At 39.4% G+C, this 60,948-nt stretch overlaps 2 protein-coding genes across 6 annotated transcripts in view; one reads left to right on the top strand and one right to left on the bottom strand.

The window, feature by feature from the left end:
- Positions 1–3,108: 3,108 nt before the first annotated feature.
- On the top strand, positions 3,109–25,235 carry DNAJC15 (DnaJ heat shock protein family (Hsp40) member C15). The gene is made up of 6 exons (XM_058825117.1): positions 3,109–3,235; positions 9,538–9,589; positions 11,015–11,088; positions 17,722–17,798; positions 19,662–19,732; positions 22,827–25,235. Exons 1-6 carry the CDS (start codon positions 3,134–3,136, stop codon positions 22,895–22,897), a joined length of 447 nt encoding a protein of 148 aa, XP_058681100.1. The 5' UTR covers positions 3,109–3,133; the 3' UTR covers positions 22,898–25,235.
- Positions 25,236–55,599: 30,364 nt separating this feature from the next.
- Positions 55,600–60,948, bottom strand: part of ENOX1 (ecto-NOX disulfide-thiol exchanger 1) — a 365,352-nt gene continuing 360,003 nt past the window's right edge. For all 5 annotated transcript variants that reach the window (XM_058825014.1, XM_058825015.1, XM_058825019.1 and 2 more), the window contains 2 exons: positions 59,519–59,604; positions 55,600–56,508 (listed from right to left, as the gene is read on the bottom strand). In XM_058825014.1, coding sequence (XP_058680997.1) covers positions 56,377–56,508; positions 59,519–59,604 — 218 coding nt within the window. In that variant the 3' untranslated portion in view covers positions 55,600–56,376. The remainder of the gene's footprint in view (positions 56,509–59,518; positions 59,605–60,948) is intronic.

Here is a 60,948-nt window from a genome sequence, read left to right as displayed (position 1 = left end):
ACCTGTCAAAAAGTATCATCTTCCACCCTCTAAAAGAAAATTGACCCTTGCTTTCTTTACAGTATTACAGCAGGTTCACCTCTCCTTTAGCTAATACTGCTTCAGCAAATGGAAGTGGGCATTGAAAATATAATTAACCTGGGGTCCAGAATTTGCTGTATTGAGGTCTGGTGCCTGAAGATTATTGCTACATTTTAGAAGCAGCTCTTTAGCCTGGAGGATGCTATGCATATCTTTATTGCTATATAAATAACACTTAATAATAAAGCAGGGCTGTTTTAAAGGTCTGATGTTATAAAAGCAATCAGGACTACAAATGAATGATTTATATAATTAAAAATGCCTTCAAAAATCTATTGGAAAAGGCAAAATTAAGTGGTAAACTGTGCAAGTGGTATCAGAAACAAAGATGTCTAAGAGCTATTGCTCCAGCTCTGTGTCCAGAATGAAAGTCCTTGAGAAGCCTGGCAGTATTAAAATAGTATTTGCTGTATTCTTGAATAGATCTTTTTTCTTAACAGCCTTTAAAGCATAGATTTACTTATTCACAAAAGATACATGGGCTTTTTGGCATATATACTATCTTCTACAAGGAATAATTATACTCTTTGAATTCCTAAAGGCCATGATTAGTTCCAGCTCAGGATTTTATATAATATACTACCTTGTGGTACCTAGTCAACCAAAGGTGTCATACAGACAATTATAGTGTCTAGAAAGAACATGACATTCTTTATTGTATTATGTTTCCAAATACATTACCTAAATAAATTAGTAGAAGTCCACAGCTCATGGTTTTTTTTAACTTTTATAGTATATTGTGGTAATTAAATATACAAATGCTTGTAGGAGAATTAACTCTTACAACTTCTAATCCTGGCTGAGAGGATTTATTCTTCATTCATTTGTATGCTCATGACAATTCAGCAAGGCTCAAGTACTGACTTTTCCAGTTTTATATGATATGCCTCATGATTTCCTTGATAACTTTCAATTATACTCTCTTCTCTGCCTGACCTCAGAAACTTTTAATCTTTAGGATGAAACTTTGGTCACAGCCATTCTAATTTCACTGATCGGGTGCTACATTTACAGATTCTTTGGATATTCTCAGTGGTAAAAATCCCAAATACTCGCAGGATCCTTTTTATCAATTTCACAATATTTAACCTGGTTTAACCATTTCTAGATTTTCCTTCATTCCTGACAGAGACTCTTTCCAGCATGGATTCTGACTGCAACATGGAACACTGCCACACAGACTGGTTAGGGAAATAATTTATAGGAAAAGTATGCAGACAATTAACTTCAATGGCATAACAAATCTGGACAACATTGCTACACATTAATAGCGACAATATGCTGGAACACACCAGTGTTTAGGATTGAATTAAATAGTAATGGACAGATTGTCTCCACCAGCACCATCCTGTGCATAAAGTAGCACACAGCTGTGCCACGCTGAGAGGAGCTTCGGGAGAGAACCATAACCACAGACCCAGCTGCTTTCATCCCTCCCCTCCCGGCTTCCAAGGAAAACAAACTACTCTCTTTCACTCCTGGCAGAAGATACATTTTCCTCATGTTGATTATCTGGTTTGCTCCGTGTAATCGATATGCTTCCTGCAGCTCTCTGTCCAGAATCAGCAGCAGTGGTGTGGCTGGTGGTGTGAAAAAGATGTTTTGAGCACTGTTCTCCATCTCAGAGTGTGCCTGGATGCATTTGTATGGACCAAAGACCCAGTGTCTTTAAGAGTCCAATTTTGCTTGGGCCCTTACAATGACATAAAATATTTCCTGTGTTCATAGATTGTAATTTTGTTCCAAAGGTGATCAAGCACCTGACAGGGGCAGATGCTAGTCTGGATTTGATACTTGCAAAGGAGGAAGAATTTGGCTGCTGTGACGAGGAGACAGTAGTATTTGGGCAAAATAGCTTTGGATTAATGAGAACAGAATCTGTCCTGTTAAGGGGTCTCAGAGATCAGCTTGGAAAACTAAGGAAGAGACCCTAATTTAGGTCTCTCTTCCTTAGAGATCCTAAGTCCCAAAACTTTCAATTTATTGGTTTTTTAAGCTGGATTTGCTAACCAAGAAAGTAGTAAGTGACATACTATTCTACATCAGTTCTTTGCAAATGAATAAAAAAAAGATTAGTTGGGGAGATTTCTATTGTTTCTAAGATAAGTTTTAAGTTTCTAAGAAATCCAATTCCACTGAAGGTTTAAAGAATTAATCATACGTGATTATATGTTATATGTCCAATGGAGAAGTAAAAATGAATGCATTTCTTGACGAACGCATCATCGTGCAACTTCCAATGACTTCTGTTCAGCAGAAAGTTAAATTTATACATTTCTCTAAGGTTAATGAAATGCTGTATGTGGTCAGCTCTCCTCTGCGGTACTTTACAAAGATACTTAAGAGATGCTCAGAGGAGCAATCGCCGTTTGAAATAGGAGGTAAGGAGAGCCATTCTTTTTGTCCAGGCACACCGCTTAGCAAGCCGCAGGTGATCCCATTCCATCGCCAGCGCTACCAGGCAGGATGGAAGGAAAAGCAGCACAAGGGAAGAGCGGCTTCACTGCTGTACGGACACAGGGCAGAGCATTTCACTGATTGTGCTGTGGGACAATAGGCAGTGCACAACTTCTGCTCAGGGAGGCATCAGGTGAGGGGCGCTTCCAGAAGGGTGAGCTACGATCCAAAGTGGCAGCTTTTGCAGGGAATCGAAGTATAAAGACAGTGAAACATACACAGACATCAACTGAGGTGCAAGCCAGCATGTAAATTTTAAAACGCATTTTAGCGGGGTTTTTTCCAGATAAATTACGCTTTATTCTTTCCTTTGCATATATACCCCCGGCCCCTCTTTCTAAAATCCTGTATTCTGAAGATGGGCACGAATAATTTCCGTGTGGCCTGAATTTTTTTCCCGCTCGTGATCCCATTTGTTGATGCGCTGATTATCCCTGATGCCCGCATTGATTATCCCATATCGCTCCGGTTCCCGCTTCTCCCGGGCTGCGACGAGCCGGCCTTGGCAGCGCCGGAGGAGGCGTTTCGCGCTCCGTCCTGCCGCGCTGTTTGTCCCTCCGGCCCACCCGTAGCGTTCGCTCCTCCTCGCGCCATCATGGAGGGCGCCGCGGCCTCTGCCGAGGGCCTGCGCTACGCCGAGTACGCCCGGGCCCCTACGGGCGCCGGCAAGGGCCAAGCCGAGCTGGACCGGGGGCTGGTGAGCGCAGGGCGGGACCCCCACCCCCGGGGTCGTGAGGCGGCTGCTGCCTCGTTCGCAGCCCCGGCCTTCACACGTGTGAAGGGTGACGGGTGTGAGCGGGGCGGGGGCCGGGGCCGGGGCTGCGGGCCAGGCGTGCTGCGCTCCCCTCGGGCCGGGCAGGTGGCCGGGGGCCGGGGCAGAGGGGCCTGGGCCGGTGCCGCGGGTGCCGCTGCAGCGTGGGCAGCGGGCATGGCCTCCCAGCCCTGAGGGGAGGGAACACCCGGGGTTCCGGAGTGCTCGTGGTCCCGGGGAACGACGGAAGGCAGAGGGTCCTCAATCGGAAAGTTTATTAGAGTGTTACACGGTCGGTGTGGAAGGTGTGGAAATGTTGGCTCTGGCCTACTGTGTAAGCACACGGATGCGGGTTTTGGATACGGGGGGGGGGGGGGGCGGTGAAAGGGGAGAGAGAAAAGAAGATGTGAATTAAAGAAGACTAGAAAGAGGAAAAGAAAGAGAAGGAAAGTGAGAGAGTAAAGGAGATCACCAGTCCTGGTTCCAGTCTCAGTCCAACTGATGAAATGTTCTAGGGGTGCCTGGGGACACTTTTCTATGGATAGGTTTTCCCTGCCAAGAAGACAGGTTTCTCTCTGTTCTGAAAACCGGCTGGAGGGCTTGGGGGGTCCTTGGTGATCTTGATCCCCTCTCTATAGTTTGTGCCCAGTGAACAAGCCACATCTTGTTCTTTCCCACGGCCAACAGTCCTTGGTTATTCCCAGCAGTTCTTGTCTGTCACCACCGAGAGTCCTTGGTTGTCTCCACAGCCAGTGTGTGTTTGGAACATGCACATTAGTCTCTTATCTGCTGGGATTCCACAGCAGGGTACGTGGGCCTCAGCCCCAGCACTCACAAACAAGGCCAAAAATTCCATTCCCTGGCGTGAAAAGGTGATACCTGACGTGTTTTCACCCACTGTGCAAATGTTATTACCGCAGGCAGGTTTGAGTGTTAAAGGTTTTGTAGAGCTCTGTTTCAGAAAAGTAATTCTCATCTGGTACTTTATGCTGTGGGAAAGGCTGGGTGGAAGCAGTGTCTTCAAAGTTTCCTGTGCTCTATCGTGCTCTAGAGGAAAGGATACTGGGATTTTATCCCACTTCTTCATTCCTGTCACTTCAACTAGTTCAAGGAACAGTGAGTTCCCACTGGAAAAGAGAATTGGGAAAAGCACACGGCTTAAAGCCCCAGATGGTGAAGTTTTCACATTTTTTAAATGGCTTAAAAGTCTTACTTGCCTAGCCTAATTGTGTGTGTGAAGTTGTCTCTACAATATTTCTACTTCTTTAAAACACAGTTTTAAAAATCACAGTTCTCTAAGTTATTTATTCATTGTTACTACAGTCTAGGACTTTTTTTTTTCCCAACAGAAGAGTCTTCCTGTGTATTTAACAGCAAGTGTGTAATCTTAAGAAGCTGGCTCTGAAACTCATTATTGTCATGGCCATTCTCCCTGTGGAATGCTGGCAGGGAATTTCTAGAATTTTGTTGAGTCTTTGGGCCTTGTTCCCCATCAGAGATAAAAGTTGCATTTGGAGTTAGCATGGCTTGCTTTGTTGTTGTGTGTATTGTCATGTTCTTACTGAGAGGTCTGGAGACTGAAGTGGGTCTTTAGAGGACTGAAATCTGGATGTCTACAGTTTTCTGTTGGAATTTATTCCTTCATCCAGGGTATTAGCTGAAAGTCACTTGATCACAACTACATTTGTTATTGTAGTTGTTTTTCAAAAGCGTTTGGAGCAATGGAAGAGCAGCAGTGGAAGCATGAGGGGTCTCTGCTGAAAGATCACCCACAGGAGCCTTTGTTAATTAGTGCATACTCAAGAAGATTGTTTTGAATACCTTATGGTAATTGTTCTATTAGTGAATCTTGCTTTCGTTCCATTTCCTATGAAAAACCATCCAGAACTGTAGTTGTAGCTTTATATACAAACCAAAAAGGTTGCTGGAAATTAAAGGACGCAAAATGACATGAGAATTGTGTCAGTATGGAGAACACCATCTAGCTGAAATTACTTTCAATTCACTGTTGGAAAACAAATTTCATAGGAGGGTTAAGACTAGAGGGAGAATACTAGATTATGAAATAAAATTGGGTGCATAGGGTTTATGATATAATCCCACTTCAAAATGGTTCTGCCTCCATATAGTGTTAGAAAGGTGGTTTGCTCTAGACCAGTATTCTGATAAACTGTAGCTACTCTTCTGAGGGATAGAAGCCTTATTCTGTCTTCCATACCAAACAATCATTTATATTTCCAGTCAAAATCTTTATTTAAGGGAATGTCTGTTTTCAGAAATATTTTTGTACACTTAGTTAATATACTTTTGTATCCTACTTCTTAGCAGTGTATAGAACTAAAAAAACCCCACAACAAACAAACCAAACCTTGAAAATGTTTAGTTAAGCAATTTATACTTGTCTGTATTTAGTTGAATGTGGGTACCTACTTCCGTATTTTGCTGGTCCACAATTAAGCATGGATTAATTGCAAAATGCCATTCAACCCATGGAAACAAATTATTATTTTCTCTGTGCTTTTTATTCTGTTCTTCTCACTGTAGGTTTCTGAGGCAAAAGACTGTAGGACTCCTGCTCTGTGTGTGGAACTTAGTAGTGAGGAGAGCAAAATATTTTTCATTTGACTGAGAAGGGTGTTCCACTAGTTGTAGTAAAGAACCAGTATAAAATCCAAATCGTATGCAGGCAGATAGGTTTTAATATTTGGGAAGCATTTACATTTGCAGCCTATTGTCAGATGTAAGAGTGTTGTGCTGAAGTTTTAAAATGATGCATTTGAAATTCTCCTTTTGTTTATAAATTTAACTTTTTTCTACTTCATAGAAGAAGAAGAAGCTCTAATGCTAAGAACTCCATATGTAATTATATTTTTTGAGTATATTTAAGTTAGAAGGGCACCATGGATTGGAGATTTGCAAAAATAATATCTCATCCTTCCCTTCTTCTGCTAAAAAATTAAGGCTACTGGAGAATTAAATATTAAAGGAATAGGCAGAAATTCCCTGTTTTCTAACATACCGTGTGTTAATTAATATGCTTGATGGTCTTTTGTTTGCCAAATACTTAGGTGAATCAGGTCTTGGCAGTTGCCTTTCTAATGGTTGCGTTTTCTTATAGTGACTTCTGAAAAGGATTAAGAAAATTCAAGTTTTACAGATTTAGCATAACTTTTTCATTAGTTTCCTTTAGCAGGGTTTCTTACTGAAGACTGAATTACATTGTAAAATTAAAATACTGAGATCAGCAGAATAGCATGGGGTTGATGACTAACCTTTGGGAGCTGATTCATTGAATAAAGAAAGGGACAGATGTTAGTTTTTAATATTTTATTTCTTGATTTTTCCCTCTTGGATTGTAACATAATGATTTCATTTAAAATCCACATCTTGGAAGTTTCTTAACAGCATTTTTGGAGGGGGGAGAAGGTCAATTCTGTCATAATTGAAAGTCAGTGTATATGTATTTATTTCTTTATCCCTTATGAAATGCAATTTCAAACAATAGGAGACAAAAATGGTCATGGTAGTAGTTGGATTAGCATGCTGTAAATGAACTGCTGCCTTCCACAGAGAGAGCGAGTTGCTTTCATTTAATATTGACGTGAAAGGAGTGCATTTAATTAAAGCTTTGGACTTTACATTTCAAAGCACCAGGCTGACCTTGACTGATTCTTTTAAATATTCAACTGAGTTAAGAGAGCACGGAAAAGGAAACTGAGTCAAGTTGGACTTGAAGAATTTACTGGTTAGTACTTGAAGTTGCCACTGCTTTTATGATAGTCTGTGTCAAGAAAAAGGCCAAACTTGCAATCTCACACTGATCCAAATTCCGTCTTTATCACATGTGTATAGTTAGGATACATTCACACCATAACATTCACCATGCTTTGGTGCCTCAAGTTATCACTTCTTTGCTAATATGTGGCAAGTGACTCTTCTCTAACGTGCTCATAATGCAAATAAGATGAGTTACCATAAACCAGTATTTCTCAGATTTTCTGGTGCCTGTACCTTACTTAGATGTGTGGAGAGTCTTTTTTTCCTCTCTGGCTTGAGCTTTGTACCGGTTTTACCAAGTGCTCTGTCTTGTCTTTATTTCCCCTTGATCCTGCATCCTGCTCCTATTCCAGGGCTGCTGCCATGGTTTGTTTTTACCTGCTGTTCTCCAGGCAGCAGTAGCTTTCCACTGGCTGCTGGTGCTTTCCACTGGGGTTGGACAATGCATTCCAGCGGACATGGCGACTCTGTCAAAGGCCCTCAGGGGTCTCTGCATTGTTCTCCCAGATTACTGTGCAAAATCACTTCAGCTGCTTCTGCACTGAACTGACAGAATCCTGGTGTTAATAGTCTGGTCTCTGTGCTTGGTCTTGCCTGTGATGAGGTGTCTGCTGCTAATGCCTTGTTGCAACCTGCATGTCTTGTAAACTGCTGACTTGAACCACCTTTTTGGTGGCAAAGCAAGTATAACTTAATTTGGACAATCAAAGGCTAATAATTTTTTTTTTGCCAGCGTGATCTATTTCACACATTGTTGAGCTCTTAATTGACTGTAACCACTTAGTAAAAGATTCTTGCTGTCAGTCTGAGTAAGTCAAGGAAACTTTTGAATATTAATCCATGGTCACAAACCACAAGACAGAATAATATAGAATTCCTATAGGGTTAGGATATTTCCATAAAGGTGGCTGTTTGTGGTTTGTGTATAAGTGGAGGAATTTTTTTTTGGATGTTTGAGTATTGAGAGCCTGGGAAAACTGATTTATGAGAAGAAGTGAAGAGAGTTTTAGTTTAGTGAGAAGATGAACTGTATGCTTCACAATTTTACATCATCTGCCATTTAAGATAACATCCTTAAACATTTTCATGGGGAGAAGACGAGAGGAAATTTTGTGGAACTGAAAGGAACAACAGACATAAAGCTACTATGTTATTTTTGCTTTAGAAATGAATGCTACTATTGAGACTGAAAACCACACTGAAATGGAAGAATTAAATTACAAAAATGTAATATACAGACAAATATCTAAGGCAAAAATTCCCCCTCAGGTAGGTGGGAGGTAGGTGTTTAGTTAAAATCTGCAGCATCCAAATGCTAGATCCAGAGGAGTACAGCTGCTTCTACTGGTGACCTCAGAGGAGGCTGGGACTTTTGTCCTGAGCTCAGTGCTACAGGCAGCAGTCACAGCCACTCGCCTTCAGAGCCAAAGCCGTAGGAGTCACTGGGCGTGAGGGCAGCTCCTGCATCTTGTACAGCTGCCTCTTTCTGGGCAAGTTGCCAACCCATGATCTAAGTCCTACTATGCCAGCTCTAGGAAGGCTTTGAAAACAGTATTTCTGAACTCTTCCCTTGCTCCCACAGTCTAGAAATGAGGTTGGGTACAATTGAAAAGGAAGTATTTTAGCCCCAGAAATCTTAGTGGTAAAGGCACCTGGGTTCCAGATCCAGTTACTAGGGCGTTCACATTGAAGGTATAAAAGTATAAACCAGTTATGGGATAATTGTGGAAGTAAGTCATATATAGAAGAGACAGTCTGGTGATAAAAGCATTTTCACTGTCATTATGTTTTGAATTCAAGATAAACCTAATCTGATTTCTCAGGTTTCCTAGGGGGAAATTCAAGGCATTATTGAACCGTTGTATGATAAGGCAGGTAATACCACAGATGATTATTTCCTTTGTTTCAAAGATTGCACGGAGGCTTTTCAGAATGGGAGAGCTTGTTACCCTTCCTGAATTCTGCAAACATGTGAGAAGGCAGTCCTTTCTTCAAGGTTTACTTCATATCTTTCTTCAGCTTCTTGATCACCACAGTAATATTTCTTACCCTTCTTGAAGTGCCTGACTTTTTCAATCACTGTGTAGGAAAATACATACATCTGATATGGGAGTTAGTTTTTCATGTTTTTGTAGTAAACTGATACTTTGTTGTGTAGAACTAGACTGCCCAGGTAATTTCAAATAATGCTGTATGGTTTTATGCCTTGCATTTTTATCAGTGCATACTATGAGCTGACTTCAGTGTGTGTTCACTGATTTGCTAGTGGGTAGTTCAGGTTAAACCTGATACAATGGTGGAACTATAAAATCCAACAGCCTGTGGAATACAGAACTTACTTTTGTCGCTTTCATAGCTTGTAAATTAAATGTCCACATCAGACATCAGAACTGCTCCTCGTTAAAGTAAAAGTTGTGTATATATCAAATTAGAATTCACATGTTATTCTGATTCCTGTTTTTCTGCTTTAGGCCAGGACTATGATAGCACTCGGACTTGGTGTTGCAACTGTTGCGTTTGCAGGTAAGATAAATTACGCACAGAACTCTCACTTTGTGAGCTGTGGTTTCCAAAATGGTTAATGAAGTTTTTATAAATATAAATAGTGGAAAGTGGAAAGGTTGCTCGAGAGTACTATGGAAAATTGTATCCACCTATAGAAGTCATAAGAATTGTGTCCATCTTCAGAGTAATAAATTCCAAAATTGTTTTTGAAAAAGGTGGAGAAAGCTGGATAATGTAATTTCGTGGACAGCAGCTAAAATGCTCCATCTGCTTTTTGTCTGCAAAATGAAGGGTGAAAAGTTTATTGAATTAATAACATATTGCAGTGTAGAGGCCCTTTAGTACAGAAGAGTGCAACAAGATGCTGTGATGATAAGGTGATGCTCAACAAATTGAAATAGAGGAAAATAAAAGGTTTTAGTGACTAGTGATTTATCATACTAACTGTTTCCATACTACATTTTTTATTGCATGAACTCTTTGCATGTGGACTGTTTGTTATTCTGAAAAATATGTTCTAGTATGAAGACAGGGTATGAGTTTAACATTAAATAATGGTTAGCAGAAAGCATTAAGAAGACAGTGAGGTAATGGTACATCGCAACATTTCAACAGAGATAGTCTAATGTGGTTTTGACTTCTGTGTTACCATAGGCACAGGCTTAGATCGCTAAAACTTACAGATATGATATGTGTTGTAAGAATGAATGCAAGATGCTATTTGAATGAAGCAGAGCCACATTTTATAAATAGTTTTTCCATTGTGTGTAATATTAAGTTACATTGCTAAACAATAGTTAAAACAGTAATTGAGGAGAGAGGATTTACATGGAAAACCCTCCAGTAACATGGCATAAATCTTGATTCTGGTGTTGATAGAGCTGCTTTGTTCTTCTGGGAGCGCAGCCTTACAGGAATCCCTCTAGTCTTTCCTGGCTATAGACACTCAGTGCTAGTGGGGAGTTGAATGGCTCTGAATCCCAGAAGATCGTCTTTTTCTAACAAAATTAAAAATTCAGTATTTACAAGGTGTGTAATTAAGCATACAGCATCACAGCAAGAAACGTGTAGTACATGGATTTCTTGTATTGAAGACATAACCTTTGAAGAGTATTTAATAAATAATGTATGCCCAAAGCTAATGTTTCAAACTGCCCTTTTTCTTAAAGTTCACAAGGCAGGTATCTTAATTTATCATATTGAAGTGTATTTAAATCTGTTTATTTAGTGAGTTAAATAGTGAGTAAACACAATGGGTCTTTGCAGTCCATGACTAGGTTTTTAGATGCAGTGTACTAAAAATCTTCTCCCTCTCCCAATAGTTTGGGGTTTTTTAAAAACAAAATTCTTTCTGCTGTAAACTGATGAACATAAGTTGGAGCTTGTTTGTGGGGTGTTTTTGCATTTTAGTGAATATTTCATTTAACCTCCATCTTTTTTTAGGTCGTTATGCTTTCCGTGTTTGGAAACCATTGGAGCAGGCAGTTACAGAAGCAGCAAAGAGGATTTCAACTTCTGTAAGTTTGGATACTACTTTATGCTAAATTTATGATTTTGTATTTCAGGTATTCAGAAAGGAGATATTTTATGTTAAATACAGTAAAGTGCCAGGTAGATATTTTTTCCCAGGGTAGGGCTGCTCCCTGCTGTGTAAGTTCTGGCATGTTGTCTTCTGTATTTTAAATCCCTATGGATGAAGCTGTATGAAAAGATGTTTATGAGTTTGATAAACAGTTGCAGTTTTTTCTACTGATGTTCCTTGTTTTGGAACCCTTTACTAGTAAGTGTAAAGATAAATTGTTCAAGTGCATGGTGAGAAAGTCACTAATTCCTAAATATTGCAAAGTGATGACACGCAGTTTCATTTCCAGCAGCTAAAAGTGAAAGAATTTAGTCTTTTAGATACAGTGTTAAAAATCAAGAAGACAAATTGATGAACTTCTAGGATGGGTTGCCATGGAGATGGGAGAGCTTGTGTGCTGGTTTACATAGGAGTTGTCTTTTTCCTCTTCCCCAGCTAATTTGAACTTTTAACCAGGTTTTTGTTCTTTGGTTTTTTCCTGCTGGTTAAAAAATATAATAATGAGGTAAAAAATCAAGAAGTAGAGTGCTGTGTGGGATGCATATGCAGGGAATATTTGAGAGCATTTACTTACTGCTTCAGTGGCTATGTTTTCCTCTGGTAAATAAATACATGTGTTCCATTCCTGTTTGATTGAAGTAATTCTCAGTGAGCTAGATATCTGCTTGTAGCAGAATGTTCCTTCAGAGTTCAGAGTCTGTGTACACTTACCCACAGCAAAAGAATGCTATTCCCTTCATGATGCTGATGGGTGAGCATGTTCAGGGAGTAGTTGTTGCAGGTTATTGTTTCCTGAAAAATATACCAAAGGTAGGTTTGGTATATTTTTTAGGAAATAATTAGGATATTAGGATATTATTTCAGGATATTAGCATTGTGTCCGCTAATGTTAGGCCAGTTGCAGCACAGAGCCTGTCTAGACAGACATTGAGGTCCAAATTCATTTGCCATCTGTACTTGGTGTTCCTGTGCTGAAGGTGCAAGCTTGGTCAAGGCAGGCTTCCTGGGGAGGAGATTCAACTGTCCTCTTGGGGCTGTGTGTTTGCTTGCCATGTGTTTCAGCCACACACAGTGCTCCTAGAAAACTTTTTTACTCTCTGTCGCTCTTATTGCATTGCTGTTGTGAGACCACTGTCAATTTTTTTTTCCTATTTAAAAAAAAAATTTTGAGATATTCCCATATTGCCTGCCAAAACAACAGAGGGGACTTTAGGTACTGTGAATTAAATTGCGTTCACATGATACAGATACAGGCTGACTTGCAGACTTGCTAGATGTAGCTGGCAGTACATGTGGCTTCAGAGTATGGAGTGCTTCAGTCTTCACCCTCCCTCCCTCCCTAGCTGTTTTACTCCAGCATTCTTTTTCTATCCATTTGTAGATACAGGCTAGAGAATCTAAATTCAGATACATTCACATAAGAAAGCATGCAGTGACTCTTTTTAACACATTGAAATGTGACATGCTACTGCATGGAGAGGTGTCTGTTCCTAGGAAACTGCACCCCTCAATACTGACTGAGCCAAGCTCATTACAGACCTATCTCATTTTTACCTCAGTGACTTTGAGTCCTGCAGAATTCATGAACAGCCATAAAGAGCAAACCAGGAGCTTCTGCATTCTAAGTGTTCTTAGTCCCTGGAGCAGTATCCTCTGTCTGCTTTCACATCCTGCCTTTCTGCCCAGAATTGTGTGTTGATTTCCAGTAGGGTATCTCTTCTGCTGTTCTATTTCTGTACTTGAAAGTGCAAGTTTTCAGTGTAAGATGAGATCTACTGGAGACAGTAAAAACTCTCTTCCTCTTTGCCATTTACTGTGTGTATTTTCTGGCTTTATATTTGTGAGAGGATAGTGATAATATTTTTCTTCTACAACCATGGTCCAAATTGAAGATCCTTGTATAATTCTTGGCCAAGATTATTTGATTTTTACTACTCTACAGCTACTACTTTCGCAGTTTATATTTTAATTTTTTTTCTTCTCCCCTTAACAACGGATTATTTTCTTTAAAACAGTAGAAAAAATATTAAATGCAAAAATCCTATATAAGTGCTTATTCTCCAAAGTGCTTATTATAGTAGTTTCACATGACTTTGTGGAATATGAAGCTGCTGCATTTAATTTGTGAATTAGCACTTTCATCACGTTTCTTGACAGCATATTGCCCTTTACACTGTACTGACAAGGGTTACCAAGAAGTTGGTACTTCTACCAGTGCTTCCTGAAAAAAAAATCTCGTGACCTTCAGTGTCTGGGCTCAGCGTTATTTTGCTGGGTTTCTATGGTGAAGGCACCTAACTTGGTCCCTATAATTTTCATTGCTTATTCTAGCTTTCTAGAATGAAACCTTGTCCCTCATGGCCTTCTTTTCCTTGAGAGTCTGTGAACACCTGACTGTTGAAAAGCTAGCTGCCTCCCTCTGTAAACCCCCACTCTTCCTCCTCCATTTATGATGTGTCCCCTGCTCTGTTTGCACTAGAAATCACAGTTGATGTTGATCCCTCCCAATCACACAAGGTAATACAGATGCAGTTTATTCTTTCTGTCTCCTCACTAATAAATGATTTAGGAAAGGTCAAGCTGAGCAATTTTGAAGTGATAATTTAAAATGCTGCTTGCTGTATCTTGATGATTTTACACTTCCTATTTCCTTATGTAAATAAGTAACATGTACAGTCAACAACTGTACTCATCTTTCAGTCAGAAACAGTAAGCAGAGGCAAGTAAAAGCTTTATTTTCAATTTTTACATCTCATATAAGACAGTCACTTTATATTTAAGAATATGTATTTGTAAATGCTTCTGTAATTTAGTCTTGAAGTTTTCTACCATCTTTCTTTCAGTGGAGAAAGACACTAGAGGAAACATTGTATTTCCACTCTATGGCAAGTCATCATGCTTGCTCCCACAGAAATGTTTTTTTTGTTTGTCTGTAGTTTTGTCAGTGGTCTCAGTGACACGGTTTTGTTTCTGTGTGTAGTTGCATAGCTCTAAGTAGTCAATTGGCTTTTCTTCCCCACAATTAGTGCCATTAGTTGTACTATTAATATTTCCTTAAAGTGTGAAATAAAGAAGCAAGTATTTCAGTAGCATTCATTACCTTTCTTTGTGGAATCAATGATATTGAGGATTGAATGATAGATAGAAGATATTGAAGACAGACACAGAAATTCTAGGCCAAATAAACTATCAAAATACTCAAATCCCACAATAATGAAAGTGTGTGCTCCATAAGAAAACTATGTCTTCTGTAGCACATCACTAGGTTTTCTCACTGTATTTCCTTTATTGGATCTGATTCTGCTCAGGCTCATGGAGATCTGAATTGAGAGGTGAGGGTAGCAACTGTCTCTCTTGTCCTTAATTGAAAAGAAATCTTCTAAGGAAGAATGCAGTCCATTTTATAAGATTTCTTTCCTAACTGAAGTTAAGGAAGTTAAAGTTGACATTAGCAAAATTGTATGTTATATCACAGCTTTTAATAGTTTGTGGCTGTAGTTTGTTTTTTGTGTTTGGTTTTTTTCTCTGGTGTTTGTTCCCTTTCTGGTGGAGGACTGTGGTGTTTTCAGAAGCAGTTTTCAGAAAAATTCACTACTCCATGTAATGTAATGTATGGTCTCAGTTTTGGTGTTTTCACTCTCTTAACTGGCATAGAAACGGTGATTATGCTTGTGATTATGTCCTATGAAAATAAAAAGTATCTTGAAGATGTCATGGTCCCTGTGCATTGGATTTTCTTATCTGGTTGCTTTTGTGAAGATTTGCAAGACTGAATAGATGTTTGCAAAGCAAGTGCAGCCATTTTCTGTCCCTCCCTATGCCCCAAACCTATTAATAGCATTTGTTCAGAAAGGAGGACTTATATAAATTGTTAAACAGTAATAATGTGCAAGGAAATTAAGTAAATTAAATTATACCTCCTCCCCTTCCCCCAAATAGTACAAAGGAATGAAGAGCTCATTTCAATGATTTTTCCAGTACAAAATTTTGTTTGCAATTGCTGGAGCTAATAAATAATCAGTGTCTAGAGCTGCCTGCTCATCAAGAAGTTCTCATAACAGAAAAATATCTTTCCAGCCATTACTTAGAATTTACAACTAGGAAAAAAATGTTTTAGTTTGAGTAGCATGCAAAAATTCTTTCATTAAGGAACTAGAAATTTGCCTACGTGTTGCCTAAAATGAAGTCTCAGTGTTTTTTCCTCTTTTTTCTAACCAATGGGAAAAATGCTTTTATGTGTAATTTCCTTTTGCTTTAAATTCTGCTTAGGATGGAGATTTTAATTTAAGAATTGATTATTGTTTCTACATCCTTCACTTACGAGAAGAAAATACTTTTTCGTGGAGACCAATTCAGCAAACTTGTTTGTGTGTGAAAAGTCAGAGGGTACAGAATTTATTTTTTCATTCCTTTTGGAGGTGAACCGAGGCTTCCTAAGGTTAGTAGAGTGTCAAGGAAGTAGGCTTTAAAAACATGAAAAAATATTTCTGAATGTAAGCTTGAAGCCATCCCTCCCTAGTCTCTCATTTTAAATAGTGTTTTAGATGAAATCTACCAAGAACAGAGACAAGCTGTGTTAAATTCAAATGCTGCTCTTTTCTACATTAATAGCAAGCTAGTGTTCTCCTGCGTTAGAGTTCTATGTCAGAGTTGAAAGGCAGAGAAGAATTCAGGAGACCACCTGCACCTAGACTGCTTTGGGAGCAAATGTTTCTGGAAAAACTTTCAGAGAGCATTAAAGTACGCTTTTCTCTTTTGCTTGTAGTAATTGTTGGCATTGTTGCAAATTTCTGTGCAGTTCTCTCTTCAAGGGTGTTCATTCAGTTATGGTCATCGTTTCCCTTTGGAGAACCAGAGGAATGCTGTGTGTTCCCTTAGTGTTGCGCCCTCTAACCTGTCAGGTCCATGTGCACTTTTCCAGACCTGGTTGGTGTTACCCTGTAGTTACAGAAGTGGCTCCTCCACAGATTCTCATTGTTGGCATGGCATGACCACAGTTCCTTCAGCTTTGATACCGGTAGTGTTACAGTAGTGGTTACTTTGTTCATGGTTTGGGAGAAGGAAAATAAAATTCCTTTTGGGCGATAACAACACACTAAAAAAATCTCTTCTGTGGTTGCATGTGACATTGTGGTAGCAATAGGTGAAGTATTTCTGAACCATGCTTTTTGGTGAATATCTCTCCTAAGCTTAAAGGCTTTTCTTAGATATCATAGACAGAGCCCTTTAAATGCTATATAATGGTTTTGAAATTATATAAGAGAGCTTGTGTAGACATAAGGCAAAATTCTCACTGAATATGAATGGCTTTATTTAGTGAGAAGAGAGTTTTTTCAAGGGCCAGGCACATTTTACTTGGGGGTAATGGGAATACTTAAAAATAGTCTGAGCTCTCAGGCCAGACTTCCCTTTGATAGCAACAAAAGAAGCTTATTTTCCCTCAGTTGATAGGTTTTGCACTGAGGAAAAGACTTCAGTCTTGTTGAGTGATTTCTGTGTGCCAGTTCGCCAAGGCTTGGAGCTACATCTGCTACCTCTGGGACTTACAGCAACATTCACATTGTGATCACTGCTAACCATCAATGATGGTTCCACAGGTTTTTTTTTCATAATTTAAATAGATTTATGGTAGACAAATATACTTTCAACCCATTCTCTATGACAGTAGCTGTAATGATTTGCTCTCATCTCCATCTCCTTTTTAATGTTCTTCTCCCACTGTTTTTTCTTCCTTCTTAAAACAGTGGATAAAGTTTCATAGGACAATGAGTTTAAAAAATTAACCCCAGGTGCTGTTTCTTATAGTTGTCAGTCATTGGTTTTGAAGGAAGGATGTAAAGACTTAGGGTTTCCCTATATATTTCACTATTTTCCAATGTTCCCCAGCTCACTGGTTTCCTAAAGCAGGTTGTGGCTTTATGCTAAGCCTTCGTTTTTTTCCCTTGTTTCTTTCTGTTTATTTTTCTTGTTTCTTATTTTTCTTTTTTTTTTTTCTTGTTTCTTTCTCAGGATTCCTTCAAAGAACTCATTATACACTTTTTTGAAGTAACATTCCTTCACATCAAATCTGTTCTTACATCTATTGGGATTTTTTACCAACTTGCTTTGTAGAAATATCTGTAGTGATTGTCCCTAACATCCATGTATGCCAAAATGTTGCCACTTTTGGCATTTGTCATTGTGAGGATACCAGTGCTGTTCTCAACAATTATCCTACTTTCCCTCCCATGCCCTCCCCAACACATGTACTGTACCATCCTATGCTGGTATGTACTTTGATTCTGGACTTCTCTCCTGGAGGCAGGATTTCAGTGGTTGTAGCTATTAATATCTCTTATTAACAGTAGAAGATTGTGAAAACATAGGTAGGTTTTTTTAAGTTGTTTTTTTGTATATGTTATCACTCAGGAGAAGTCCTTTCATATTATCTGGTTTCCAGTCATTCCATGCCTTTGAAATAAATTATAGATGGATGTAATGCTCTGAATGAGGTCACATAACTACAGTTTAGTTCCTGGCACTTTGTGCATGAACTAATTATTGCTTTTTTTCCCTTTCTTCTTTGTAGACTCTTTCATCGTACTATAAGGGAGGATTTGAACAGAAAATGAGTAGGCGAGAAGCAAGTCTTATTTTAGGTGTAAGGTAGGTGTGTTGCATCAATATGTTTTTACTTCAGCAAGTATTGAATGAAACAGATGCATGTTGCAAGAATGTGGAATACTCTTTCTAAAATCATAACTTTTTTTGTAACAGACTTCTAATGGCTTATAAATTATTCTAGTACTCTGCTTAAACTAAAAAGCAAACAATAACATGCTCAGAAAAAAAGTGACTTTTGTTTGGATTGAAGGCATGGTAACATACTGCAGGGGAGAATTGTTCTTGTTGTGCCCTGGATCCCTTTCAGCAGAGCCACTCCCCACCCAGGCATTTCCCAGCCTCTAGCATTTCAAGGGAGATTTCATTCCCAGTACCAGACTCTGCACCCATCCTTGTGGAATTTTGTGAAGGGTTCCTGTCAGCCCATTCCTACAGCCCCTGGAGGTGCCTCTGAATTTTAGCCCTGCCCTCCAGCATATCAGTTGTTCCCACCACAGTGACAGACTTCTTGGCCAGTGAGTGATGTTAGAAGGCAGCATGATGTTGATGTGAGTCATATTGCGAGTCAAGGAAAATGTGATTTTAACATTATCTATTTTTCTCCTAGTGATAAAGAATCTTTAGAGCCCACTGTGGGATAAACAATATCTTATAAACTAAGGAAATTTGAAGTAAACCCCTTTTTTCACAGTTGCTTCTTTGAGCAGACCTGCATGATCTTCTGTAATATTCAATTGCCACTTTTCCCCAGTTATGGTTTAGAACCATCTGAGCTTCTAAATGTGGTATAACAGCTTTCCTTTTTAGTATTAAAAACAGCTGTACAAATCAAAATGTAGATGATTGTTATTTATGGTTGTGTGATAAATCATTTTGGTTTTGTATCTATGTAATCCAAGACCCTTCCCCCTCTGTTTGTTTCTTACTTTCTACATCACTTTCTGTTCAATTGAAGCATTCTTTTTTACGCAGTTCTGTGAACTATTTTTGCAACATACCCTAATTTCACTGTGACAGAATAATAATTAGAGAGGTTGTTTACCTCGGGAATTTAGTTGGGCTGATACCTTGCATTCAAGCTGTATCTACAGAAAGATTAATTAATTGAATCATCACTGATTAAGAAGTCACCTGAAGTGGAAAACACTGATTCATTTCTGCATACTAAGAAATTATAAAAAACTGAACCATTCAAACTGTCCTTTTGCATACAAGAGTTTTACTGTGTTGCCATACTGCATCCATAAGTGGTTATTTGTCTGGTAAGGTACATATTTTGTATTTAATTTAGGCCAAATACATATTTTATGTATGTCATTGAAGTAAACAATATTATGTAGGTAGCACCTGTAAATCAATGTGTCCCTGAATGTAACACATTGAACAGCTTTGCAAAAAATAATACATACAGGCATTATTTTCAGGCCCCAGTAGAAAGAAAAAATATTTATAGCTGCTGTAAAAATATTTACAGTAGAACAAAATGTGATAATATTAAATATTTGTTGTTTTGTCACTGGTCATAAAGATATTTATTTTCTTGGAGGAAAAATTGTGTTTTCTGCATTTAATGCTAGAATAACCAACCAGATGTACCCTAGAACTGCTGGGGCTATCTTGTTTTTCCCCCCTCAAATTTTTTATTTTAAATGAGTGGATGTATTACATTCTGCAAAAACCTGAAAGATACTTGTATGTGTCACATACACAGGCTTTTGAAAAATGTCACTCTCTTTGCCTTATGAGCCTTTGTTGTTGTTGCTTCCTCAGAGATGCAGTTTTATGTTTTGTCCACAAGATGGTGAAAATCTCAAGTTTCAATTATTTTTGAAGCCAGTATAAGCTGTTAATTTTTAGCCTGAGTGCTCTGGCATTTCTTGTAAGCACTTCAATTTGTTTTTGCAGTCCATCTGCTGGCAAGGACAAAATCAGAGCAGCGCATAGGAAAATCATGATTTTGAATCATCCTGATAAAGGTAAATAATTATTACTTTTCTTAACTTGGGCTGGAAAGGAAGAGGCTTAAATGAGATCCTTTAAATTTTTTGACTGTGTAAATAACCACATCAACTGCAAATGTTTGTTGTTTATTGACTTGAGCTTCTGTGTGTCATCTCAGATAAACTGAGCTTTATGAACCAGTTGTACTCATTTTTATTTAAAGTTGTTTTCTGTACTTGTGCTGCTTCAGTTAAAGACTATGAGCTCGGGGACCAGTTTTCCACACTTGGCAGAAACTTCTTGAAAAATAAGCTGTAAAAATTTTACATTAAAATAAAATTCCTGTTTTGAACAATGGTGGACCAGTTGCATGCATGAAAGTAATTTTCTGTGGGGAAATGTTTTGCAGTTACTAAGTACATCATTGATGAATTTCAGACTTTATGGAATTCACTAGGAAAGAATGTAAAGCTGGGCATTCTTGCTTTACTGGCCAGGTTTTTAATGTAAATTTATCTTAGAGAAAGGCTATTATTATAACTTTAACTACACTACAGCTGGTTGAGAAAGAAAGCCCATATGTTCATTGCTGTCTCTGCTTTAAAATAACAGATGGTGAAGAGTTGCACTGTATTTCAGAAGTCAAAAGGGGAAATCAGAGGGTTTTTATTTCTTTTTGACAGAATTATAGGCTCCCTACCAGCACCCCATTTTAAGAAAATGAAAAGTGTGTCCACTGGCCATGGGAAGTGTTTAGTTGATGCTTTTCTCTCTTCATCCCTCAGTTTAGTGTGAAAGCTGTCCTGCTTGTTTGATTTCAAACTTCCATTTTTTACTCTTTTTGTAATGTATAAGTTGCACAGACCTAGAAAGGAAATTCTCGTCTTTGTTTCTAATATATTACAGTGGTCAAAAGTCTTTTAACCACCAGAGTTCCTGGTGGTTAGGTCAAGTTTTATTAATAATGAACTTCTGCATTTTATGTAGCAGTATGTAGACACGTGAGCCAAAGAGAATTGTGAATCTCCATGTGGATATTGAGTGTATGTTAAGAGTTGCTTCCTGTTAGGAAGATCCTAACAACCCTAACAAAGATTTTAGTGCTGCACTCTGAGAGTTTTAATGCCCCTGCAGCTGGGCACAGTGTGGGTTTGGATGGATGTAGTGAGCCCTCCTGTGTGATAGTGAGACACCGAGCGTTTTCTCAGTGGGAGCACCAGTTGTAGGGATTTGTGTTTCTCAATGCCCCTGAAGCTCTTCTGGCATGGCTGCAGAAAAAAACCTTAATATGTTCAGCTGCAGAGTGAGGGCCTGGAGTAATCTTGAACATGTGGCACTACAGAGAGGCTTGTTTGCTTGTGTATAGATCAATTCTGGCTGTTGGTAGCACAGATGTTCATTTAAAAATAATATTCAATGGTATAATGTAATTTTGAAATAATATTTTACCACCTGGAAATGATAGACGAAAGAGCAGTAATTGCAGATCTTAAGTTACATGGGTTCTGAGATCCAAACTGTTGGAGAGAGAAATATTAGAAATAAATAAGAAATATTTAGAAATTTGCATGAAAACATCCCCAGAGAGTACTACTGAAATGGTTGCTTGTTAATCTTTACAGTTCAGCTTTAAAGTGTTTTTATATTGATACATTGTATGTTAAGTTATCAGTTACAAATTTTTATGAAAGAACATTTCCTCACAGAAAAAAAAAAAAAAGAAGAGAGAAACCTTTTGGACTTGCCTTAATTATAAACAAACACTTAGGCAATCATGAGATTGAATTTCCTCTCATTGGAGGGCTACAAAATTAATATGGCACTTAAGGATGTAAATGTAGTGAAAACACTTCCAACAGATTTGAATTTACTTTAGGATGTTGTATTCTAGACATGTAGAAAATCAATTCACATTTTAAAATTACTTGGAATACATTGTTTATTGCAGGTTTTAGTCTTTACTGTTTGTTTGATCCTCTTACCTACTCTGTGAAAGAAGCAGTAGTCAATGTAATAATCCTGTTCCTTGCTACAAAGCTACTTGATTTAAGAAAAGAAAAAAAATTTTCTTTTTTCAATAGTCAATTCATCACTCATCCCGTGCCCTGCCTCACTTTCCTCCAGTGTGACTTACTTCTTAGAAGTAAAGCACTCAAACAAGACCAAACCATGGAAAAAAACTTTTCTTTTTTTTTTTTTTTTCTGATTGGTATACTACAGTATGAAATTACACTGATTTGAATTCCTGCAGCAATGACCTAAAGAAGTCTTTGAGCAAGCCTCACCTTTTTATTTGATGTGACTACAACTAGCTCTGCATGTTTTTTCTATCATTGTTTTTTCTGATTAATAGAATGAAGGAAATGGTGAATGAGAAGAATTAGGTTGAACAAATGCCTTGGAAAAGGCTGTGCAGTGCACGGTACTGCTGGAATCACATTTTCACATTAAAATATAGGTGTATTATAGTAAGTGGTGAGTTACTGATATAGACCTTGCAGTGTTGTTTTTGGTGACTGTGGGCAGATGGCTGGCACTCAAGGGGAGACTGAAAAAACCCTAGACACAAAAAGACTGCTGAACTGTAATTAGATGGTTAGATGGAGCGTAGAGCAATGGCAGTGTTCAGCACTAGGAGTTAGAAGGGGTACCATGTTTAAATAGCTTTATTGTGATGAGTTCTGGCTGGTAACTCTGGGCATCTCACACAGGAGATGCTTGCACAATAATTCTTTGTCAAAGTTATTTTAAAATTTTACCTCTCAGTTTTTAGTATGAGCGGAGGTAATTGCTGTTAGGTTTGAATGAGTGTTCAGGACAGCTGACCTTGCATACATTTGCAGTAGCATCCCACTGCAGATCTAAATCACAGGATGTAAAGTGATTTCAGATCTCAGTCTTCTCTCTGAGACAAGTTGTTCTATGTTATTCTACAGTGATTTCAGTTTTGATTACATTTCTCATGTTTCCTTATCCATTAGTTTACTTTTTATCAATGTCAGTTGTATCAAAAGGATCTGTGTAGGAAAGAGATAATAAAAATGAACAATAAAGAGATGCTGCAAGTGAGATAGTTTGGTACTTAATACTAATGTGTAAACAGTATTCCTTTCCCCTTTCTCTTCTCAGGTGGATCACCTTACTTAGCAACCAAAATAAACGAAGCAAAAGACTTGTTGGAATCCAGTGCCAAAAACTGAAACCTGAAGCCTTGGGTCATAGGAGATTCAGCAGATACATTGTGCAATAACTTTCATGTCTGCTTCTTCTGCACCGTTTCTTAACATTGATTGTTCATATTTACTGTCATAATTAAAATGTTAAGATTATTTAAAAGGAAACTGAAATCTTTTACAGTTATGTACAGTTATGCCCCTGCAAGGAGCAGGGAGTTGGAATGATGGTTCTTACGGATTCCTTCCAACTCAAGGTGTTCTATGATTCTGTCCCAATTTTAGTGTATTCTTACTGAATTAGAATCCCTTACAAGCTTGGAAAAGTTCTTTTAACTGTGTTTTTTTCAGAAGTACTTTTTTGTTTCTTTTGTTAAATTTTGGATCTTTTAAAGTAAAAATTTTAAAACAGTCTTTAATATAGGGTTGTTTCTTCATTAGTTAAGAAACAACCCTATCTTTAGCGTCACTATAAAATCTGTGACAGTGCATTGAGTACGACATATGACAGACCCTGTTTGGCAAGTTTTCAGCACCACCTTACACTTGAGTCTGTTCATTTGTGAAGTAGTGGAGTTTGTTCATGTTCAGTGCAGCTTGAGAGCGGCAACTCCAGACAAAATGACTGACAGGATTGCAGACAGCAGCTTCCACTAGGTGTGTTTTTGGGGCTATGAAGGGGGATTCTTGGGTTTGGTTACTTCTTTTACATATTAAAGGATCTCTGAAATTGTCAAGTAGTTATTTAGACATGCTTTTATTTCAAGTCACAGAGTATGTTTAATTTCTAGCAATGGGGTAAACATGGGGTTTTCTGCAAGGGTTTTCATGGCAGTGGGATTGAAGAAGTTAGGTCCATGTGGCATGATTTAGATGGATTTTCCAGGCTGCTGCTTGTCTAGGTTAGCCAAGTTGTATGAGCGTGGTGCAGGACTGATAATAGCAGGGAACAAACAGCAGTACCTGCTTTGCACATGGCTCCAGGAGCACTTCCTGGGTTAGTTCTTCAGTAATGTTCACATATGTGCATTATGCTTCATATCCCAGAGCACACATACCTCCCTCCTTATGTAGCATCCTAGCAATCTCATGCTGGCTTTGGGGAATCCCGAAGTCATGGATCTCAGACTTCAGAGAGAGCAAGTTTTAGTTGACAGCTCGGGGTGGGTGCTTCTTGGGGCACTTGGCTGCTGCAGGTTGCTACCACTAAGTTGTCTGCAGTTGAGTTAAATCTCCTAAGCACAGACAGTCTAGTGCATTCAGTGCAAGACTGAAAAACCTTTAGTGTCCATTCAAACTCTATCATTAGAGGTACAACCAACAGCTTACTGAAGTGCTACAAATACAAAATTTAGATACTCCATTTTCTAGGTTATTTAGCCAGAGGTAAGTGGCTAAGAGCAGTTAATATGAGGTTGGATGCTTTAATTATTTATTCACCAGAACGTGCATTTGTAGTTCATCCAGTGATGGATGCTCAGATTATGTGGATTTTTCCTTGAAAGGAAGAAAAAGTACGGATTTTTTTTATCACACTTTGTCACAATTCCTTACTTTCATTAAAGGGAGATGAAAAATTTTAAGTTGACCCTTAAAGAAAAGAATAATTCTAAATACTTTAGAGACTGTGTTGCAATTATATTGGCAAGACATGGCACAATTTCACTGGAAAAAGTAAAAAAGACTGCTGGGAGAAACCCGCCTGGGAATAGCACATGCTATAAAAGTACTACAGTTGCATCATATAATTAGTGCTCTAATACAAGAATCTTGAATCAACATAGTTTATTCCTATGCAGTAGCTTTAATTGGTTCCTGTTAAAAGAGTAGCCATCAATTAATGCACATTTAGGGTTCGTCATTCTTTTCACTGGTGTATCAGTCTGTATTGGAAAAAAATAGAACCATGACAGTTCTCATGTTGGAAGGAGACAAATGAAATGGTGGTGTTGCTAATTTTCTGAAGTGGAATCTGTAAGCGATATGAGTCATTGTGCAAAATCAAAATGATGTGAATAGTAGGTGGTAAAAACATTCTGCTTAATGATTTTGAACTGACTAGCTGTTGTTGTCATATAGCTACCTGTTTTTTCCTGGATAAAATGTGTTGCAGAGAGCTGTTTTAAAGTATCAGTTAAAATAGATGCATTAAAGATGGCTTTTTTCTCAGTTCTTAAAAATGAACTTCCCATGTATTTGTAAGAAGTAGAGGGTTTGTATTTTTATGTGAGATTCTGTTGTTGATAATTTCCTTCCTGATATAATTATTTATATCTGATTATTTTGGATGAAGCACTTTTTTCTGCCTTTCAATTATGAGAGAGATTGTATTTAACAAAAAGAAATAAAACTGAGTTCTGGTTCTGCTTTCACCACTTTTTTTCAGAGCAGACTATTGACTACCTAACAAATTTGATAAATTAACAAATTAAAAAATTCAGTAGGTTAACTGGCTTGTCCTATCTCTGGAAAATGCTGTAAAATGAATGAAGCTAATGAGGAGCAGTTGTGAAAGCATCACACATAAAATAGCATATATTTTTTTATCTGTTTACCTGCACAGCTTGCTTTACCTACTAAGTGATGTTTAGAACGATGAATATAGGACAAGGAAAGGCAAATCATGGAAGTGCTGCTCGATTTGTTGTTGTTGATAGTCAGCATGGCAGGCTGAGGAATGTCTTTGGATACTGCCTTGCAAAACAGCACCTGGATTGATGCTCAACTGAGCTGGGAAGAACAGGATTCTACTATTTTTAAAAACATGGCCTGGTAATTTAATCTTAAAAATATTCAGCCTCTTGAGACCATTTTCTTATCAAATGGGTGTTTTTGTGTAAGAAAAGTGCAAAGAGGTTGATTTATTCTGGTACCATTTCTGTCTATCTGTAGTACAAACAGACTAATTTTTCATGTGTTGCTTTAATGTTCAGAAAATGTTCATCTGTAACTTCTTAGCTTGGGAATTCCCAGGTGTTTTTCTACTTGGATGATAACCAGTCCCAGATATCCTCTACAGCTTCAGAAGTCAGGCAGGACTGAGTGCATTTATATGGCATTGCTGTGGGTGATTCCCAGTTTATTTAATGAAACAATACTTGCTCATCTGCCTGGTTTTTGCTCTTAGCCTGTTGAAGTTTTACCTAATATTTCATTCTTTACCCTTCATACAGGAGAGTTAGGGATAGGTCTACAAAACCACCCAGTGAAATCTGATTATCTGCCTTTGCATGAGTGCCGCTTGCAAAACTTTTCCTGGCTTAGGATGGGACTGGGATAAAATTTAGACACAGTTCACAAAACCTTTGCCTGATTTTCTAGGTAGTTTTAAAGGTAAAAATTTACTGCCCGGTGTGCTTTGCTTCTGTATAGGTGTAAAATTACTTTCTTCTTGCAAGGTCTTCGCTCAGTTCCACACTTTCCTCAGCCTTAAACCAATAGATTGGGTGTCTGGTGTCTTCAGTTCCCTAAAAAGCCTGATCTGCTGTCTGTGTTTGTAGGGTGCCTCGTCAGACTGGGTGTGAAAATCACCATATCTGACCTGCTACTCGGGTGAGACTGGTGATGAAGCTGGGCTGAGGACGTGACAGCACTTGCTCTGCTTCCTGCTGCAGCTGTGCCTTGCTCTAAAATGTAAGGCTCATAAGCCTGTGAGATTCCTGGGCCTGAGTACTGGGCTCAGGTCGGCTTCAAACTGTGAAACAATGCCTGAACAACTTAACGAAATTCACCAGCTGAGGTATTACTGACTTCTTAGGAGACTCATTTCCCACAGGTTGGCCTTTAGGGTTTTTCCTTTAATTCTGCCTCTACTAAGAGCATCTGTATGCTAGTCTGACTTTGGCAAGCAGCACGGTAAACTGGCACTAAATGGCCAGCTAAACTTACCTGAATTTTTAATTGAATTACGACAAAACAAATGTTTCCCGTGGGTCATGAACAGCAGGTTTTTGTGTGTAGATTGCAAAGCCATATTAATGAATTTGGATCACCAGCAGCACAATCCTGGGACTTTTGAACTTTATCATTTCAGCAAACAACAAGTTGTATGTACATGTATGTATAAGCACACATGTTTATATACATACACAGAGCTTTTCTGGATCTTGTGTGGAATTTTCCATCTGCACTGGGGCAGCTTTTAAAAAAGGATACTTTTCTTGATTTTTTTTTTTTTTTTTTGTTTACTAAATTCTCCAAATCAGATCAAGGTAGCAAAAATAATGCCAAAATAAATTAGAGGTCTTAAATTGGCTTCCTATTAATGCACATAATTAAATTAAAAAAATCAACACACACCACCCAAATATCTCCAATTTTTGCATTTTATTGAGTTTATTCTCAGTATTGCTTTCGTATACATATATACATGCAGTGTAGTTATGAGTCTTTTAAAAAAATAGTGTTCTTCTGTCATCATACTGTATTTGCCTAAGATCCTTGTACCCAACTTTTTTTAAATGAGGCAAAAAAAAAAAAAAAATACAGCTTTTTGGGATGTTGCCCAAATAATGTTTTCTGTTTGAAAATGATTAAAATTTAAGCTACATTTAAAATATGCTTTTGTATTTTACTCTGGGGGCATTGAGTAGGAAAGAGGGAATTCTAAATCATCATTTGATGTCTTACTGATTGTTAATGGTCAATGAACCATGGATACTCATGAATACTTGAATTGTCAGCCTAGTTAGCAATACATCCACTTCCTTTATTATTAGGGAATTGCAAAACTATACTTAGAATGAGAAATATAATTTTGACAATGGTACCATAATCAGATTACCATTCTTAAGATTTTTCAAGAGGTAGTTATGGAACACAGAGTAATTGCTCTACAGCTTCATATGACATTAAAGCATGTGCTATTGCAATTTCCTTATTTATATACTAGCTTATACAAGGAGAGGTTTATTAGCTGGATTTTTTTTAATACAGCAAATACTGCAGCTCATAAACTGTAATTTAAAATAGTGGCAAATTTCTCCAAAATTACTGTATGATGTAAATATTACATAAAGCATGGTTCTGAATACAGTGGTTCCTCCTGACTGTTGGATTTGTTCTGAGCAACTTGAGCATTCCTTACATCTGGCAGATGAGTGAACAGTTTGTAATGCAAGGAACAGTTGAGGTCCTAAATATTCCAGTGAATGCAATTTGAGTAATACAATGTTAGGAAGAAATTCTTCACTATGGGGGTAAGTGAGGCACTGGTACAGGTTGTTGAGAGTGGTTGTGGATGCCCCATCCCTGGAATTGCTCAAGACCAGGCTAGACTGGGTCCTGACCAACCTGGTCTGGTGGAAACCAAACTTAGACCATGGCAGGGGGGTTGGACTAAAGGATCTTTGATGACCCTTTCAACCTAAACCATTCTGTAATATAATGAAAGAAGCATAAACAAAATTCTAGTGAAGAACTCAATAGATAGATAAGTTGTTGGCATGACTGGGAGATGGAAGTGGTTAAGGGGCTTACTCTGTGGAAAGGCTGGTTTGTCCTGGGTTGTTTCCTGTTCAACAGACTTCTCTGTGACCTGGAGAAGGAGACTCAGCTCTGTCTCATCAAGTTTACCAATGATGCCAAATTATGTGAACCAGTCTACACTGGAGGGAAGAGCTCACATTCAGGGGGACCTGGAGAGGCTGCAGGAACAGGGTGGCTGGAACCCTTCATGAAATTCCAGAGGGTGTGTGCAGAGTCAGGTGCCTGGGAAGGAAGTGCCCCTTGAAGTTCTAGGGACTGGGGAGCAATTCTGCTGCAAGGGGCCTAGAGCACAGCAAGAACAAGAGCTGGTTGCATATCCTGGCAGCAGAGAGGGACAGCAGCCTCCCAGCTGTGTGAACGGGAGCTCGGTCACCAGCTCTTCTCAGCCAGCCACACCATGCTATGGCATCCAATCTGGAGACCTCTGAATAGGATGGACATTGGCCAACCACAGCAGGTCCAGCAAAGGCCACCCCAGTGTTGGGGGGCTGGAGCACTTGCCCTGTGAGGAGGGGCTGAGGGTGTAGGCCTTGTTCACCCTGAAGAAGGAAAGTGCTGCTGGGAGACCTCAGAACAGCCCTCAGCATCATAAGGTCATAAAGAACATGGGTCCAGGCTCTCCACAGTCATGCATGGTGGGAGGTTGAGAAAAAAGGACTTGAAGTTGAAAAGAGAAGTTGGACATAGTAGTGTTTTACCCTGCAATCCAGCAGTGCCACAGGTTGCCCAGAGAGGCTGTGCATTATCCTTCCTTGGGAGTATTTCAAGATCCACAGTTCTGACCCTGCATGTGGCCTTGCTTTGAGCAGCAGGTAAGACCAAGGACTTCCTGAAGTCCCTCCCTACCTGAATTGTCCTATGCAATGAGATCCAGTGGGAAGGACAGATGTCAGGGCTATGATAACAAAGGAGCCACATTCAGGGAAATACCCTGCAGTAGTTCTATGCATGGCTTTTGTTTGCTCGCTTTTTATAAATTCTAAAGTACAGCTGAACTTAGAATCATATTTAAAATAGTATTGAGAGCTTCACAAAACAAAATATATGTATTTTAATACCACTCTGTTGGTGTCCTGGAGCCAGCACTTCAGGGGACTCTGGGTCCAGTCTTGGTGCTGCTGGTTCTGTCAGTCCTTTGTTCTTAATACTGGGTGGTAGGGAGCTTTCTAGTCTCTACTGGGCCAGGAGCAAAGATGTTCTGCCTTGTAAAACTACCAGGGCTGTGAACAGACAGAAGTACCTCCCGAAATCATCCACACCTGATTACCGTGTTCACCAGTGGGCCAGCCCGTAATTGTTTTGTACTTCCCACACTGGCATCAGTGGGAATTTCTGTGGAAGGAACCACTGCAAGGAACAAATTGATCACCTAAGACAGGCTTAAAGATCTGAGTGCTGAGTTACTGACAGCAGGTCAGGTTTCTTGAATTAAGTAGAGGACTGCCAGATTCCCAGTTTTTCCCAGTTAGGTTTATTTTACTTGCAGCTGGGGGAGAAGCAGTGTGATTCCCATTTGAGATAAAAAAGTCCTTTGCAAGCTCTGATTTGTTATGTTTCTTCTGATCCCGGTGTGTTATTTAACCACCAGTCCCCATCACTCTCAACAGCATGTGGATACCCTTTCAGCAGGGCCCTAAATACCTGGCAATCCCAGAGCAAGCTGGGATCCAGGAGCTGCACCACAAAGCAATGTCTGCAACTTCCTTATGTTCTCAGTTGGCATCTCCCTACCTTGTTATTACACAATTAAATATTTCAATGTTAGGTGAGTTGGCTTTGGTCTTTTCCATCATTGCTATCATTAAGATAAAATCCTGCAGGTATTTCCACATATCCTGCCTTCCCTTCAAGCCATCTTCTCAATAACTGTGAAAGTGCCCTCACTATCTGTCTTTTTCTTCATGCAACCACTCTAGCTCCTGTCTTCAATAATTCATGGTCTTGCAGGAGGTGCACCAAAATGATTTTAGCTACCTCCAACTTTTTTGGGCAGAAGGATAATAAAAATGATTTCACAGTAACTAAAGTAAGTCAGTTCATTGGAGAAAGCACTTAAATATAACTTATTAGCTATTCAGGAGGAAGGTTTTACTAAAGGTACAATGCTTTTATGTATTGAAGTGCAGCTCAGCTCCTGAAAAATGACTACGTAAATAAGCACTTGTCACATCTTATTTTTGTTGATTTTTTTTCTTCTCCTTCTAAATTTGCTTTTTACTGTTAACTCTATTGCTGTCATGATTTTAACTGTGAAGTTGCTGGATCTTACTCCTAGTGGAATTGCCAGTGAGTTACACTTACGTATTGCCACTGACGAGCTGCTGTTGCAGGCATTCTTACAAGACAGAAGGCACAAATCAGTGTGACCCATGGCACAATGTGACACAGAAATTTTGGAATATGAGTTTGAGATAAAAAGATCGGGTTGTGGTCCAGTTTTCTAAGTCTGGGGCTAAAAAAAAATTAGAGATTACTGAGGTAAATCCACAAAATGTTTTCAACTCTTAATTTTCACTAGATGTGACAGTGTGCCAGTATGTCCAGTGAGGGATCAAGAGTCACTTTGGCTCCAACAGCATCCATGGGTAATCTAATTTCCTAGTTTCTTGATGTCTGGTCATAGGGGCTATTAGCACTAATAGATTTAATTCTAGCACTATGCAGAGGTACTACATAGTCCTGAGGAGCCAGAGGTTAAATCAAGAAAAAAGTGTAATTGCAGTACTTCCCAAAACTGTGGTGAAGAAACAGCTGGGGAGGTGTTTCTAGAGTACAAGGCTGACTGCAGACATCATAATTCAAGTTACTCAAATGTTTGGCTCCTTTTATCTGTTTGGGATCTTGCTGTTAGCACCTTGGTACTTGTATACAAAGAATACTTGATAGCACAATCACAAAAGCAATAAACTGCCTCACAAAGACATAGATCTAAGGTGACTCCTTCAAGAGGAATCTTACTTTAAGTGCTATTTCAATGTCACATATCATAATTGCATCTAATATTAGAGACTGAGTTAATGCAACACAATGTCAATGACAATATAAAGGCAATCATGAACAGAGAAGATTACTGAAAACTGTTTGGGGGTTTGGAAGGAAGGATTACACTGCAGTGAAAGCTTCTGTAGACATTACAAACCTTTTTCAGCAACACACAGAGGAATTGTTTTCTCTCCTAAACTTCTAGAATCTCTCTTCCTGTTTCCATTTTGATCCTGGAATCTGCCTGGAATCTCTAAATGTGATTTAGGGTTGGGGTTTCTTGCCCCCTTCCTCAAACTTGTGAGTCTATCTTCAGTGCCAAGCACTGAAGTTACATATGTGAAGCTGGTTAGCAAGCTGCATGGACCATCAGCTGCTGAGGATTAAATACACACATATGAAAGAGTTTCTTCCCCTCAGCAGCACATATCCTCCCACCCCCAAAAGAATATGGTTTAAAAGGTGTGAAGCTAGACTATTTTGGCTTTATCAAAGTCTGAAGACAGAATGAAAATGCCACACATCTTCCTAAATGACTGAGAGTCTCTACTAGATTGTGGGTGTATGTAGCAGCAGCCTGACCTGCTTATACCAACTTAAAAGCATGTAGCCACAGAAGGCTCCTGTGGCTTGCATGTGATTCCTTCTTGCAGTAGTGCTTGTGATGGGGCTATAATTTCACTGAATTGAAATGACATCAGCTGCACAGCACAGTCTCTGGCTTGCCCTGATGTGAATGCATAGCTGCACACAGGGGTGCTGGAGTGGAGCTGCCTTTGGCAGTGGCACTTTTAGACCTGCTTAAGGCCAGGCACACACAAGCATCCTCCATGCGCTTCAGGTTTGGCTGGCCTGCAGGTTCATAGAAGGGAACTGTAGACTATCCTGAGTTGGAAGGGACCCACAAGGATCAATGAGTCCAACTCTTCTCCCCTTGTCTCCTCTCCTCACCAGATGAACGGATTTATTTATGCCTATAAATAAGCTGAAATTCTGCCTATAACTAAGCTGAAATTCTGCAATTCTGAAATTCAAAACCAGAGGTAGCACCTTACAGAATCCATATAACCAAAGCAAATGAAAAACCTTTGCAGACATTAATGCACAGAGGAAGGCTTAGGTTCTGAAACACAGAAGCTTGCCTGGGCCTTTTCTACTCATTTAAACAACTTCCTCCTCCTCCTCACCCTCCCCCCTGCAAAAAAACCCAAAAAACCAAAAAACCAAAAAACCAAAAAAAAACAAAAAAAAACACCCAAGCAAAAGAAACAACCCAAAAGGCAACCTACCCAGAGGTTCAGAGGGCATCAGTTGTACTCTAGTCTCATTGGTTTGCCATGAAAGACATGCTGCTGGACTGGAAGCTGAGAAAAACTTTAAAAGCAACACCATTGAAGTCTAACAACACCTGAAGAATCAGGATCTCCTACAACAGAATTATTTATTTTCAGTGGGCTGCCATTCTAATAATGCTTTGAATGTCAGCAGTGATAACTATTTCTAATTAGTCCTTCCAGTTCTGTGAGGAAGAAAGAAATCCGTAATACAAAACAAATTCTAATGAGGGAGGGAACTCTCCTCCTAAGAGAACTCTCCTCCTAACAGTGCTCCAAGAGCTGCAGAGATTTGCCCCATGGGTACCTGTCTGACACTTTAGCTTAACACTGGAGGTGACCCTACAGAATATAAATCAGCTTGTGCTGCCTCAGCATTAGCTGCTGAGCAGCCAGTGCATGGGAAAGTTGACCTCTTTACTCAGGCTGCCTTGAAGCTTAGTTGAAAAAAGACCCAGGTTTTGTTGGATTGAGAGTGCAGGTGGGAAGCACTTGTAAGTTGGTTCTACGTTGTGAAAAGTCCTCTTTCAAAAGCCTGTCTATGGATGACAAGAAAAAGCAGAGTCAAGATGTCCTTGGTGCCTGGTGAGCTCCTTGTTTGGATGTTCCTGGGTGAGGATGCTGAACTCATAAATGACATTACAGCCCTGAAAGTGAGTCTACTCCTACAAGCTTGTGTTACCAATAGTCTTTAGTAAATGTGGAAGCATAGGCTTTTACTGCCCAATTTGAAAAATTGAAAACATGACAACTCTAAAGCATTAATGATACCAATGGCTACTCTCTGATTCCAAACCAAAGAAGAAAAGCCATAGTAAGTAATGACTTACACCTTACCAAAGAGCTGGAGTTGAGGGGCTGGGGGACATTATACCATTCCCCAAAATGCAGCAAAAAGAATGAACATAAATGCTTCAAATTTTTGAATGACTCAGTGTTTCAGAAAAATGTAGAGGAGAAAATTATTTCAGAAAAGACAAAGGCACTGTTTCAATTAAATAACTCATCCATGCCTGGAAAAGCCACCCTGTGATTCACATTTTCCTCTGCTGTGTCCATCCAGCAGAGGTTGCTAATGATTCTGATAGCAAGTTATTTCAGTCAGTAATGGTAAACTGAACAATACAGAGCTTTTTCCACTGACCTTTGTGCCTGCTTTTGTATCCCTGCTTGCACTTGTGCAAAAGCACTGAACAGGTATAAATGCTTTTCATATCCGATACCTGGTAGCCTGTAGATATACCAAGGCAGCCTGGTAGAAATGAGGCTGCCTCACATTTGTTGCTTTATGAAATACTCCCCTTTTATTTTTGGTTTTTCTGCAACCAGCAAATTGCTGATGCTGCTGACTGGCAGGCAAGATTGCCTGATCCTCATTGCTGCAGTTTTGCTACCAATGCCCAGGGCTGAAGGGAATTTTTAACAGCATGAAAGACAGGCTGAATATGACAAGGCAGTGGATATGAGTTTGTGGAGTTTTTTCCTGAGGACTTAGTTTCAGTTTATTTCATGTAATTTATTATTTTTAGGCTTTCGAATAAGTAAAAAATAAGTGTTTGTTGTTATTTTGATTTTTCTTTTAAAGAGAAATAATCTTCCTGCTTCTAAGCTGATTGACATGGTGGTCATGATTGACATCATCCAAGGAAGATGTCTCTTCAATTTTCTTTTCTTTAGCAGCCTGTTGGACACCTTTGTGGAGGTCCAGAACACTTCTGTTTCCAGCAAAGTGGAGTAGCAACAGCTGCATTTATCTGGAAATCCTAATAACCTGCTCCAAGCCATGGAATTTCCTATATTTCACATCATTTGAATGTGGATAATGAAATTCAGCAGCCATCACTCTTCATGTTTAAAAAGTGTATGTGAGCAGGTAAGCATTTTAAACAAGAATTGCAGTGCCAAAGTAATCTCTGCCATAATACCCTCGCATTCCCTGGAGTTATAGTTGGGATTAATTTGCTTCATGATGTTTGAAAACTGGGGGAAAAATGAATTAAAGCTTTCTACCAGAAATTTCAATCAACATTAAAGAGTTGAATGTATACTACTAAACATAAATTTAAAAAACCAAACCCAAACCTGTGCTTACCTGCTCAAAGGCTTAAATGGATGTTTTTCATCTATTTTTCTTCTCTGTGAGTGGCTTTGCTTAGTGAAAGTTTTAGTAGCACAAATAGATTAGAAGAATGAACTTTTGAGCTAGGCACAAGTGTTAAGAGGAAAGAATTGGTTTAATTCCTATGTGAACATTTGCATGAACTGTGCTTAATCTCTGACACAGTGGAAATAGAAGAGGTCAGCTCAAGTATTCTGCAGTAACTGCTACAGCAACTACGGAGTAAGAAGAAATATTAGCAAAATAAGTAGGAAAAAAAGGAAATTGCAGACTGTAAGTATATCTTTGAGAGCACTAATGGAAAGTAATTTGTGGACTTGCATTATTCACTGTTAACTACTCACTGACATTTGGCCCTCTAAGATGGTTTAAGATGAAGAACTGATAACAATGTTGTAAAATTTTTACTGTCGTTTGTAACTTATTTCAATCAAAATGAAAGTATTTTGAATCTTTCTAAACATGTCAGTTATGAAATCTGTGTCCAGTTGCCTGATAGTAAGAGAGATCAATGGGAAACCTTGATGATTAAGCTATTTGATGAGTAGAGTACAATTCAGCAAAACAGTTGCAATGTTTATAAAGACAACAAGATTTAGTTTCTGGCCTGATGCTGTGATAAAGAAGGTCCAATCTTCTGTGTTGTCCATCTCCTACAGTTTCCTTTTTCATATTCCTTATTGAAAAAATTACTGGGAATTTCTTCAGTATTGTCCTTCTGGGGTTGGGTTTTACCAGTCTGCTGAAAATGTCCACTGAAGAGGTTTCTTTAAAGACTTTTGACCTTTAAGGTGAAATAACCTCATCCATAATCTTCAGTGCAAATTTTTATAGCTGATAAGCAATTTTCCAAGGCAGCTGGCCATTTTTATATCTTGAAAAACTGGTAATGATACAAACAGTTGATTATGGTTTACAATGGCAATAAACCTCTCAGTATTGGTTGTTACCAAAATAAATTGCCATTCTGTTAAATGTTAAATAACAAGTCATAAACTGCTGAAAACAACCAATTTCTTGTGGATTATTGCCTAAATAAATTTTAGTAGAAAGTGCAGATCATGAAGTTGTGATCAGCAGATCAGGCCTAATGGAATTTTATGTGTTTTAAAAAGCTGAAGGATCCTCAGAATATGATGCAAATTGTAACACCCATTAAACAAAAAGAATTAAGTCTCCTGGTAGTTTTGGGATTTTTGTGTGAGACTATTTTTATCTTCTGACACCAACTCTTGCAGTTTTCCATTGTTTCTTAAAGTGTTGAAAATCCCAACCAATGCCAGCACGCTGAGCCCTCCGAGAAGGCAGAGAGGAGCCTGTTCAAATACAAAGCACCTACATGAGATGTCTGCTCAGAACCAGAGGGGTTGGAATCTACTTTGGACTAATTAATACTGCTCATCTCAAAAGCAAAAGTGCCATCAAACATTCATAGCTCAGGTGCCATCTTCCCAAGAGTGAATGACAGATCTTCACCATAGCAACGAGTGTTATCTCCTAAGAATAACATTAACCTCCCTTGTTGCTAGTTTTAAATCCTTGGGTATAAACAGCAGTTGCAAGGCATGTGTGCCTTGACTGTGCATTTTCATTACTTAGTATGTACTGGGTGTGCATTAGCTGCTGTAAGACTTAAAAAGACATCACCGGAAGAGGAAGTAATTAAAGGGATGGAAATACAGCCATTAATAATCCAGTCCTGGAAACATGATCAGGGAGAGTTCTCCTGTTCGTGCTCATGAAAATCAGACCTCTCCACAGAGAAGCCTGGCAGAGAACACTCTTCAGCAGCAGCATCCTCCCCCTCCATCCACATGTTGATTTCAAATCAGTCAGGGAGAGGTGGGAGAAGAAAGCAAAAGGAGCAAGGGAGGGAGGGTTATTTCTATTTCTCTCATTTTTTCTTCTGCGCTTCCCTTCCTGCATACTTTTTTTCTCAGGCAGGGTTGAAATCCAGGAAACTTGTACCAAATATTTTAGCTATTTTAAATTGCTGCATTATGCATTTTTTCGGAATGTCACCAAAGCTTTTTCCAGTAAAGGAGATGAAATTCCCCTCATAATAGCCCTGCAGGATACAGTGATATCCTGGGACTGCCATAAAAATGCCATTAAGAGACATTTCATTTTGCCTTCTGGGGGCTCTACACTTATCTATTTTGACTTAAACTCTTTCTTCCATTTCTGCAAGAGAGGAACATGACACAGGAGTTGCACAAAATGAGCTCAGATCAGGGAAGACGGATTGTAAATCGAGACTTGCTAGAGCTAAATCATGTTCTCTCTCTTGATCTCTTATCTGATAACTTTTATCCAAAAGGTATTGAGGAAGTTAATTGCAACTGCTAAGATGAATCTTTAGGAAATATCATTCTCCAGGGCCTTCTTTTCCCTGTTCTCCAGATCCCATGTTGAATTTTTTTCAAGGCCTCAGATATGAAATTGTTATCTTGTGAATTTTAACATCCTTATCCTTTCCTACAGAACTGTTCAGATGAAGTAAAAAAACCTGTAGCTTTTTATTTGCAAGGTTTAGGAATCCAGAGAAGCAGTGCATGAGGGGGAAAGGCAGCGGCTTTCTGAATTCAAATGCTTGCTCTGCTTGACAAGCTAAAGACAAAGGTAAAAAAAAGAATGTTTTCTTTTTAGAGACTGAAGTACTACAGACAGACTTGAATTAGAAACAGGCTGAAATTCCTGTTGTAAACTTCTAATTACCTTGTGTGGCATGACTTCTAGATACACTATCTTGCAAAGATAGTGAAGTTGTGAGTACACGCTAAGACAGCTTTACACTTTACACAAGAAGATTATCTATCCTTTATTACAGAGTTTTCCTTCTGGTGCTTTTCTTTTTGCTGAGCAGGGCAGAGCAGAGATTCATTGTGAAATCTAGCAAAAGAAGAGAGCTTCGAGTTTACTCAGTATCTCAAGAGCTGTTCTAAGATTAAAGGCCACTAAACAAATTCAGGCTCCATTTGTTTGGAAATTACTTAATGGCAAATATATTTATATTATCCAGTGACTAGGGTTTTTTGTTGCACTAAATATTTTATTCATTCAAAGCAATAATGACTTGGGTTGTGTGTTTCTTTATGTGCAAGTGCAATCAAGACAAAACCCCAAAATTACAAAGTGTTTTTTACAGAGTTATATTGCCCTGCATTTCGGGCAGTAGGGAGGGGGGGCTCTCTGTGAGGAAAGCCCTGGACAGGTGTTAACATTATTCCATTTTTCTGACACCTATTTCTCCATACACTTTGAAGGGGGTAGATGATCAAAGGTGGAGCTGCTGAGCCAAGTATATTTTCCTCTATATTTGCAGCTAAACAATAAAAGAGGGTGACTGTGACACACAGGACAGGAGCTGAAATATATACTCAGGACCATTCCCCAGTTATTCTCATTTTTTTGAAGCCAACAGAAACTTCAGTAATGGCCTTGCTGTGGAAAGGGAGTTTTGAATGGCAGTATGTTTTATGACTCTTAATTAATTTCTCCTTCAGTTGTTGGTCTGATGGCTGACTCCTCCTTCCCTCTCCCACTCACACTGTGTGGCGTCATCCTGCAACAGCTTTCCTTGCATTTCGCTGAACACAGCCTCATGAGTCTCACTGTGAAATGCTTTGGCACATAGACAGTGAGGAAAAATCTGTGTAACAAGCCTGATGCCTTAGAAATATTTTGTGTGTTCCTCTGTAGAGCATAGAAAGTGTAAAAACACAGGGGAAGGTATTCTGTGGGAAAAAAATGTATTACTGTATGTCACATGAATGCTGTTTGAGAGCTACAAATTCCTGAACAAAAAATAATAAAGTGTAATGAACAAATGAACACCTCTCCTCTGGAAACCTACATAAGAAGACAAAGCTCAGCTTCCACTTGGGTTGAAACTTGGTAGGAAAAGTACAGCAGGAGGGGAGAAAGAGAGGAGCCCTCGGACCCTTGCAAGCAGGTGGCATCCTTCCTTTCTCCTCCTCACTCTTGGACAGTGTGTGACACAGGTATCCCACAGGTATCTCTGCAAACCCCGAGCCCACACTTGAACGCTGCACCAAGTGGTGATGGACGCACACCTGCCTGTCCCTTTCCCAGGCTTTGCTTGGAAAAAGGAGGTGCAGCTGAGGTTGAAATGAGGTGGGATGACAGGAAAGAAAATGTGGTGTGGCCAGTGGAAGAAGACCTGGACTGCCCCTGAAGTGCCCTGAATCTCTCAGCTGATGTGTACACATCTTGCTCTCCCATAGAATGGTGGGAAGGGAGGTCAGAAGAGCTCAGTTGGAAACAACTGCCAAGGATAGCAAATTTTTACAAATTAGCATGCCTTTTGGGAAGGAGGAAGGCAGTGCAATTTTGATGAGAAAGGCTGCTTTAGGTTTGGGCTTAATCATGCAAGGTACTGAGTGCCTTCAGTCCTCATTCATGTTGATAGGAGCTGACTGTCCTCATGCTACCTGGCAGGCATGGCTGCTAGGTCAGTTCTCATTCCCCTCTCCCCCACAGCCTGTCACTTCACTTCCTAAAGAATGTCTTATTTGATGTCATCTGTAGCACAGGGAATTAATGAGGTTTTCTTTCAGAGGCTTCTCATTTATCCCCAGAAAATCAAAGGGACAGAGGTTTTTCTTTGCTTGAAAGTAAACCTCTAAGATGACAGAAAAGAGGTGCTTGTAGCATCCCTGTCCCAGGGATGCAGAGGGGGCTTGGACCTACTTTGGGTCTGTGAAAAGAAGGAGCAACTGTTTGGTGCCTGACTGTCCTCATGAGCTGTGGTTCTCCTTTCTTGTTTCAAAGGATTTCTAACCCTCGCGGACCACCTCTGACCACTTCATTCCTTGAGAAATGGATGCAAGGCATGCTTAATGTCAATGACATCTTAATCATCTGGTCTTTGAAAAGTGAGAAGGCCAAGACAAATACTTGTGTTAGCAAAAGAATCATAGTGTTTGGTAAACATGGGCTGCATGCATCTAGTTGAGATGCCTCTATGCTGAACTGTGCAGTTCACAAAATGTAAATGGGGTGCTTATCAGATGGATTATTTTCTGAAAGCACAGGCAAAATTACAGTAATTACTTTTCCTCCTGCTACATTATCTGTATTCCCAAGAAACTTTATAACTTCATGCAGAAAATAAATAAATATTTACTTAAAAGATCAGAATAGCTGAGTAAAGGTTCCCATCACTTCTCACAAAATCAGCATTTTTCTTGAACAAAAAGCTCTTCTTGACAGCCTGAGATTTTCATGGGGGCAGGTACTGTCAATGAAAATTTTTCCAAGGAGTTCTCTAGATATTAATCTAGATTTTCAAGAAGCTACAATTTTCTTAAATTCACACCCCTTTGACATGCCCTTGGGTGAGAAATGAGTTCCTACTATTCCTCCTTCAGCAACTGAGTGCTTCAGCCCAGCCTTTTAGATATAAAACCACCAAGATTATTGCCTGAGAATAATCAATATTAAGGACTCACCTTTTTAATGTGAGATAAAGATTAATCTACTTTGTCACTCCACTTAGACTCCCTTAGACCCATTCATAAACATGCATTTGATTGTATTTTGTGATTTTCAATTAATAAATTTAAAGGACTAGTTTAAAAAAAATATCTGCCATGGCTTGTTCAGCCCATCAAACTGTGTAGATTGTTGTATAATTCTAACACCAACTGGTTCTACAGCATCACAGGGCTCTGAAGACAAGTAATAAGCAAGCTTTATAACACTCCCTCATCCATCCCAAATGTAAACATTTTAACCTGATTTATTTGGTTTTTTATTCTAACATATGAAAAGCAAAAATTTTCTTGGCTACTTGTATCCTTTGTTGCTCTAGAGTGATAGTGCCCTTAGTCTTTCCTGGTTTTGTTGTCCTCAAAATTTCCTCATGAGGTAGAAAAAGTGCTGTTTTATAATAACTGAGAAGTGCAGAAAAGTTAGAAGACTTTTCCCATGGCCACCTGGGAAAGTCAAAAGGGGTCAAGAGCTCAAGCTATGAATTCAGCTGGGACCTTCTCACTTCCTTTCAAGCCTGCATGTAAGAAAAATGCTTCACAGCCACTCTCACATCCCTGACCTGGGAATGGTGCAGTGTCCTCAAGGGGTACACCTGGATCTAAGACAACCTGTCTGACTGTACTCTGAAACAGCCTCAGAATGTTCAGCCTGCTCATCACAGTCTTCACCACGAGCTGTGAGGATGGGAACAAGCAGCTGGGTGGTGCTGCACACTTGAGCAAAAGACCAGGACATCAATCCCTTTAGTGATAGCACCAGGCCCTAGGACACTGCTTCAGCCTCTGAACTAACCTTCTTCCTATAAAATACAGTTAATATACAGGTGCTTTGTAACTGGGCAGAGACCTTGTGATGTGAGCAACATCATGCCAAAAACACCCATTTGATTCTGATTAAGAAATCAACACAAAGATTCAACCTCATCCAGCTCAGCCCATGCCCTAAGCACATGGAGATGGCAAGAGAGACATTGCTGTTCTGTAACACATAAGTGCAAATAGTTGGGAAATTGCTGAAAAGATATCAAGTAATTAATTGAGCATCATGACTGCACCATTGCATAAACTCCTTTAAAGAGCAGCACAGGGTGAAAATTGCTGATGGCAATTTCCACAGTAGAGTAATTTAGCTCAGAGGCAAAGAGAGCGGTGAAGGAGAGAGAGAATATATATGTCAGCGTGGGAGAGAGTGGATTGGTACAAGAAGGAGTGCATTAGAGTATGTGTGAGTGTGGAGGAGTGAGTTTCTCAAAATTAGGACAAATTCTGCATTCATAGTAGGCCTTGCAGAGAAGCTGCCTGTGTGCATGTGTATACATATATACAGGTTTGATCTTGGCCATCTTGGGGTCATTACTGTTTTTTAAGACATTTTTCTAGAATATATTTCCAGTTCTTGCTAGTGTAGGGAAAAAAAAGCAACCTTGAGGGTGGAAGTGAAAGTCAGCTGAAAATGTAAAACTTAGAAGATGTACCAGTGATTTGGAAAATGCATAAAAGCAGCAAGACTTTGTTTTTTCAGAAAGTAGAAAGATGGAGAAGGGGAGATGGCAAGGGAAGACTGTTGTTGTAATTGCCTCTTGGAAAGATGTTGGCAGTGTTTATCAAAAGAGGAAATGTAGGGTGGGTGGGCATTCCATCTCCACCTCTGGGAAAAGGAGAACATGTAGAAGGTTCTATGCCACTGACAATAAGGAGTAGGAGTTTAATTGCAGAGATTCATCCTTCCTCTTTCACCATGCCAGTGCCTTCATGTAGGCAGAAGGAAGATGCTGTTTTCTGTTACCTAGAGTCATTGGATGTAGAGAGAAGAACACCTAGAAATCAAAGGTTAGACCAGTAAGAAATTCTTTTCAACAGCAACTCCATTAAAAAAAGTCTCTTTATTGACACGGGCAGTGAAGTATATCCAAGTTCTCTATGCACATTGCATCTTTCCAAAATGTATGCCAGGAAAACAGAATCAGATGTTTAGGCTCTGGTTCCTACTCCTTGCTGGTTTCCCTGGTAATCCACTCTAGCACTATTCCAGCTTTGAGACTCCTAAGCACAAATTTTTGGGCTCATTTCCAGTCACTTATCCGTCCAGTGGGAACAGTCTATTTCTTACTTCACCCACTTAGGCACAGCAATTTATACTTCTGATTCATGCTGTGGCGGACTGAGGGGAAGATTTTATAGTGGTAATATCAATTGTCCCCTATCCCACAGTAACTTTAAAGTACTTAGCAAAACCTCAGGAGGTGTAGAAATGCATGACAGGAAAATAAAGTGTTCATGTAAGTAACAAAATTGTCCCTTACCTATCCCTTAAAACCCAAAAGTCATGTTCACACAGTCGAAGTTTCTTCTAATTAAGAAAACACCTCACAGGGCAAGGATTTCACCTTGAAACAATATTTCAGAGATATTCTCAGTGGTCATTGATCATAATAAGTAATTGATCTCTTGGTCAGAATCTAAAAGATTTTCCTCTGACCACATTAACCTAAGGATGAATCTAAGTGTACATTCAGTTGTCTGTATTTCCTTTCCCGTTGCAGTGATTCAGTGCAGCATTGGCTGAGGATAAACAACATTCATTAGAACAGTTTCGATGGATTAGCTACATTCTTCACACTTTCCACACTTAAAAACTTCTAGCACCAGTAGTTCCTATGGCCAGTTCTAGGATCACACAAAGGATTAAGAAAGCCCATTATTCCTTGATTTTGTCCTTTAGTGTTACATCTATAATGGAAATGGATTACAATCCTGAGATTTGGGCTGTCTGCATGCTGACCTTACAGGGCACAGCCAAATTATTGGAGATGAATGTTTCTCTCAAGATGCTGTTTTCTATTATGTTCTTCTTTAGGAGTGGAAACCACCTGGGATTGACTGTTCAAATTGAACTTGATTTCTAGAAGCTTTTCAGCTTTACTGCGTGCATGTGGCAATAATTACTTGCAAAATAAGGGCTGAGTGGATTGTGTTTTACCAAATGATTTAGGTATTTGTGATTGATTTCCACCTGTTTAAGTTCTGATTGCAAAATCACTCTATGGAGGAAAAATATAGATAAGTGTCAATATTGCATAACTGAAGTAAATATCTCTTGGTCTCTCAAAAGCTGCTTAACTGGTTTCCACTGTTTAAGTGTACTCTTGACTGTGGACTATGACAAACTCTTCATATGAATTTTTAAATTGGCTCAAAACATTAGGCCACAATCTCTTTGGAATAATTTAAGGAATAATTTAATGGTAATGAAGTTAAAGATAGCACTGAAAATAACCCCTTTAAGATGCCATATCATTAATAAACACTTGCATAAATTCCACTTCCAAATAAAACCTTTTAAGAGATTCTGAAAAGTTTTGCATGCTAGAATCCAAATACATTCATACACAGCTCAAAGTGAGACTGTATAAAATAAAATAGTGATGGAAAAGTCAGCAAGACCCATAGGCCAAAAGCTACAGGTTCCTCAGAGCAAGTTTTTGGCTGTGGATGGAATTTTTTTTTTGAGTAGACTGGAAAGTTAAGTGGAAATTGTAGGTCTCAATGTTCACCTTGGCTCTGATAGGCAGATACGGTCCAAGTTAGCCTAAGCTACATCCTACACAGATGAACTTTCAGGTGTCTGTGTGTCTGCAATCATACATGCAGCCAGTGGAGTTTGGGGAGCCCCCCAGCTGGCTGGATATAAAAATACCTCCCTCTAAAACAATCCTCTGGGAAGCTGACTAGCACCACAAACTCTTTCAGCCTAACTTAGTGGCTTGCTTTTCTACTGCCTGTAAAGGGAACATAAGCACTCTGCTCACACATCAACTTTTGGGAGCAAAAACTAGGGCCCCATCCTTTGCAGAACCTACCTGTCTCTGAGCTAGGTAGGCAAAGGCTTCTGTTGTGTCTCTGTGACTCCCTCCTTGTAGACATAGGTGTGTTTGGACATCACCTGAAAGACATTGCAGTGTGAGAAAAACTGGCGGCTGTGCCATGCATTTCCCATGGCCTGGCTGCTTCTGCGCTAGGGAGCACTGGACACTGAGGTTCAGGTCCCCAGATTCCTTTCCAAGGAGGAGGGAACATGCAGACCTGCAAGCCTTTGTCTCAAGGCTCTCTGTGTTTCTGTTGCAGTTTGGTTTATGCAGGACAAGCTGCTTGGTGCATGTTGGACCAACGGGCATTTCATGGAGTAGCTCCAATTGAGTCCTTCAGGAGAGAGCTAAGGACTTGGGAGAGCACCATGTCATGAACACAGGTCTGAGCTTCTCTGTGGCCCTGGGAAGGGCCATGGGTTTCTCAGCCCACTCTTTCAATTTCCATTGTTTAACTGAAAAATTGGCTTCTCTATTGATGGCAGTGGAGACTCCAGCTTCTCTGGAGTCTAAGGTCTCAGTCTCATATGTGGATGTACTGAATCCTTACAGAGCTGTTTGTTTTACAATTGGATCTATATTGGTACTTCAAAAAGGAAATATTCCAAACATTTTGTACAGGATCATTAAACAACTATTTTAGAAATTATTTTCTTTTAAGATGCATTTATGATGTGGATAGATAGATAGATAGATAGATAGATAGATAGATAGATAGATAGATAGATAGATATTTTTTTTCCCCTCCTAAATGTCTGGGATTAGAAGCAGTATGAGAAGTTATGTAATGTTTAAAATACCATCACATTCTCCTAGCTGGTGATAAATATGGATTTTGATGTTAGGGATATGCTCCTCTATTAATCTGATCAGCATTTTTCTTTTTTTAAAGTTTGTCCCTTTAGAAACATTCCTGTACCCCCTTGGACATAATTTTTTTGTTTTCCTCAGAGATCCTGAGATGATATTGAGTTACTTGGGAAATTGGATTTGTCAGCTTTATTTCTGATGGCTGTCTACATTAATTTTATAATTAAAACCCAAAGATGTGTGTCTAATATGTATAAATCTACAAAAAGCAGAAAGAGGAAGAAGTGTGCTAAAGCCCATAAAAAAGAAATAGTTTGACACATGTCAGTGCTACGTTTCAGTGCAAGAAAGGAAATATTTTTTTTGGCAGAGAGCTCAGAGAACATGTAGGCAAATCAAGCAAAAAACTTGTGAATCTGAAAATTAGTCTGTGAAGTGTTTGTAGTCACAGTCAGTTTTTGCTAAAACATTCAAATATAAATTATTGGATTGCATATTTGGTATGCACTACAAGTTTTGCTCATTTATACACAGATCATATATGTTCACAGATCATTTTGTATATAGGGCTGGGATATGGAAGGAGAAAAAAGTTGATTCAGGGAGCTCCTCTCCTACCCACATCATCTCAGCTTCATTTTCCCCTGATTCTAATAATTCAAGAAACCTTAAGCAAGGAGAAATACACATTTCCCCATCCTCTCCCCTGTGCTATGATGCTGTTCTAATGTTTGACATTATTATTCACCCCACACATTATAGTAAGCTATTTACTTTGTCTGCAGCACCACGACCTTTGTGTGACTTGCCTCCTTTGTGGATGATGTGAATAAGTCACTGCCTGTGTGTGCCAGCAATGGCAGTGTTCTCTGCTGACTGATACCTTCAAGAAGTGAAGCTGCTTTTGAGGGTAGCAACACCAAGGCACTGCTCTGCAGATTTAGGAGCACTCCAGGAAACAGCAATCACAGTTCCTACCACTGAAAACCCTCCTCAAACTACAATGTTTTCCAGGTGTTTCCTTGTTGCACTGAAATCAGAAGGCTGGTGGGAGGCTAGCCTTTCCAGTGAGGTCCAGCATTTCCAGTGAATCACAGCTGAAGATGGCTCCATAAACTCAGCACCCCCTCAACGAGGTGGCAGTGCAGGATTGTGGATGAGCTGCTTGACAGCTAAACTGGGATGAGATAAAGCCACTGCCAACAAACATTCTCCAGCTCTCTGTGCTGTGAATGAAGTCATCACTGGCTGGATGTTGTAACCCTTGGTTTTCCAGCAGCTACCTACCTGCAGCAAAGACCAAGTGCATTTCCCCCATGCTTCTTCCTCCTCAGCTGACTGCAGTCTCACATCTCTTGTCATGATGCCTGGAAAACAGCATCCCTGGTGATAGCTGGAAGCTGGTTCTTGTTTACCAGCACAACTGGGCTGAGAAAGCAAGGTCCAGTCCTGTTTACATGGGACTTGCTGGCTGAGGGCTGGATTCTGCCCCTACCTGCCAGATGTCAGATGGAGGCTTTGTAGCTGCTTTTCCAGTAATACGGCACAAGCCTTGAGTCACAGTTGCTCTCCTGAATTTAGATACTGTGGGAGTAGTGTCAGTTCCTGAAGCTAGGTGCTGGTAATCCATGATCTCAATTAGACACTACAGTTTGGACTTCTTGTTTCTCATACTTGAATGAAAATTTAAGTAAGTGGTAGCTTTTGGTCCATCAGGATAAAATTACTCTGAGTAGGCAGCCTTTCATATTTCAAGGCTAGTTAATATTATACATTTATATAAATCTTTATGGGTTCTCAATTGCAATTGCTCATTCCTTTCTTTTTTGTAAACTAGACAGATTGTCATTTGCATGTAGATTTCCCCCTACATATGAGATTATTTTATTCAGTGGCTTGGTAGACATTTTTCCTTTGTAATTCACCCATACCTGTATGATTTGCACTAAAATAAAAAGAAATCACATAATGGGCAAACCTAAAGACCTGATGCATTGAAGAAACAAGAAGCCATCGTCCACTCAAATGGTCTGGAGACCTCACACACACATACACAAATCCATATCAAAATGCAGACAGAAAGAGAAGGGATAAAGGCTGGATTAAGAAGACCTTGAGAAAGGTCTCCTTAGAATCCCAAGAAGAATGTCCTGCCCACCCATGTGCTACACTTTAAGACCTGTGTTTCTTCTGTTTCCTTATGTTACTCAGAATGTGAGTGACTCTCAGGGTTTGAATTCAGAGGACCATGGCTCTCAATCAATTCTACACAAAGAACTGTGTGGGGACTGTTTGAAACCCCAGAGTTAAGAGTGCTGAGAAGCCAGGTGTGCACCTACAGCTGCAGGAAGGGGATCAGTCAGGTAGGTGTCCTTGGAACATGTTGGATGGATGCAATCTTGCATGAAGTGATGGCAACTGGGACAGTGGGACATTTTGCCTATCCAATAGTTCAACAGATGAAGTACTCAGCTGGACAAGGAAAAATTAGGCTCTGCACTCTGGACCATAGTATGAAGTGGTGAGTGCCTCCAGAGACAGGATATTCTGCAAAGTTAGTTGAGTGGCTTATATCCCTCGCATCTTTGGCTCCATGTCCACATGACAGTGAAAATTCTGGTACTGATGGCTTTTAAAAGCAAATTCTTGGTAGAAAACAAGCATTGTGTGGTTGGGTTTTGGAGTGCTGCTGACTAGCTTTAGTAGTGAGTTTGGTCACAAGATTCCCTTTCTCTCTGTTTGCTTGGTGACACCTCTCAGACACCCACTAGTTAAAAAAAAAAAGTGAAGACTTGGGTCTTAGCCCAAGTCAGTGTGTTGCCATGTAATATAACTGTGATTTGAGGGAACTTTTTAGCAGTGAGTTATGCTCTATGTCGTGGCACAAAGTGGTGATTTCTCAACACCTCTGCTGGGAGAAGAGCTTGATATTCCTGCATAGCTTTAAACTTGTGCACCTTCTGCCTAGCTGCAAAGCCGAGACTTTGTGTATCCAGAACTATTTCCTTTGTTACTTAGCTCTTGATGTAAGCTGTTATATGCGTTCTTGTGGGATTTTGTGTTGCTTTTTTTGCCAGCCTAAACATTCTCATTCAGTTTGTTTCACAATGCATCAAATAAAGAGAGCTAATGAAAACCTTACTTTAGATTAGTTACACAGAAGAACAGTAGCACTGATCGTGGGTTTGCCTGCAAGGACCTTTCTATAACCTTCCCAAAGCCTTGAATTCCTCACATGACTCAATCTCTGCAACACCTTTTGCTTTCTTCTGAACATGGTTACAGGCGTGGTTTGGGGAACATGAGACAGGTGTGGGCCAAATGGGTCTGGGAGATGAAACCTTATTCTGGTTATTTCTGGAATTGTTTTTGCTGCAGCTTCTCCTTTGGAAACTGTAAATAAAGTAATTTAAAGGCTTGTAGCAAATTTAGGAAGAAGTTGTCCAAGTTCTTGCTCCAATTTGGATCCACCCCCTATTGCTGCAGATCATCCATAGTTTCCTGTTGATGGTACAGCTTGTTAACTGCATGAAAAAAAGTTTTGAACTACCTCTAAATTAACTTTTCAGAAGAAGACAGCCCAGATTGTATCATATTGCTCAACCTGGAAGCAGCAAGTAGAGTGGGCAGAGGCTGCACAGTCACAGCTGTGATGTCTCCTGTGGCCAAATTAGCCTGCTCACTGCTTGTGGGGATGTGTACTATGTGACAGTCACATCTCCAGCTGCCCATTGATTAGGCCTCTTCCCCCAGATCCATCCAGATCACCCTCTGGTGTCTTTCTCAATGCTGCATATGACAGAAATCTCAGCATTCTTGAAAGAAAGACAAAAATTTAAGGTCTCAATCCTAAACATATACAGATTTCATGATTGCATGACCAATGTATGTCACTGAACTTCTGACCATCTGCCCAGGATTTATTCCTGTAAATAAAAAGCTCTGCATTGTAGAAAAGCAACAGTTCTGTGTGACTGCCCAGTTCCATTTCACCTGGGCACAGACTTTCACACTTTTCTTTGCACATTTGAACTGCCGAGACCACAAAAATCAAACAAAGACTGCAAATCCTGCATTGCTCCTGCTCCTGACTGTAAACCTCTGAAACAGTAGGGATTTCAGCCTCCACACTGAAATCTCTTAAAAGGGGAAGACTAATAAAATACTCACAAAGGATAATACTCTTTTTTTCGTGGCTTCTCCATTTCCCTGTACTAACCTTTTTTTAAGAGCATCTCATGGCTATAAACTGGAAGGGGTTTTCTTTAGACTTAAAAATCCCATCTCAAAACATTCTGTGTAAATATAACATGAGCTCTTCTCTGTCTTTTCTAATAGGATGAGTCTCTTTGCCAGCTATGTACTTCCAAATCTTCTTGCTCGCTGTGAAGATTGAGGGAGAAGAATGGGGTCGCCAGGATATATTTGTGCTTCAAGAAAGCCTGCCTTCCCTTCCTCTGTCATTGGATAATTTCCTTAAAACAGTTTATCCATTTTACAGATCAGAGATTCAAATCCAGTCCTGAAACTAAAGTTTTAACTAGCAGAAGTTCTGTGGACTCAAATCAGGGTCTAATGTGCATTCTGCAGATGTCCTCTTCCTCTGCAGTTGGGACAGATGAAGTAAGGACTTCATAGGGATGGAAATGAAATGGCAGGTGATTTCTGTAGACCTCTGCTGGGACAATAATAGATGCCTTCCCTGTGCTGCCCTGTGGACAAATAAAACACCTGTTTCCAGAGCTGTCAGTCAAGAACTTCTCAGGGTAAGAAATGTGTTTTAGAAAAGTTGGGCTGTTGAGACACCATCTGGCTTCTTTCTCTGTCAGTGTGCTTTACTGTGCAAAATGGCTTCAGTACCACCCTGCAAAGCAGCTCCTGCCTTGCAATTCTTTATTAGACAAATCAGCCTTGAACAGGTGGCATGATGCTTACCCATGGCTGTTTTTCTCAAGAAAAAAGTGTATTTACATCCTGATGAGACTTCAGCTTTTTTTGTCTCCATCTAACCAAGGTAACAAGTTCAACCAAGGTGACAGCCAGCCAGAGTGAAGGGGTGGAAATGACACCCTGGGATGAGGTCTGATTACCTGGCAAATGCTTGCTTTCCATGAGTAACATATATTCTCACTGACCTTCAAGGAAAAGGAAAATGTTGTTGCTAACATCACCATCAACCACTGGTAGAGCTAGAGATGCAGATTTTTTCTTGAAGGGAGGGGCTCTTCTGCAATTGGAAGTTAGTATTATCTGAGCTTATTTTGGGGATATAGCCAACAGCTGAGTAATTTTGGATGGTTCCTCTTTACAGAGTCTCAGTCACAACACCTGAGGCAGCTGACTCCATGGGCAGAACCAGCTGAGGAAATGCACAAACTCTCATAAATTCAATACCCCCATAGTTTACAAAGATTTTACTATGAAATTTTATCTCCTCTTCTTCCTTGTTCCCCCTCTTCATTTATAACAGGCTTCTGGGATGCCCTGGGATTTGCGTGGGTCTTTTGATGGAACGCCAGATTCTAACAAAATCCCTCCAGTCTCTATTTTTAATCCTATTTTATGGTCTTCTGTTGCTTCACTCACATTTCCTCTCACAGGCGTACCATGTCTTCCCCCTGTGAAATGCAAGTCAGCTTTTAACGTCAGCAATCAGATCTGCAGAGTGTACAAGTTTTCCAGCCTCCTCCCCAGACACAACCAGGCTAATCAGCTGGATTCAGTAAGGAGCAGTGATAAAAACCAGAAATGCACCAGAGGGTTAAATTTTAAATACAACAACACTAATATGGGAACTGTTTTTTTTCTGCAGAAAGTTAAAAAATGAAAAAGTGAGGGAAAACTTACCTAGTTAAGTGTGTATTATATTATACTGAGCTATTTCAGAGCAACTACTTGAGATTTTTCTGGCCTTAAGTCCTGGAGCAGCCCTTTAAATTCATAGCCTACATTCTTCCAAATTAACTGGTCTTTGCAGGCAAGCCCTCAGCTACCTTATTCTAAAATTCTAAAATAGACAAACCAGTGTCAACGCCAATGCCCAAGGGCCTAACTCAGCCAGCTTTTCACATTAAGGCATTAAGCCTCTTCTGCATCAGACTTTTAAAATGTATCAGCTAATATGTGCTAATGACACACATTTAAACCCTAGTCTAGACAAAGCCTGTGCGATTGCCCTCTGAATGCTTGATGCGATCCCAGCACCCCGGCAGCAAATCTGATCACCCCATTTTAATCATGAAAGGCTACAAACATCTGAGAGTTACCCAAACCTACCCCATAGGGAAGAACAGGGCTGTGCATGGGATCTAAGCCTCAAAATATCCTCATGGGGTGAGACCTCTGGCCCTGCACAAGCAAGCCTGTCAGTGGGGATAAAAAAGGCAGGCTTTAGCAGACAGAAACGTATCTATGCAGAGGAATCTATTAGACCAGGATGAAGAAAATGACCCAACAGCAATTCACTTGTGTTACTGCTTTGACATTGGTGATCAGCTCACAGTCTGACAGGAATAGGAGGCAAAGAGTTGAATTGGAGCAGAGATGTGGCTGTGTGTCTGTGTGCTATAAATGGATCAGTTTAATTCAAGTAACAGTTTTTTTCCACACGTTTTAAAGCAAGTTTTGAAATATTGGAAAGGATATTAAAAAAAAGAATGCAATGATTCGAGGAAGAGAAGAAAAATGCTTTATTGCAAAACACTTAAAAACTCAATCTGTTTATCTTATGAGAAAGAATACTGAGAAGTAAATAGACTACAATATATTAAAATCTTCACGGGGAGAAAATATGCAGTACTAAAGGAGTATTTAATCCTGCAGAGAAAAGCAAACCTAGCCAGAAGAAGCCAGAAAAAGCCAGAAAAAATGAAGTTGGGAAGTTAGGATCCAATTTTGACAGCACTAATCTCTTCTAAGAAACTATCAAGCAAAAAATATCTTTTTAATCATTTGATAACCTTGATTATTGCTGGATGCTTTTATGGCAGGTGTATTTTAATCCACCTTATGCTATTGGGATCACTGCAGAATTAACAGTGACATGGCTAAGGCATGAGCAGTCCAAGGCTATGGTTTTTTTAGGCTTCAATGTTATGTGTATGAAAGTACATAAATTGGCAAGAAGTACTTACCAACCAGAAGTCTGGGCAAATGTTGTAATATGTCTGTGTTATGATTGCAGGAATGCTGTCTGCTAGGTTTAAAGGAATATAAACCTTTTTCCTCTTGCTGCCCCACGAATATCCCCATTGGAAGGGCATTTGACATTGGAGTCAGCTTATTGAATCTGAACAGGCACAGTGTTACCCAGTGTGAGGCAGAACACTTAATCAAAGACACTCCTGAGCATATCTATTTGATTTTGCTTACAAATTCAATGTAATGGGTTTATAAAATCAGAGTATCTGTACCTTGTAAGCATAATTTCCTGATCTGGCTGGTTTTTCAGTTGACTTACTTGGTATTGAAATATTCAGTTTTAACTCAGTAAATACGTAGTCAGTTTTTGCTGTCCAAGCAGTCACACACAGAACCAGAATGAATTTGAAGCTGTTTCTACTTTCTTTTTGAGGGAAAAGTTAGAGCAAAAGAGCTGCAGAACTTGGTAGGATAACCAGAGTGACAAGTCAAGGGACAACTTGTACCTTTTCACAAAAAAGAAAAAAATTATTATAAAAGCCTCACACTTTTAATGCTAAATGCTGAGATGCATTTAAGTGGAAAAAGTGGACATCAGTTCTACGTCAGACCTGGCTAATTACTTGTTTAGAGGGACCAAAAGAATATCCAAATCCAACTCTCTCCTTTCCGTCCTCTCACAAAATCTCCTTCTCCAAATCAACTCGTATAATCCCAGAACATTTTTGTCATACTAACACTGACTGTCAAGGCCATACTGATTTTAAATAAAACAATGCTTGCAAGACCAAAATTTTTACTTAAACAAACCACCCAGAATGCTCTTACAACCAATTTTCTAGCTTTAGATTCCACAGCATTTGCTGCACATCATGTGTAGCTAAATGTAGCATAGCTTGATGCAGGATTTTCTCTAAATCTCAGTATAGCTGTTCCTTAAGTGAATGTGATGCTCTGGTAGTCCTGAACATGCAAGTTTTGCCCTAAACACACACACTTCAGTAAACAATTGACTCCGCTATGTATGAGGAGGCATTAAGAATTTCCTTTTCAGTGGTGGAGATAATGCAGTCTTCATCAAATATGATCAAACATAAAACATCTCTTGTGAGCAGAAAATGCAGTTTAACAGAGAGGTTACTCTTATCTCCCTTGAATGTGCAGGGTTAAATGCACATTTGTCCAGGAGGTTTTGCACAGTGTATCTCTTAATCCTTCTAGTGGGAATCAGATACAGTGCAGTAAGAGGCTGGCCCCTCTAAGCTGATGAAAGTCACCCCTTGCAGACATCAGTCCAAGACAGTTCAAAGCTGAAGATGGTCTGAAAAGCTCTCCTGGGAGAACAGGAGTTCAGGCCAACCTAACTTACAACTCAGTGCAAAATACCCTCAGCATGTTTGGGCAGTTAGAAATCAAATCTTCTCCTGCTCCACCAGTCCCTGTTGGAGAAGAGGGGGCACTGCTATAACTTTCTTCCATAACTTGCAGTTGCATGCCAGGCTGTTGCTCAGTCTCATCTCTTGAGCTCATGGTTAGCCTGATGTCTTACCTCTTTGGCCCTTTTTTGTTTTCCCCCACTACTGTTGTGAAGATCCTGCTAACTGTAACTGGGTTTGGCTCTTTGCCAAATGGCCACGACTCAGCTGCACAAACTTGCTTTAGGTCTTGTGGGAACCTATAAGGAGCATCTAATTCAATTGTCTGACCACAACAGGGCCGACACAAAGTTAAATCATGCCATTAAAGGCATTGTGCAAATGTCCTCAAACACTGACAGCCTTGGGGCATTGATCACCTTTCTGGCCAAACACATTCCAGTGTTTGGCCACTATCTCAGTAAAGAAATGCTCCCTAATGACCAATCTAGGTGGCTTTCCTGTGTATAAAAAAATCCTATATCAAATCCTGTCTCAAAAGTGGCTTTCTCATTATTAATCTCATTGTATTAACTGCAGAACTCCCAGCTGGATATCCCAAGAGTCATCATAGGGACATTTCAGCACCTAAATGATGGAGCTCAACGTTTTAATCCAATTTGCCCCAAAGTACACAAAGTTAAAGCTAGTTCTTGAGCCTGACCTGATTTCCATTGAGGATCTCCCTGGATTTCAGGTTCTCAACTGATACATTACAATATTACAAGATGCCTACCTGCTACTCATACTCAAAGTTTAGATCTTTGGCAGTACCTAAAAGCCAGTTAAGGAGTTCCCTTTTAGCTGATACTGTATAAGGATGACAAATGTACCAGTCTAAAGCTCTGGTACCATTCTAAAGCCCTAGACCATTCTACACAGATAAGAAAACCCCATGAAGAATAGGAAGAAGAAAAATATATGCAAAACAAATATAGTTATTAGGTTACAAGGTTCTGTAAACAAATGTTTTCTGACTGTCTGGTTTTGAAGTTGTCTTGTGAGAGAGACAGTAAAGGGAAAAAAACGAAGAAGGACAAGGAAAGGAAGGACAGAATATAATGAAAAGGTATGAAATGGAGTATGGTGAGGTGAAAGTTTTCTCACCCAGCCTAAGTGGCATCCATACACATTTATGTTAGAGTACCTAAATACAAGCTGTCAGACTTAACACATTTATGTCAGAATTATTCATGAAATGGAATGATCTCAAGAGAGGAAAGAGTTATTACTTAGATTAAACTAGTTAATTTTCATTAACATAACTGCCATATAATTACTAGTTTCACCTGAGTAGCTTATCACAGGCTCTATAGCAACCATAATTGAGATGTACTTGATTTTTTAAATTTTGTGTGTACTGCATGAAAGCATAAATTTTTTACCCATAATAGACCTACTAAGCCTCTTTCTTTTCCCATTTTGTACACAATTAGCATTTCATTTAATATTTCTATATTCCAGGTAGATGCCAGAAGAGAAATAGATCTTAAAGTACCAATCACCAAAAGCCATGTTGGAGAGTTCCTTCACTACTAAATGCATTTGACACCAATTGCTGTTTATTGAAGGACCTGAGTGAAACCTCAGTCTGACATGTATCTGGAGATTCCCTGCATCTGTTTCAGTTTTCTCTATTTCCCACTGTCGGTGCCCCACTTCACAGGACCAGCTCTCTCATGTCTGGCTCCTCTGCCTGCACAGGGGTGTGCCCGGGAGGGGGCTGCTGTCTCTTACCCACAGCAGCTCTTACCCAACACAACAATGAAAAGAGGAAATTTGAATGTGTTCATTTTTCACCCATTTGCTTGTTGAAAAATAAAATCAAAGGCCCATGCTGCTACTTCTTCTACCAATATTTTAATCTTAGCTAATATTGCAAGCTCTTTTTTGATTTATAATTCAATTAACAAAGTCATATGCAATTAATAGCTCATGTAAGGGAAAGATGTTCCAGGAATCTCTTGCTGGATCAATTAAAATTCAATAACGTCAGAAGAAATACTTATGCAAACAATATGGTAGAAGTCATATTTATTGATAAAAATTAATATATCTGCTATAAAATTTGTAACAGTAATGCAGCTGAATATTTATTTTGATGCATAAACCTGAATGTTACATACCAAATACAATACAGTAACACTGGTTTCTTCCTTATTTACATGTTTATGAAAATTGATATGCAATCCATGTTAAAAGAACTTGTAATGGAGAATAGTTACATTAGAAAAATAATATTCTTGATAAAGCATTCTTGAGGACTCCAATCACATTTTCAGGCCTCTTTCAATAAGGCAAAAATCCCTGGTACAGCATATAACTTAATTTACAAAATACAATAACCTCAGACACATCTTCAAGTTTTCTTTTGGTATGCTTTTCCTCACTGTAAAATTACTCAATTCTCTTACTAAACAGAAAGAACTTTCTATAACAAAACTTAATGAGTTCTATTACATATCACATATAGATCGCTGTAGCTTAGCGACCATAACCAGCAATCTTTCTCCTTAACTGTTTGCTCAATGAGCTTTTCTTAGATGTAGGACGTAGTATTTTGAAATCATTATGACTGTGGTATCTTTCTTCAGTTTTCATAGGAAACAATCTGTCACATTTTGAAACTTTTTTTTAAATTTTATTTTATTTTAGGAACTGGTGCACAACTACATTTCCACTCACAAGAGAACGTCACAAATGTAACTAAAATTAGGCTTGGATAACTTTGAAAACATACTACTATGTGCCCAAACCCAAATTTCTTACTTTAATACTTTATAACCCTGCCATGCTCTAGGAATTCTTCTTCTGCATAGCTTCATTACTAGTCACAGTCAGACAGTTTTAATTCCTTCAAAGGCACAAAACTTCCACCTCTTTTCCAGTGTTGCTCCTACACCAGTGAATTCTTGTTTAAACATGCGTGGCAGTCTCATCAAAAGCATTTCTATCTCATTTGCAGAGATCTGAGAAAGAAACAAAGGTAAAATTGAAGTGAGAAAGCTGTCCTGTAGCTTGTAAAGAGGAAACATTGAGAAGAGATGTAATAGGGGTGTGGGGGGAGACGAAGCCAGGCCATATGAAAACAGCCAACCATTTTTTTAACCTTAGCCTGATATGACTTTCCAGACTCCAAAGCTAGTGCAGATTCCTTGAAGGAATGATTTTGCTCTTGTAGATGCCTGTAAAGCATCCCCCTGTAAAGCAATGGCAAGTGCCATGCTGGGGCTGTGGCCACAGTGTGGTATGAAGTCCATCTAAAAACTACAGTCATAGGTGCTCTTGTGAGGACGAGGAAGCAGATGGGACCTTATTCTTCTTCTCTGCCTACATGGTTTTGAATGCTTTTCCCAGCTCCATCAGCTTTTCTCTTTCAAAAATATTTTGATCAGCTCCCTGTTGTTGCTGAAGGCTGACTATCCATGGAGCCACCTTCCCTTGGTCTTACCCAGTTCAGCAGCCCCAGATAATTAAGCAGTAAAGCTCCCAGTTCTGCATTGCTCAGGATGTTGTTATCATTTTGAAACCTTAATGACTGCTCACTTTCCTAATAGGCAAGATGCTCTCATTACAGAAAACACTTTCACAAAGGCAACCTTTCTGGTATAATCAGTAGGGAAGTCAAGAAATGAACAATCATGGAATATGAGCCATTTTATCGTACTGCTTCTAAAGTGGTGGTCATGAAAGGAACAGCAAAGAAATCTATGGGTGCTGCCTGTCATCCACAGGTATCTCCATGGTTTGAAAGGTTTATCAGGAAATAATGATATTTCTGCTTATTCATAGTAGTAGAAACCTTCCATGGAGAAACCTTTCCTTTTTGAAACAGTATATAAACATAAAATGTGCTATTTATACTTCACTGCACCCATGGGGGGTAAGAAAATATCTATTGCCTCTTATTTTTCTGTAGAGGTTAGTGCAGCAGAATGATTAAATTATTTTTTAAAGGTGGCACCAAAACTCAGTGCTGGAGGCAGTCTAAAGCCTCAGTGTCATCCAACCCATCTTTTAAGTACTCACATGGCAGTAGTGGGTGTCTGGTTACTTTTGTGCAATGTATACTGAGCCCTCAGCCCACACGGGTATGCTGACCTTATCATTCCTGTTCAGGCGAGGAATGACAGGCTAACCATGGAAAGTAATTGAAATTCATCTCTGAGATTGCATCTCTGGATCGTGCTATTAAAAAGTAATTTGTTTCTACAAGCAGTTGCTTCCAAAATAAACCAACGAGGTCAAATTTTGCAGCTCGTGTTTATTATGCAGTAGGTGGGTCCAGAGGTAGCTGCAGAGATGGCAGACAACGCTCCTTCCTTGAGGGCTCTGTTTGCAAGTCAAGAGCTTGACCCTGGCAGCCTCACAGGAGCCCACGTGTTACTCATGTGAGCAAAAACTCAAGGGCAGAGCCCACAGCCATGCACAAGAAGGGACCACAGCAGTGCAGCGTGAGAATGCTGGAGAGCTCACTAGGGAGAAGCAATGAGCAGCAGGGCTGGAGCCCAGAGAGTCCATATTTTGGAATGACTGCTGTCATCACTCAAGAGATACAGAGCTGCAGAGGTCATCCAGGGAAAAAAGCAGTTGAAACTTCGACAAATGCTGTGTTAAGGAGAGATTTGAAAGATAACTGAGGAGATTGGGCAGACTGGGTGATGCAGGACAAGACTAAGCAAAGTGTATGTGTGGCAGGGGCACAGAGAAGCAGAAGAATGGGTGGGGGTGTGAAGCTCTGGATTCATCAGGTCTTGATAAAACCAGATATTAAAAAAAAAAATAAATTGAAATTCACCAGTTTCTCACCTGTTTCTCCCATCCTCATCCCCTACTCCCTTTTCATTGTGGGTGGCAGTGGGCTGTAAAGCACTAGCAAACCTGAGTTGCCATGGCCTGAAAGCAGTGCCTACCAAATTCATCATCCTTCCTCACTCATCAATGCAGCCTGTTGTAATTCTAGTGTGCTTCTAGTTCAGGATCTCCTCTGCTTTTAGCTCTACACTTTTTCATAGAAACAGAGGAAGGATCCGGGATCATCCAGAAGCATGAAGCAGCTCACCAAAGCAGTGAGAAGCTGATCTTAGCTATGGGCTGAGGGGCTGCTCAGGAACAAAACATTACCAGGATCAAAGGAGATGTGTTGCAAGATCTGGGAAAGCACCATCACCCAAGTATTGCCAGACATGGGACAGAGCTATGGCTGCCACAGAGTGACCCCTGCATCTGCTAAGCTGCTGCTTAGCACTTGGAGTACCATTCACCTGATCATTTCACACTTGAGCTTCTCACCTTCTGACTTGCTTAATATTCAGTGCAGAGAAATAGGCCTATTTGGGGGCTTGATTTCATCTCATTCTACAGCAGATATTAAAAAGTAAGTCAAGAATCTTATCCTACAGGTATTTATCGACTGTAGACTGTATGAACTGATGCATTAAACACTTTGCACACTGTTTTGTGTTGGCCTCGCTTTTGTCTTGGCCACAGCTTCACTGAAATTAGTGCACCCAATTCCTTTATGTGGTTGTGTCTGCTCCCACATGGAGACAAAAGACATGAAACATGGTCCATTCCTGTGATCATAAAGGTTCAGTGTGACATACAACTTACAGCTTTTCAAAGAACAAAGGGCGATCTCCAAAAACTGCACAGTTTGATGGCCATGGCCATGCCTGCCTCTTGCTCTGCTTTTTTTCTCCCAGCTATATTTCAGAATCACGTGTCATAAAATCAGCTGCTAGTCTTTGCCATTTAGAGCTCTGCTTTTCAGTGCCACAAAGGATAGCTAAGCAGTTTGAAGCAAAGACCTCAACACAAGCATGTGTACTGTAATTTGCAAATGAATAAAGACTGCAAACCCCCAAGCCCCATATCCCATTATCTTTCTAATGGAAATGCATGAAGAGTTTAACCTGCAGTAAAGAATAATACAATATTTCTAAAGAGAAAACAGATTTTGATTAATTTTTTTTTTACCCTAGAGTCCAACTGCTGCATATAAGACCAAAGATACTCTATATTGGCTCCAAAAGGGTGGACGTGAAGAAATGTGGATATGATACCTGTATTAAAAACAAACAGACACAAAGTGTTAAAATTACTTCAGACACTGTATCATTAAAATAGGCAAAATAATTCTGAAGAGTCTGTTCTGAGGTTTTTCAGCATGAATTATGACTCTTATTTTCCTTGCACAACCCAATAAACATAACAAACCAGCACATTTTTAATACAGTCATAGTAATGTGCTAAATACAATAGCTCATCTTCAGGAATGACAGCAGTTAGCAAGTAAGTGACCAAGTTAATATACTGATGAATAAAGGAATTTCTAAACAAAGCCTTGCTGGGAGCATTTCAACTACTAATTTTATGCTTGATTTACCAATATAAAATTGTGGATATAGTAATGGTAAAATTATTGTTTTTTTACCCTTCACTGGATTCTCTGTTGTGAAAACGTTTCATACAATTGTGTCAGAACCCTCACTCCCTCAAATTTTTCTAGTAATTATGCAGATGCTGGTTATGAAAAGTACTTAATCCGTATTACCCTTAAATGCTGCTGAAGAAAACACAAATGCTTTATGACACATTTGCTTATTTACTCTTTCTTAAGAGAGAGCATGTTCTGTCTATCTTCATTGTTGTTTCAGGATGATCATAAAAGGTATGGGAATTAAAAATGGCTTAGAAGGAGTCAGGATCTAAGTCTAGAGGTCTTTTTTTGCAGTGAAAATCAAGTGACAGTATTAATAATGATGACCAGAGAAAACAAGATTTGGGGCATCAGTATTGCTATTAAAAGCACTACCCAATTTCTCTTCTTCTAAGCAAACAGTGAAAATACAAAATGGCATGTGTATTACTGGCTGTTTGGGGAGAGCTGAACTGTAAGAATCAGAACAAATATTTTCAACTCTCTTTGGATGGGCTTCTTAGCTGAACCACCCTAGGGGAAGTTTCTTATACTTAAATCACAAACACCAGGATTAAAAATGCTTACAAATGACAAAAATGGGTCACTGTATCTTGTGTACTGCAGGCCATACTGCTTTCTTGATGCTGAATGAATTTGGATAATCTTGGATTTAGTTTTTCCCTAAGTACCGGCCGTGGTTGAAACTGATAAGCAATATTTAACGCATTTTAGACTGGCTTTGCAAAGCACACCTTTTTTCCTCCTCCACTTTTCAAACAGCATTTACAAACTTCTGGTCCTGCATTTGACGTGGCATATAATAAATTTTTTACTATGGCAAGTCCTAGCAGCAGTGACCTTCTTTGTGCTGTGGGTGACTACAGGTAACCACACAAGAGATCTAGAAGCAGAAGTCAAGATCATCACACTTGGGTGAGATGACTGGAAATCCAATTTGTACTCAAATCACATTTTACCAGTGTCA

The sequence above is a fragment of the Ammospiza caudacuta genome, chromosome 2, assembly GCF_027887145.1.
Source record: "Ammospiza caudacuta isolate bAmmCau1 chromosome 2, bAmmCau1.pri, whole genome shotgun sequence".
Taxonomy (NCBI): Eukaryota; Metazoa; Chordata; class Aves; order Passeriformes; family Passerellidae; genus Ammospiza; species Ammospiza caudacuta.
The sequence above is the reverse complement of the archived record's forward strand: the minus strand, read 5'-3'. Positions and strand labels throughout refer to the sequence as shown.

Bases quoted from the DNA above. Each gene is read 5' to 3' on its own strand.
- DNAJC15 (XM_058825117.1), top strand. From the start codon at position 3,134: ATGGAGGGCGCCGCGGCCTCTGCCGAGGGCCTGCGCTACGCCGAGTAC. The intron at 9,590-11,014 runs GTAAGATAAATT...ATCTTTTTTTAG, and splicing joins TGCAACTGTTGCGTTTGCAG to GTCGTTATGCTTTCCGTGTT. The intron at 11,089-17,721 runs GTAAGTTTGGAT...TCTTCTTTGTAG, and splicing joins CAAAGAGGATTTCAACTTCT to ACTCTTTCATCGTACTATAA.